The sequence below is a fragment of the Setaria viridis genome, chromosome 7 (genome assembly GCF_005286985.2).
Source record: "Setaria viridis chromosome 7, Setaria_viridis_v4.0, whole genome shotgun sequence".
Classification (NCBI taxonomy): Eukaryota; Viridiplantae; Streptophyta; class Magnoliopsida; order Poales; family Poaceae; genus Setaria; species Setaria viridis.
Window position 1 is genome coordinate 15,047,456 of NC_048269.2, and position 70,126 is coordinate 15,117,581.

At 45.3% G+C, this 70,126-nt stretch overlaps 8 protein-coding genes across 16 annotated transcripts; 1 reads left to right on the forward strand and 7 right to left on the reverse strand.

The window, feature by feature from the left end:
- Positions 1-1,902: 1,902 nt before the first annotated feature.
- Positions 1,903-4,429, forward strand: LOC117864641 (two-component response regulator ORR29). The gene is made up of 6 exons (XM_072295290.1): positions 1,903-1,942; positions 2,520-2,675; positions 3,336-3,458; positions 3,563-3,642; positions 3,833-3,982; positions 4,091-4,429. Exons 1-6 carry the CDS (start codon positions 1,903-1,905, stop codon positions 4,427-4,429), a joined length of 888 nt encoding a protein of 295 aa, XP_072151391.1.
- An 892-nt stretch (positions 4,430-5,321) lies between these two features.
- LOC117863174 (U11/U12 small nuclear ribonucleoprotein 48 kDa protein) lies at positions 5,322-11,138 on the reverse strand. 3 transcript variants are annotated; one of them, XR_004642153.2, is made up of 6 exons: positions 9,960-11,137; positions 9,054-9,168; positions 8,086-8,193; positions 6,936-7,690; positions 6,247-6,855; positions 5,322-5,631 (listed from the first exon to the last, which is right to left on the reverse strand). XR_004642153.2 is itself a non-coding variant. In XM_034746781.2 (5 exons), the coding sequence occupies exons 1-4, from the start codon at positions 11,042-11,044 to the stop codon at positions 6,971-6,973; spliced, it is 2,028 nt and encodes a 675-aa protein (XP_034602672.1). In that variant the 5' UTR covers positions 11,045-11,138; the 3' UTR covers positions 5,322-5,631; positions 6,936-6,970. The 3 variants fall into 3 exon arrangements, 2 of the variants coding, with proteins under 2 accessions (XP_034602672.1, XP_034602671.1); XM_034746781.2 differs by lacking the exon at positions 6,247-6,855 and having other exon boundaries at positions 9,960-11,138; XM_034746780.2 differs by having other exon boundaries at positions 5,322-6,855.
- A 1,777-nt stretch (positions 11,139-12,915) lies between these two features.
- On the reverse strand, positions 12,916-15,276 carry LOC117863175 (small ribosomal subunit protein eS8). The gene is made up of 5 exons (XM_034746782.2): positions 15,120-15,276; positions 14,922-14,994; positions 14,026-14,359; positions 13,487-13,662; positions 12,916-13,225 (listed from the first exon to the last, which is right to left on the reverse strand). The coding sequence occupies exons 1-5, from the start codon at positions 15,121-15,123 to the stop codon at positions 13,147-13,149; spliced, it is 666 nt and encodes a 221-aa protein (XP_034602673.1). The 5' UTR covers positions 15,124-15,276; the 3' UTR covers positions 12,916-13,146.
- A 1,493-nt stretch (positions 15,277-16,769) lies between these two features.
- Positions 16,770-21,236, reverse strand: LOC117865152 (uncharacterized). Of its 7 annotated transcripts, none has more exons than XM_034749283.2 (4): positions 18,163-21,236; positions 17,483-17,845; positions 17,305-17,383; positions 16,770-17,195 (listed from the first exon to the last, which is right to left on the reverse strand). In XM_034749283.2, exon 1 carries the CDS (start codon positions 21,012-21,014, stop codon positions 18,879-18,881), a length of 2,136 nt encoding a protein of 711 aa, XP_034605174.1. In that variant the 5' UTR covers positions 21,015-21,236; the 3' UTR covers positions 16,770-17,195; positions 17,305-17,383; positions 17,483-17,845; positions 18,163-18,878. The 7 variants fall into 7 exon arrangements, with proteins under 7 accessions (XP_034605174.1, XP_034605172.1, XP_034605169.1 ...); XM_034749281.2 differs by having other exon boundaries at positions 17,305-17,386; XM_034749278.2 differs by lacking the exon at positions 17,305-17,383.
- Positions 21,237-25,926: 4,690 nt separating this feature from the next.
- On the reverse strand, positions 25,927-28,616 carry LOC117865840 (uncharacterized). The gene has a single exon (XM_034750081.2). The coding sequence runs from the start codon at positions 28,399-28,401 to the stop codon at positions 26,155-26,157; it is 2,247 nt and encodes a 748-aa protein (XP_034605972.1). The 5' UTR covers positions 28,402-28,616; the 3' UTR covers positions 25,927-26,154.
- Positions 28,617-33,359: 4,743 nt separating this feature from the next.
- On the reverse strand, positions 33,360-35,155 carry LOC117864642 (uncharacterized). The gene has a single exon (XM_034748765.2). It carries the CDS (start codon positions 34,817-34,819, stop codon positions 33,452-33,454), a length of 1,368 nt encoding a protein of 455 aa, XP_034604656.2. The 5' UTR covers positions 34,820-35,155; the 3' UTR covers positions 33,360-33,451.
- A 7,305-nt stretch (positions 35,156-42,460) lies between these two features.
- Positions 42,461-43,084, reverse strand: LOC117864995 (cysteine proteinase inhibitor 10). The gene has a single exon (XM_034749058.2). It carries the CDS (start codon positions 43,048-43,050, stop codon positions 42,643-42,645), a length of 408 nt encoding a protein of 135 aa, XP_034604949.1. The 5' UTR covers positions 43,051-43,084; the 3' UTR covers positions 42,461-42,642.
- Positions 43,085-46,268: 3,184 nt separating this feature from the next.
- Positions 46,269-49,517, reverse strand: LOC117865324 (glycosyltransferase BC10). The gene is made up of 2 exons (XM_034749494.2): positions 48,891-49,517; positions 46,269-47,037 (listed from the first exon to the last, which is right to left on the reverse strand). The coding sequence occupies exons 1-2, from the start codon at positions 49,458-49,460 to the stop codon at positions 46,363-46,365; spliced, it is 1,245 nt and encodes a 414-aa protein (XP_034605385.1). The 5' UTR covers positions 49,461-49,517; the 3' UTR covers positions 46,269-46,362.
- Positions 49,518-70,126: the final 20,609 nt, after the last annotated feature.

Sequence of the window (70,126 nt, forward strand, 5' to 3'; positions counted from 1 at the left end):
TTTTTCATCTCTTCTATTCTATTTTCTCTAATTCTATTCTACCTTTCCTTTTGGGCTGTCCCAACTAACAAAGTATCCCAATTTGATCCAGACCAGTTTTTTTCCGGGCTGCCGGCCTAAAAAATCAAACCCATATTCAAACCACTTTTTTGTAGTATCTTCCGCTCTTCTTAGGTCCAAGTTGAGTACTAAAAATAGAAAGCTGCTGCATTTGTTTTAATATAATTTTATAATGTAATATCTCATTCCAAAATTGGAGTGGAAAAGAAAAGCATCTACAAAGGAAACAAGCAAGACCGACATGTGCCAACACCTAATGCAGAATATAGCTAAGTGTCTTGCAGTGTGTTCTAAACTGGTTTGCATGCAGGATAGCACACAGTTTCATTAAGAGTCCAGACAGTCATTATTTTTAGCATAATTCTTAATTGTAGGTGAGATCTATGGACTTGACTTGAGTATATACTATGAATTTTAGGTAAGTTAATAAAGTGGCATGTGATATCACAACATCTATATTTTAGTGAAGGGCGCAAGATATACTCCTATTAGTTAGGGATATGATAAATCTAGAAGTGCATATATATTTGAGGTATGTGATATCACAACATTTACAAGCCAGAAAGGTGCAGGCCAAGCCAGATATGCATTGAATGACATCCCACTCTATTTTATTTCAAGGGAGTCTATATATATTTTAGTGAAGGGTGCAAGATACACTCTTATAGTTAGGATATGAATAAATCTAGAAGCACATGCATATCATTTATTTTTTCCTACACACATCATAACATCTGAGGTATATGTGATGTCACAATATCTACAAGCTAAACAGGTACATGTCAAGCCGGATGCATTGATTGACATCCCACTCAATTTATTTCAAGGAAATCTTTATTTTAGTGAAGGGTGCAAGATATACTCTTATTAGTTAGGGATATGATAAATCTAGAAGCATATATATCTATCACATAAAAAACCTTGGTTGTGTTATGTGGCTTTTTTTCCCATCTATGGAACATTATTTTATGATTAGCCCCCTGATTTAAAAGCATATTGTTTTAAGATTTCTGGTGGTCAAATGTTTTTAACTTTAATTAATATCAATTGACACTGTAAGATAAGATGCCACTAATTCACCTTTAAAAGTACTATAGCTTTCTTTGGAATGCCATGTTTTCATAGAATAGTCAAGGTTTCATTGTGAATCATGTTGATATCCCACATGACATGTATTTTTGAATTGGGCAGAAGCACGAGTTTCACCTATATGAATTGTTAAAATATTTAACTCACCTTCCTAAAATTGCTAGTGACGGAGCAATCTAGTGGTCGAGTCTCAAATTGGTTGAAGGTCGACCTAACTAGTTCTCATCGGGAGTTGGGAGAAATGGGAAGGGGAGGAGGGAAATGGCAGTAGTACAAATGAGTCAGCGAGAAATGACGGCAAAAGACAGAATGTGCGAACAAATAGGTGGCATATATATAGTATTCCTGGTGTTCAACCAAAATTGAAACTATTTTCTTTTGTTGTTTTCACGACAATTTAAAATGACTTAACATTTATGTTTTTTGCTCCTGTAAAACTAAATCATATAAATGCAAATAATTTTTATACCCTTGTTCAGCCATCTAACTTGTAAATCATTTTTCATCATGTACTTTTGATTTTTCAATTGTTTATTTAAATCACAAGTGATGATTCATTAAGAATACATATATCTATTCAATTATAACACTGTTTTGTGAATTTAACACAGTGATAAGACATTTTCAAAAAGTAAACCCAGGCGAGGTATTTTGCAGGTCAAGTGTGAAAATTAAACATTTCGTACAGATGAGAGCAATATTATGAAGGACAAATATGTAAGTTTGCATTATTCAATGCAGCACGTCCACCAGATGGCGCAGTCTAAGCTGGTCTGCATCATCATATCTGCAAGTATATCTCTAGGATATAGTGATTTATTCATCCAAATTTGTCATGGAGGTGTTGTTCTCTTTATACTTATTGTGGCATCTCATAATTGTCCTTCTCCGTAGTATTATTTTTTGAAAAAAAGATATCTAGCAGCAACGACAAACCTTGTTGCTCTATAAATAGGTACTGTGCTTCTAACCCTTAAGAAACACCAAAATATTCCAATCATCATAACGTTGAAGCTCATGGGCAAAAGAAAAAAGTTAAGCCCTACTCATGGGTTTAGTGTCATCGTAGTTGATGAAGATAAACATCATGCGAACTCTACAAGGTCTATGCTTTGTACACTTAACTATCATGGTAAGTTCCTTCCATTCCGATGTGCAAATGTAAAGCTCATGGAAGAAAAGCCATGCGCAGCAGATGGTATTATACCCCTTTTTGTGGTTTGTATTTGTGAATCACGTTTCCACTATGAATGATTTTGCGCGCAGCAATTTTTTACTTGTGAAGTTCCTGAAAAGGGGAGGCATTCCCATTTTTTTTTTAACAGATGTTTTATTCCACATACAGCGTAAACTATTTCTTTCTTTTTCAGCAACAGCATATACAAGTCCCATAAAAGCACTTGATTTCCTTGAGGGTCATGCCCAAGAGGTTGATATGGCTTTGGTAGCAGTGCACATGGAAGAGATGCATGGTTTTCAGTTCCTCGACGTGGTTAGAGAGGACCATAAAAACATTCAAGTGATTAGTAAGTGGCAAATTCTTTCCTAACTTTGAATCCAATTCTTTCTAATGTGTGTATCCCCTTTTGTTTCTTTGATTTGCTTGATATATATATTTCCTTTTTGAATAAATAGCTAATAATATGTCCTAAATTTAAACCAGTGATGTCAAATGAGACAACAATGGATATCATGAAGAGATGCATTAAGCTTGGCGCCTGTTTTCTGGTGAACAAGCCTATTGATGCTCACACTATACATAACATGTGGCGGCATATTGACTTCGGAAATTCAAGGATGCACAATATCAAGAAGTCATTACAAGGTTGACACCAATGCGGTTACTGATGCTTTTGCTTTCAACAGTTGATAGAAAATCTAATATAATGCATTCTCACCTGGATCAGAAGCATGACATTGTTTAACCGTCTCCAGCATTTTATTAGGTTAATGGTATTATATGAACCATTATTTAACTTGTATAACCTATAATGAAACCATGAGCATGTTTTGGCCAACAGTGACTATAAATATTTTTGCTAACATAATAATAATTCTAATTGTTTATTTTACATTTGAACACCGCTAGCTATGAGGTAAAAGAAAGAATATATATTGTTCAGACTAGAGGCTATATATTGGTTTTAAAATACAATTGATGCACTATAATTTGCATGCATGTATAGGTAATGGAGAAGAACAAGATGTAAGTTACTGGAAGGAGAGTGCTAAAACGAAGAAAGGTTATATTTGTTGGAATGATTATCTGCATAGGAAGTTCCTACATGCTCTTGAAATACTTGGAGAAGGTTAACAGATTTCTTACTTGCAACACTTCCCTTAGAAATTTCAAAGAACTTCAGATGGTTCCAAACTATGCAATCCTATTTATTTATTTACTTGTTTATTTCAGGTGCTGCTTCTCCTAGAAACATAGAGATTCTCATGAACGTGGAAGGTGTTAATCGCAAACATATTTCTTCTCATCTGCAGGTATGCTGATAGCCTATATATAAAGAAAATCTGCACAATTTATCTTCTTCTTGAAATAAAAAAAAAACATGCCTGCTAATTGCACCCTCAAAATAGTTCCATTGACGTACCTATATGTGCTGATATTTCTACTCTGGTTCCTCGTTAAGTAATCATTAAGTTAATTGTAAAATTGATCTTTTTCCTCCAGAAATATCGAAAGCGCATGGAAGCAGGGAAACTAAACAGTGCATTGGATGCAACAAAGTGCAGAACTAGTGCCTCAAAATCCGAATCTGCAAAGAGTCATCAGGAAAGCCCTAACAATAGCCCAGACATCCAACAGGAAGAAATGACAGCTGTAAGCCTATAATGCAGAACAACATAGATATTATTACTGATAAGATAAGATGATATAACTTTGCAAATGTTGGAAGCTGTCTAAGTACTCCTTTTGATTGGCATGCAGGATGAAGACATGCCCCATGCTCAGATGGGAAGCTTCTCTGACAACAATGCTCATGCCGCAATGCGAAGATCCATTCAATTTAGCACCATGTATGATGAGTCCCAATATCTCTATTTTTCTTCTAGTGATGGTGGAGTAGATATGATGGAAGATAGAAATGATGACACATGTGCTTTTGGTTTTAGTGCACTAGTTAGCGCTGCTGAAACTTTCTCCGCAGATGGCACTAAGGAGATGTTGAACAATAACAGTTCTGAGGAGCAAGATTGTCAAGGTGACAAGGTGGGCAAAGCTGTAAAGCTTGTGGAATATTCAGACTCCGAGGCTGATGAGATATAGGAGTATGCTTGGTTATAAGATTGTTCATGCTTGTAAACTGTCAGTGCACCTATCCAGTAAATGGTGTGCATGTGTGGTAGTGTTCATATCTCTACGAAAAATGAGATATCACATATGCCAAAAATTATAGTGATAGGAGTTCGGAGCATTTGGAAATGTGATGTTGTCTACTAGAATTGCGAAATCCTTGAGTATGCTGGTAAGCAACTAACTGAATATGCTGGTGAAGTTTGAAGTTCAAAATTTTGATCACGCCAGCCTGTTCCGCTACAAACTCAAATTAGTACTGAGATCAGATAACAGGATCTGTTCTTGGGCTATGCTAGTCTAAATGCACGCTGTTGTGAAAAGACTATATATTCTTGTGTTAAAACTACACGTAGAAATCCAATATCGAAGCTGGGTTTAGGGAAATAAGGAATTCAAATAGGAATAAACCCAAGCTTGCGGAGCAGATATTTGTTAGAATCAGTAGTTACAAGGAACTCTACCAACATTTAGATAGAAATCGAATATAGAAACAAAATAATGATCTCACTAAAAAAGTTCAACATCCAGTACCATACTATGGGCTTAAAAAGGACAACAATTAGCCTTTCGTTACAAATGATGCAAAAAACTATCTTTTATTTTGTTGTACAACTAAGCTTATTTAGCCGCCAGGAACATAAAGAGCGAACATAAAGGGACCTGGGATGTAAAACTCTCTCTCAAGTCACTCGGTATGATGATATTTACGCATGCAGGAATTGAGGCAACAAATGTAGATTACTAGTGAAAGTAAGGTCACATATCTTAAGTGGTTATGATGGCCTTGAAAAAGAGACCATGAATTTGCAAGCAGAATTCTATATAGAGCAGGTGAGAATCCAAGGAAGGGCAGAAATCAGAATAAGTTTGAAATCAACAACCCCGTTCATCTTCATTACTTCGAATGCCTCAGCCAACAATTTAAGCAGAGTAAGAAAACATCGCATCTTCTTCATAAAGTCACGGTAGTTCTAGAACAGATTGTTGACTGTTCAAAGTTGGCATGATGCTTGGCTTCCACATAATGTCAAGGTAGTTCTTGAACACAGCACTATATATTTCTCAAAATGGTACAAAAGTAGCTAGGGAGTGCACATTCTACAACAAAATGATCTAACTTGTATCAGTTGATAAGTAGTTTGTGAACTAGCCCCATTGCTCAGATTGATTGCCTACAAGAAATATGATAGCAAATTAGATATGTTTTGAGACAGAATAATATGTCAACAAATTATACACCTTTTGCTGAATGGAATAGCATATGAAATTGACGTGAATCAGTTAGTATTTAAAAGCAGAAAAAGTGTTGTCATGAGAGCACATTAGGCAGCAACCTATGGCTGAATTGTGAAAAACTACCTACACAACATTGGAAGTGCAGAGGTAGCATATCTGCACAAATAAGGATGGTCTTGGATCGAAACTTAATTGCCAGTTTTCTTTTATGCAAAAAAAGGCAACTATTGTTAACAAAGCATAGGCGAACAATCATATGGCATGCTGGAACTAGGAGTGTTTCAAAAGAGCATGACCACCAGGTTTTAATAATAATAAACCAATTTTATTTTTTTCACTAAAATATTTCAGCTTTGATTGAAAGGTAGGTACTTTAAATAATTCAAATAAAAACACTTCTTAAGGGAATTCAGGTTTTCCATTATTCACAATTTTACCATCAGTGTTATAACTTATAATCTTGAGTGCAATGCCTCCCTACATCATAGAATATAATGAGCCTACGCGCAAGGATTTAATAGTATCCATCAAAAAAAACTTATTAGTTGCACCTTGAAAAATCCCCATTTCCACACACCCTTGAGGCAGACTCATGTAAAATGATCAGGCACAGAAGTAAATGGATCAATGGCATACCAACTCTCATCCAAAACACACATGAATTAGAATGAACAAAGTATGTTCAAGCAAATATGCATCAGTAGTCTTAACCAGGTGAGGATAAACTTGCATAGATAACCAAAAAAACAGAGCTTCAGGAAAAAAACTCTCTGAACTCTAGTTGAGCAAAAGCAGACAGCTGAAATTCCTTTGCCAGCTCATACTGGGTAAAAATACAGAATAAATTAATTTAAAACAAAATTCTTGAACATTAGCAGAAAGTGCTTCCGATTTCCGAAACATTAGCAGTGATATAATTAAAATAACCATTAGCATAAGATAAACATGACTGATTTTTGCAAGACAGCACAATATGAACCTTGATCGGTGTAAATAAATTTGTAAAACAAGGCAAAACTTCATCAGCTAATAGATCCTGAGAAAGGTACCAGCTGCAACAGAGATTAATTGAGAAAGTAAGGAAGTTATAAAGCTGCATGAGGATACATAAAAGGATACAGCTGAAGGCTAATAACCCAGAGCCCTGTATTATTTAGCTACTGCAAGATCATGTCAAACAGCAGTGTAAAAAACAAGTGTCAAACACTCAAAAATATATAACATTATATAACAAACATACCTGACATAGAAAGCAAAAATAATCTCTATTATCCTTCAGTGATGGTGACCATGCTTTCTTTCATGATGTCTGCGATGGTGTGCTTCCTCAGTAGCATCACAAAGCTTGTCTATCAGGGGAACTCCATCAGAATATGTGTTTTGGGGATCATATCTATCGCTGAACTGGTCTTGAGTAACGGATAATGATCTATGTCGCTTCTGACTAGCTCTACTTCTATCACTGCTCCCTTCTCCTGACATGCGAGCATATTCTGTGACAGAAGATCTTTGTGATTGTGTTGAACAATCACTAGATTCAGGACGGTGGTCTGAGACACCCTTCTTATAACCATAATTTCTATTATCATTGGAGCTTCTTTGACGTCTATGGTTCTCTTGCTGGTAAGGATAACTTTGATCTATTTCACTTTCTGATCCTACACCCCACCTATTTTCATTCTCAGATAAATAACGCTTCCCATGAGTTTCATATCTTGAGGTCTTGTACGAATCTCTTGTGTCACGGCTCCTTGATGAAAATCTTCCCAAAGAATCAGAACGTGGTGACTTGTTACAACCAGATGACCGAGAACCCAATGCTGCCTTATCATGAGAAGAGCTGCTAGAAAAATCATAACTTCCTTGATATGTACTGCCATGAGAGTTGCTCTTAAGCACATTTGGTGCTATGTCAGCAGGACCTTCCACAAGACAACCAATACCTCCTGCCTGTTTGATTTCCTCCATATGCTCATCGATTATGTCTCTTAGTATCTTCATAAGTGAAAGGAAACCATCAGGTTCATATCTTCATCAAGGTAACTAACTTCCAGAAATCAACAGAACAAGAGGTGATGCAACATATAGAAGCTTTTTCACTTGTTCCATCAGCAGTAAAAATGAGGTCAAACTGATACAGTTTAAGAAATTTAGTGAAAACAACTTTTCAATTGGATAATTAGGTACAGTAGGGAAATGAAACTTGACCAATTGCAGACAGGAAACTACTCTAGCCTTCTTATTTGGAGTCAAAGGTTGTCCTGTTTGCAATGTTAGATATAATATATCACAAGAAGCTAAAGGCTAGTCAAAGAAAATAAGATAGAACCCGTTTGCAATCTGTAGGATAATCAGAAAAAGCTGAAATTATATACAAATTTGGTATGCACCTCTGTAGGGTTTCGATTCACTTTCTTGCCACGGTAAGATGCTCTTCTTCGTTTGTAATCTCGTTCTTCAGCTAAAAGCTCCTCCTTTGTCTTGGTTCTAGCAGATTCCTATCAAAGAAAAAGAAGAGGCAACATATATTAAAATGAATGTCATACTGTATTGATATCAAAAGTAAAGCAAAGTAGTAGCAAAAACTTATGCAATTTCAACTCTTAATTTATTTGCAAATCTATCTCCACTCAGTATGTGTATACATTTTGACAACCAACTTTGAGATAATCTATTATTTTAGCAAGTGTTTCTCTATTAAACAGTAAAAGAAAAGCGAATAAGTATGTCAAATACAAATAATGCCTACAGAACAATTAAGCTTCACAGAACCTACAGTACTACTACTGCATGAAGCATCCTTTTTTTTTGCAATTGAACTGTCATGACTCAAAATGAATTTACAATAAGTACTATCCTTAATACTACTCCCATTTCGAATATATATCCTACACAAATACTCCCTCCGTTCCAAAAAAAAAAAAATCATTCTAGAAATTCTAGGACAGATTAACAAGGAGGTAAAATGACCTTGCTTGCCACTATTTATTAGCCATATTTGGTGCTAATTGACTGCCGCATGCACATACACATACTAAATGGGGGTAATGACTTGTTTTTGGGACAAATTTTAAATCCCAGAATGACATTTTTGGGGATGGAGGGAGTACCTAAGAAGCATCATTCTTGCTTTTCTTAGAAGATGAGATTCTGGTCAATCTAATGGGTGCAAGTTTGATACAATTTCATATATTATGGCATTTGCCTCCTAATATGCGGACTGGACATATATTGCAAAACAAAAGCAGCAATTGTATCAACAATAGACTTATTGCATAAAACTGGAAAATGTAGAGACAACCGTGTGGTATCTAGATTCAGGCAACTATTTTTCAAAAGATTGGTTGCATGTCTATACCTGGTTCTCTACTCGCCGTGACAGAATTCCATCATACTCCATAACAGTTCTGTAGTTTGGTCTGTTCGATCGCTCCAAGTTCCCTCGTTCCAATGCTTGTGAATACTCAATTAATCTATAAGAAAATTGCATGCATCTATCAAGGCAAGAAAATGTTTTGCCAAACCAAGCAAAAGTAATCAAATGTAAAAGGAGGGGGGGGGGGGGGGGGGGGGGGAATCTATGAATTACTATCATCACCAGAGATTAATACTCCCTCCGTCCCAAATTACTATTCGTTTTGGCTTTTCTAGATACATAGCTTTTGCTATGCACCTAGATATATATTACGTCTAGATACGCAGCAAAAGCTATGTACCTAGAAAAGCCAAAACGAATAGTAATTTGGGATGGGAGGGAGTAGCTTTGTTTGCATATGGATGTTGTGTGCAACATGCTACTTACACATGATCAACAATCTGATATCCTTATACATACAAGCTACGTAGTATCTGGTCACTTGGTGAGTATGTCCATCAATGTTGTTTAATCATAAATTGCTGACTATGATCCTACCTTTTTATGTGAATATGCACAAAAAAAGAAATGTAGCGCACTCCCTTCATCCTTAGAGAAGAATAAGATATTAACAAGCGTGTGCTACACTATAAGATGATATGTTATGCCAGTACATTCATTTTTTTAAACAGGCTAGAAAGAGAACTAGTGATATTTGAATTTCTACTCCCAAATTGCCTTGGTGTTGAGCTTTGATATTCTTGATAAATTTCCCCGCTCATAAACAGGCATCCTCACAGCAATCGGAACTAAGTATGCTCTCCTAAGCTTTCATCTAGTATCATCGCACATCTTAATGATAATATGCGATGCTGAATAAGTAGAACACAAAACATTAAGAAAGCATACAGCTGATATTTTGACGGGCGTTGAGCTCGCAGTGCTTTGGTCTTCTCCTCCAAGGAGAACCTCTCATACAATGCCACAATGGCAACAGCAACCTGGGAAAGGAAAACAGGGCCTGCCACAGCATCTCCAGCATTACTTCCTTTTTCACCAGCACCTCCACCAGCTCCAACCTCGCCCTCTCCTCCACCAGCTGCACCTACACCAACAACCAAGCAATACGCCATCTGCAGCACTGCCTCCTTCACTGCTGCAAGAGCAAAGAGTCTCCCATTGCTTTCACCATACAGAACCCCAAGCTGTGCGCCTAACAATGAGATGCCCTCAACCAGCCTCGGGCACTCAAACCTCATGGCCCTGGGATCAAAACCTACACCCTCACTGCCATCCCCATTGTGCATCCCCTCCAGCGAGCACCCAGCCTCCGCCGCCATCACCTTCAAGCAGAGCCACAGCAGCACCCAGATATGGTCGGCCTCCGCGACGTGGACCTTGACCCCGTACCTCGGTGAGCTCCCAAGCACCCACCGCCGCAGCTCGGCCTCCCACCGCGGCGTCACACCCAAGCGGAACGCGGCCGCCACCCGTGTTACGGCGTAGGAGCACGACCCCGGGAGGTGGTGCCCCCCCGCGCCCCAGGAGTCCAGCTCCCGGCGCAGGAGGCTGAGCTCCGACGGCAGGATGCGGGGCGGCGGGGAGGGGCTCTGGGCGGTACTTAAAGAGGAGAAATCCGCGCACTCGGCAGCGATGACTGCGGGGAGGGAGGAGACCGCGGGGATCGGGGTGGGGGTGGTGCGGACGACGGCGGGGCAGTCGGAGTAGGGGGCTGGGGCGGCCGGGAGCGGGAGGGTGATGGCCGTGGCGGGCGGCGGGACTGGAGGGGTGGCGGTGGTGGTGGGCTGAGGTGAGGGGATGCTGGTTCGGGGGCTGGTTGGGTGGGGGAGGAGAGAGGAGGGGAGGGCGGCGAGGGCGGAGGACGCGGCGGAGAGGAGGGAGCGGAGGCGGGCGAGGGTGGAGGTAAGGTCGGGGGGTGGAGGTGGCGGCGGATGGGATGGAGGAGGGGCAGGAGGGAGAGGCGGCGCCTCCATCGGAGCGGAGCGGATACCACGCCGGCGGAGGAGGGTTTCGAAGGGGAGGTGCGACGGCCGTCGGTGGCCTCCGGCGGCGGAGACGAAATAGGTAAAGGTGCGGTCGGTGCGGAGAGACTATGCTGTTTGGTCGTTCGATGCGCGTCTGATCGGAAATCGACGGTGTGGATCGCTAATTGAACCCTTTTTTTTTTACTTTCTACTTAAATATACATGGCCCCTTGACATTGTATTCAAACTTTGATAAAAAAAATATTTATTAAATCGGTTAGTTTGGTAAAGTGAAATGAGGATATTAGATCTAACATCAAAACTAATTGAAATTTATTTTTATGTTTATCTATTTGCATAAATATATTCATAGGAAAGGCAAAAAGGCAAACAAATAAAAAAATAATGGTATCATATTATTATATTTAAGAATCCGTAATGCTCGAGATAGGGCGTCTGACGTCCGGGTGAAATATCGGACGCAAGCCCCACCCACCGCTTCCTGCCTTATCTAGATGTCACCCACCGCTCATTTCACACCATCAAATATCTCTTTCTCCAAGATGCAGGCCATGAACGAGGGAGGAGCTTCCCGCGGCGAGGGGCATGGCCGCGGGGAAGCTGCTCCGCCAGAGAAGCTGTGCCGGCCACCGCTCCCCCACGGCCAAGGGCGAGCTGCACCGGTCGCCGGAGGAGCTCCACTGGGAAGGGCGTCGCTCGAGTGTCGGGGGTGCAGGCCGCTGCTCCCCCGCGGCCAGGGGCGAGCCGCGCTAGCCGCCAGAGGAGCTCGCGCCGAGCGCCGCTCGAGTGCCGGGGGCGCGGGCCACCACTCCCCCGCGGCCACGGGCGAGCCGCGCCAGCCGCCGTCATCCTCCTCCTCCTCCACCGCTTCCTAGTGTCAGATCTCACTGTGCAGTGCTCCTACAGCCAAGGTTTGCTGCATGTTGCAAGCGTATGTTTCAAGTGTTTCAGATGTTTCAGAAAAATGTTGCAAGTGTTTCATATGGATGTTGCAAAGTAGATCTAGATGTTGCATATATTTTACACACATGTTGCAAGTGTTTTATCTGGATGTTGCATTTTCAATGAGATTTGAATGTTCCATGCAATACGAAACAGATGTTGCAACGGGCTTTTTTCCCTCATCATCGAGAGATGGCTAATAATTTTTTTCAACATGTTTTTTGATGTTGAAAACGGTGATTTTCTATGTTGCAAACGTTTATTTTCTATGTTGCAAACGTTATTTTTTGATATTGTGATGGACTAACGGAGCATCTGATGGGAAAACTCCATGCGCTAGCAATGCCCTTTAAAAATAGAGGTAGTACCTTGAACCAGAGATAGCTAAAATAAGTTAGCTTCAACAAATGTGCAAGTCCAAGTATTGGTGATGCAAGCAATACGTGGGTTGCCATTGTAAGTCAAATGAGTTAAGAAGATAAAAAAGGAGATTAGCTAGCTAGAACGCAGCCAAATTTATAAGGCTAGCTAGAGAGGGAGATTGAAAGGGCTGGCTAGAGAGGAAGGCAAATCTATGATATTAGTTAGGTTAGTGGAGACGGTGGAGATTGTCACAGATTGAGATTTTTTTTTTGTGATAAAGGGTCATAGATTGAGATTTGAGAGAACGAGAGGAACAACGAGCTACTTCAGCAACTGATCCACATCTGTTTTATTGTATTTTTCGTCAGTCATATGCCCCAAAGTGACTGTTGCGCCAACGATCAGGGATCAAGCACCGTATTAGCACAACAGCGTTTAATCAGTGGCTGCAGAGCTCCTCGTCAAGCTTGTGACTGTCTGGCGGATACGCTTTCGTCCAACGTTCGCAACCAACAAAAAGACCGAACAGGAGATACACCATTCAGAAAGCCATCTGAGAGATAAACCAAAACTGCTGAACACAAACTGTCAATAAACAGTGAACCTAAACACCACGAGAATACAACCACGACAGGGTGAAAATTCTCAGTTCTTTGAAGCTAGAGTTGATTCACTTTCAGAAAATAGGTGTTCATCAGGTCTGCAACACGACATAACATACTTGTGGACTAACAAAACCCAGAGTAAAGGATAAGATAAGCCGCCCTTCGAGCAAGAAGATGCATCTAAGCTGCAGCACCCTTGCCCTTCTTCTTCTGGAGCTTCTTCATGTAGAACTCGAGCTCTTTACCCTCAAGGATGTACCTGTCATACAAAGGAAAATACCATTATAAGCAGCTAATTACTGGTGAAGTACACATTCATAGCTTTGTTTTAAAAACTAGGTTGAGCCCAAGAAATTATTTAAATAATGACTGCATGCAAACTAACTGATGGGAATCTATCGTATGAATTCCACAAAACTCCATCAGTATTGACCATAAAAACACAAGCACACCAATCTAATTCACTTCAGAATCCAGGAGCTAAGAAGGAAAACCGAAACATAACTTCAGCATTCCTTACCCATCAGCTCGGCCACACTGCCCAGGGCGAGAAGCAATGCATGCCAACAACCTTCCACTGCCAAATTGCTCCTCAATGTGTGGGTCAAGGTTGCGCCCCACCTTGCGCTTCTCAAGCTTCCTTGTGACATGGTTACTCTTCTTTGTTTCCTCAGCTGCAGCCTCACCCTCTTGACCCTGCACATATAAACATCAAACAGTAAACAATCCATTAAAGGGAACCATGAGATCAATACTAAAGAAAAGGAAAAGAAAACCAATTACTATTACTTTGGTTAACTGCAAGACTCAAATAAATAAATTGAGACAGTCCAATTTCCAAGGAAAGATGAATAATTTAATCATCCCATGAAATCCAAAACAAGATACAGATGCATAAACAATTAATCAGTACAAAAGGTTGACAAAAAGCAATCTACCAGCTCTAAACACAGGGCTAGTTAGAAGTGCGCAGTAAGTCACCCATGAACAGTAGTAAGATCTCTCAGCAGATTAAAACAATGATAATTTATTATTTCATGGGGTTGCAAAGGATGGTACCTCAGCAGCATCCTTCTTGGCAGCAGGGGCCTTCTTCTTCCTACCAATGTCCACTCCATAGTGAGTGAGGTACCACTGCTTGAATGGGGCAGCATCAACTTGCACAATAGCACTCTTCACAAGGGTCTGGGTGCGAACAAGCTCATTGTTTGACGCATTGTAGACAACATCCAGGATACGGGTCTTGCGGGTAACAGCCTCACTTCCCCATGAGTAGTTACCAGTATCCAGGCGGAGAGCCCTCCACTTCACATTTCCTCCACGGACACGTACCCTCCTCACTGTCTTGTTGCTGGACAGTTTGGTGTTAGCAGGCTGGCGGCCAAGCTCATACCTACAGACGAGAAGCTGAATTAACCTCTGAGAATCAAGTCAGCACAATATACAGCCCATATGAGGTATTACGTCTAGCTGACAACACCGATTCAAATATCAGAACCTCAGTTCATCTGTTAATCATATAATTGTAAGGCACATATTAAAAGTAAACAATGAATGCTAGAATTTAAAATAGCTCAAAAGACACATTCCACCTTAGATCAATTCAGTCAAGTTAAAACCAGTTGGCTTCAAGAAAGAAGACATATAATTAAAGAAGAGACAACTCATTTTTCACAACAGCAGGACTCCATCATTCATGAGAAGCATCAGCATCGCTAATGATTCAACAGTCTCTGTTGATTTAGCGACCACATAAATAAGAGGGGTGGCTAATCTAAAACAGTGAAATGTGACTGGAGCTCACCAAATCTCGTCGAGAACAAACAATAAAGCTCCGATCAATTATAGATCGAAATCAAAACCTATAGACCCGTATTACTGATCTAATCAACCACTCGCCAAATCTACAAATTGCGAACCGAAATGACTAAAGAGGGGAGAGAATCGGCAATTACTTTCGCTTCTTCCTCCAGGCCTTCTGTTTCCCACCGGTAGCCCGGCGCTTGTGCATCGAGTCACGCGAGATACCTGCACAGACACACCCAAAGCAAACGCCGCCGCAGCCATTAGCATCTCACAAACCGAACAGCCTCTCCGGGGTCGAGACATGAACAAGCAGAACGAGAAGCAGACGGCGGAGGCGGAGCTCTCACCCATGGTGGCGGCGGTGGCTTGGCTCGGCTGCTGCCGCTCCGCCTCCTCCTCCTCCTGGTCCGCCCGCGCCGCCGCTCCGCTGGTTGGGTCTCGCAGGGAAGAGGAGAACGAAACCTTGGAGCGTTGGCTTATATAGGAGGCGGCGGCCGCGGGTTAGGGTTTATTCACAGGTGGGGTTGGGCTGATCCGACGGTGGAGATCATGCATGAGCCCGGCCGGTGTCCATTCTTCACAGGTTGCGGCCCAGTAGGCCGTGTAGTTTTGTGAGGCCCAAATGAGTACTAGTCTTCTTCTTGTAGAGGATGGAGAATGAGGCCCAGTTAGGCCCGGCTCACTACGCCTCCTGGTCTAAAGCTAGCCCATCTATCGGGCAACTGAAGTTGGAATTTTTATATTTTTATATTTTTTTTACAAATTTGCACAAATATATAGTCGAATAAAAAATTTGCCAAAATGGGTCTATGTTGCTGGCTGAAACAGCGGTAACATCCTTACCGCCGTTTCAAACGGCGACACTCAAACGGCGATAGAGTGTCGGCTGGTATGTACTGTTGCGTATCGCCGGATGAAAATGGCGGCAGGACCTTGAAACGGCGGAAGGGTCCTTACCGCCATTCGAAACAGCGGTAGGGCTTCACCCAACTTGCGCAGCTCCAAACGAGTGAAACAATATATTCCGCATTACGCGGTCAAAAAAGAGCCTGCAGCACCACCAGCAACTTTGCAAAATGGGTGCCCTGGTCGTGCCTTTTTCATGCATGCATGCTGCACTGTGCTGCTACTTGTACGGAGCTGAGCCTATCAATAGCTGCTGCAGTAATCAACAGGACCACCACCACCAGTGACAGGGAGCACAGGGCCCGAAATGATGGGTGGCAGGAACCACCAGCGACTTGCAAAATGGGTGGCACGCGGCCCAAAATGGGTGGAAGCGAGCCTGCAGTAGGCGCTACCGCCATCTCATCTGGCGGTAAGCAGGCTACAGCTTCCTCCACCACTGGTTGACACGGCGGTAGCCCATTACCGCCGTTTCAAGAGGCAGCCTAGACCCATTTTTGCAATTTTTTGATTCGACTATATATTTGTGCAAATTTGTAAAAAAATATATATATAAAAATAAAAAAAATCCTGAAGTTGACACTTAGATTCGGGGCAAAATGGAAGAGCTTCGGTTAGGCCATTCTCATTGAGGTGGAAGCTGATGAAGCTTATGGTCTAAAATATAGCTAAATAATCAATGACAGCCATAGAGATATTCTCATGGCTGTGCTTGTATCTGATATTGAGAACTCAGGCACGATGCAATGCCCCTCTAATCATATCTCACATCAGAATGGTTGATTCAATCTTGAACTTTTTTTTTTGGATAATATTGGGTATGCAAAGCGTTTACTCTCTGCAAAGATCTTTAATGAGCCTATACACTTGCCTTAAACAAGCAAATTAGGAAGTTACCAAAGTGAGTAAGGCCTGTAGGATAGGACGAGAACATCTGAATGCAACCATCGATACCAATTACTAGCATTATTTTGAGGCAACATGAGGTTTATCCCTTAGTGGCTACTGATTATAAATGAAAAAGAAAAGGAAAAAGTGCATCCAACGGTACATCAAGAAACAAAGAAAGAAGCAAAAAAAGATTAGAAGGATTACACAAGGTTTTCTAGCCGTTCTTCATTCTGTTCTGTTTCACCTTTTGTCATTTTTTCCCCTTTGCCAGGCGGAATGAAAATAATTGAGAGAGAATAAAATGAACATCATAACGGCAGAATGAGAACATTGTCATACAGACCGTAATAAGTGAAATATCACCAAACTGAGAACAACAGGACACCCATAACCCAGAATTCATCTCGGATGAATTAAAGCCCGGACAGACACAACAGGCAAAGGCAGCTTTGCAGGATCACTCAACTTTACCATGTGGATTGTTAAGTTCCGAGAATTTGGGACATCCAGACCATCAAGAATGGAAGTTCCCCGTACTCGAACACCTTTGATATGCGCCAAGTAGAGTTCTTTCACCACCTCCAAGTACACAAATTCAGCATGGTTCCCTGTGTTGCAGTCGCTGCCTGTAACCATGATGCCAGACAAGAATCCACAGTCACTTACATGGATGAGATAAAACCTAGAGTCATCTGCACGTGACAGCTCAAGCGTCCCATAAAAACTGCAATCTACCCCGTCTGGATGGTTTATGAACAAGTTCATAGATGCCGAACAGTATCCTTAATATTTTCATGCCACACAGCCACATGTACTGCTGTATTTTTAAGACAAGGGTCAGCAAAACACTGGCCACGACCCAAAGTAATCAGAAAGATAATTGTGAGCAACTCTGTTAAGAACAGAGACTGACCTTTGACGGGCTACCAGACCTAACGGACGACTTGACACACAGCTCTTAAACTGGTGTTTAACAGTCCATGCCTGCACCTTTTTCACATTATTACCTACTGTCAGAACCAAGTTAACTTACAGAGAGAGAGATATTGATATGTGTGTATGAATGGTGTTCACAAATGATAAATGTTTTACCGATCATAATCACTCTATGCCACAAGGTAAACATTCTACATTCCAAAGTTTTACTATAGCAAAAAAAATTTCATAATGATACCAAGGTATCCATCAGGATGAAATTAATCTCAATAGCAGAAACAGAGAATTCTCTTTACAGTTTATCCATAAAATGCAACCAGCTGCATCTTGACCCATCACCCTACAACAAGACAGCATAGGAGAGCGGGAAAAGTCAATAATACGAAGGAAAGCAACAGAGCTTGCTTAATGTCAAAGGTTATATATGGAATGGACAGTGTTGAAAATCGAAAACTATGAAAGGAAGTTCTAAAGTATACTAAAAATAATTGCTACGCATATGGGACTGAATGATATATATGTACTGCTGACATAAAATTTTCATCAGTCATGAATTCATGTATGCAAGGATTCTACGCTTTTGCATTCAAAGGGGGCTTAGGCTGTGAACCTTCCAGTGTTTAAAACAAACAAGTGCCTGGAGATTGCAGTAGTTACCTGACTTGGGAGATGAGCATTCAGGTTTGAACCACAGTAGTCTTCTAGTATAGTATGTTTTAGCACCGATTCATTGTCCACGTAGCCATACCCACAAGTAGCTTTCCTTACCGACCTCCAGTGCCTCATGCTTATCTGACATGCTTGTACCTCCATGCACATATAGTAAGACCAATGGTGGAAAACTCTAACCATGGCATGAAAAACCCTCCAGTGTGTCATATATGAACAAATCTTACAACTTGTGCCATTTTCAATTCAGTAATGCTAGTACCAAAATTGAGTATCGGAAACTAAAATGCAGACAGAAAGATTTTACTAATGTTAGACTGGCAATCCTTCCCATTTTTATCACCTGTTTATAGCAAATATTGTAGCTTTTATTCATCATGACCCATAGGCTGTATATGAGATTATTGAACGAAATGTTCGGTATTGAAGAACACGATGATTACTTTTGCATGCAAAGGTGCCCAGGTTGTGAACCTTGAAGTTCTTTAGGAAGAATTAATAATGAATTGTAAACGATTTCTTGTATGAACTGTAGCAAAAGTTACATAACTTAAGAGATGCATATTAATTTCAAACCACAATAGTCTTCTACCACACATATTGGCATAGAGTCCAACGCTACCTGGCATGCTTGCAGATAATATACCTTGTGAAAAATAAAACTTGAGAGCATATCCTGGGGACTTAAGCACATGTATAATGTATCAACTGTGGCTGGCTCCCACAGTAAACTGATACTTTGCTGGGAGCAATTTTATGTGTTCCAGCCATGTCCCTTCCCTTGAGAAGAGAGAGATCAGCATTTCAGTGGTTGAAGCTTCAAGCGAGAAATTCTTCTCATCAATCTTAGCAAGATAATTAGCAGCCCTGATTATTTCACCTTTCTGCAGTAACAACCTGGTCGCATGATTTAGCAGTATAGAGTCAGGGGCACAGCCAGCCTTTTCCATTGCAGAAAAGATATCATCTGCCTCTTCCAGCAACCCCTCTTTTATAAAATTTGTAATCATTAAGCTGTAAGTCACAATAGAAGGCACCAACTTGTTGGCTGATATAGAATCAAACAAATACTTCGCTACTTCGATTCTCCTAGCTTTAAACATTCCAGAAATCATAGTAGTGACAATTACGATATCAATCTTCACATTCGTTGAACATAATTTCTTGAACAGAGTGTCTGCTTCATCAAAACAGTTATTTCTCAAAAGTCCATTAAGGACAGTGTTATATATTCCAATGTCCACGGGTATTCCACTTTCAATCATTTCTTGGAACTTTTCCTTTGCAGCAAAGGTTCTCCCAGCGTGAAATAACCCATCTATAACTATGCTGTATGCAATTGTTGAAGGCTTGACTCCCTTAAGCAACATTTCTCTAAAAATATTCAGTCCAGTGTCGATCTGTCCAAGTTTACAGTAGCCATTAATCAGTGTACCATAAGCTACAACATCAGGTTCAATTCCAGCTGAAACCATAGAATCAAATATTCTCGACGCTTCCTTCATCTTGCCAATCAAGCAATATCCGTCCATCAGTGAACAAAACATAGCGATAATAGGACACAACCCAATATGTCTAATGAAGTCAAATACCTGTTGTGCTTTCATGACCTTTCCTTCTTTGCAAAGGTCATTTATTACTGAACTGAAGAACACAACGTCAAGATGCATACCTTTACTGATCATCTCAGAAAGTAACTCCTTGACTTTAACCAAACTACCATGAGTACAGAAACCCTTAATTAGGCAGTGGTAAACAGCTTCGTTAGGCGGCACTCCCTGATCAATCATATGACTGAATATGCTCATAGCATCTTCCAAGCGGCCCATTCTGCAAAACGCAGCAATTACTGTCGAGTAGCTGACTACATCAGGTTTCACTCCTTGCTGCTTCATTTCTTTAAACACCCTCACAGCCTCCTTCCACTGTCCCAGGGTGGAATATCCATGGATTATGTTATTATAGAGAACACTGTTTGGTTGAACCCCTTTATCAACCATCTGTCGGAAGAACATCTCTGCCTTATCCATTGCTCTGGCCTTGCCCAGTGCATGAATAATAGAGCTGTAAGTCATCACATCAGGTGAAATCCCCTGCCGCACCATCTCATGGAACAGATCACATGCTTTAGCTACTTCACCCTCCTTAAAGAGACCATCGATGACCGTGTTATATGATACCACGTTGGGCGAGCAAACACCTCCTTCTTTGGCCATGATCTGGAGCAGCTCAACCGCTCGCTGGCTTTTCTTCTCACTGCAGAAACTCTTCAGAAGAACAGAGTAGGAGATAACATTGGGCACGCACCCAAGCTCAGGCATCCTGCAGAGCAGCACGTCCAGAGCCTCATCTGTCCGCTTTGCATCGCAGAGACCCTTGAGGAGTCTGGTGAATGTGATGAGTTGGATTCCCAGGCCCGTTTGGAGAAGTCGGCCGAAGAAGGCAAACGCTAGGTCCGGGCGGCGCGCGCGGCAGCAGCAGTCCATGAGGATGGTGTACGTGTGGACCGTCGTCGGCATCACCCCTGGGCCTGCTGAATCCCGAGATATACGGTTGAAGAGGGCGACGGCGAGGGCGGGGCTGTCGCTGCAGGCCGACGACGGTGGCGCTTTGGCGAGCGCGGCGAGGAAGCCATTGAGAGAGCGCTCCGGGACGCGTGTGGGCTGACGCAGCAATTCGTCGAACAGGTGATGGGCGTCCGCCGGGCAGAGAGTCCCGGCTCGAGCGCGCTCAGTGGTGGCGTCCAGGGCGTCAATGGGAGCGCTCCGCCGCGACGGCGAAGACGCCGTCGAGGACGCGGTGGTGGTGAACTTGGAGGAGAGGCGGGCCCGGGACGACATCGCCGCGTCAGATATGGCGCCTCGCACGCCCTGGCGAAGCCGGCCGCGCCACGGTGCCGTGCTCTAGCGGAGCTCAGCGGGCACGAGCACCGGCGTCTTTGGTGAAACCGGCTCGCCTGAGCCGGCGCCGCTGAGTGCCGCTGAAGTGGCCCAAAGGCCGTCGCGCGGGAGGGAAGACGGGGAGCAGAGGAGTTGCGGGCAGCGGGGGCTGGAGGTAGCGATGAAAACGGACCCATATTTGTCCCAGTATACGAAAACGGCACGGGAAGTTCCGAGACGGGAAACGGGATAGGGTACCCGGGAACGGGATACAGTTGAGGGGGGATCACGCAAGGTATCCCGCCCGTATTTGCAGGATCTCGGGATGGTCCCATATTCATCCTGTTTCTAATTTAACAGGATAAACCCACTACCTCAATCCCCGAACCCCAATCGGCCAATCCAGCCCAACAAGCCTCACAAACAACCCTTATTCCCTGATGTCGGGCATTGGGGAGTGCCGTTTGGCCATTCACCTGTTTCCAATCGACCAATCCATCCCGCCGCCACCTGCCCCTGACCCCCTACCGCGTGCTGTCAGCCCCTAGCCCCCTGCCGCCGCATGCCGGCCTGCGGCCTGCCCCCTACCGTCGCTGCGCTCTGCCTCTGCGCGACTGCGCCTCTGCCAGCTGCCACCACCCAGCCCCTAGCCGGCTGGCCCTCGCCACGTGCCAGCCTGCCCCTGCCGCCGATCTACCAGGCGCCACCTGCCACCGCCCGGCGCCCACCGTGCCGCCATCGTCCATCAGGGATGCCACGCAGTGGAGAAGAAGGACGAAGCGGCTGTTCCTGGCCTTCTGCCTCCACAACGTCGGTGCCGGAGAAGCACTTAGGCTTGGGCTGGTTGCTGCCAGCAGTACCGTCGAAGTCACGAATCTCGTCATTTCACTCTTATGTCAAAGGACAGCATCAACGGATCCATTTCAAGTACGCATTAAACTAAAACTAGCACTAGTAGTAGCTCTGTACAACCTGTAGATTTCATAGATGTGGTGCATACGTGGTTGAAATAGAATATGCATTTGTTGGCAACTATTCTTGGCAACCAGAAAATATTTTCATGTATATTATAGGTAGAACACACATGAAATTTTCATGTTTTCATGCAACCAGAATAGTACAGGTAGTGATTAGTGAACTAGGGCAATAGTAGATTAGTAGCACACAGAGACACTTGCTCTCTTTTTTGATTCTTTTCCAGGAGCCAAGAGAAAGGCATGTGATGGTGGTAGTCAGAGTACACCTTATGGATCATCTTCAGCGCCAACTGAACCAAGTGAAGATGCAAATCAAGTAGTTGGCATTGTCAGTGTGATGCACTGAACTATTCATATTTGTGACGTGTTTATTTGTTTTCAGATGCCAAATATATTCCTTCTATTCTAGCTGACGTGCGACCTCCAAAGACCACTCCTGTCTCATCCGAGAACCCCTTGAATGATGAGGTATGTCTCATCCGATTTATATTTAGAATGCTTCACAATGACGAACTGTATATAATGTGTCAAATGAGTCTTCAAGGGTCAAATGATGTATCCTCTGTTCGATCACTGTGGTTACCGTTACTGTTATTTCAGCTTGCTAAACATTCGATATGGTTACCGTTATTGTTATTTCAGCTAGCTAAACACTACATATTGATTCTTTTAGGAACAAGGAATGGAAAGTGATCCAGACGAGATGAATGAAGAGGGTGAGTTGTGACAGTTTGGAAGAAATATGTGGACCAGAACTAAAACATTTGTGGACTTGTGGTCTTGATTTGTAATTTATGGCTGATTTGTGGACTAGAACTAAAACTATTTGCTTAAACTAGAACGTGTGGCTGTCTACTGTCTTTTAGCTTGCTATCTTGCTGTTACCTATGGTTGTTGTTGGTTTGGCGCGGCCTGAATGCGTGCGGCCTGCCTGTGGCTGCTGGCTGGTGTTGGTTTGCAGTTTGCTGTTGCCTTGCGGTCTGCCTGTGGCAGTGTGGCTGGCGTTGGTTACTTGGTTTGGAATTTGGAACGTGTCATCCTTGCGTATGGTCTCGGTTCCCGTCCGTTTCTATTTTATTTCCGCCCACATTTATTCGTTTTCGTATACCCGTTTATCCCGCTTTCCGTCCCGCTCCCGTTCCCGATGAAAAAATATGGAACTGGACATAGTTAAGGGATTTTTCCGCCCGTTCCTGTCCATTTTCATCGCTAGCGGGAGGCTATGGATGGAAGGGAATCATGTTTCATGATGGTCAGGATTAAAAAAGTTACCACAACTCCACGAATCAAAAAAAAAGAAGCTAATGCAAGCTGAGAGCCCTCTATAGGGAAAAAAATTACCACAACTTCACGAGTGAACCATCACAGATATCAGATCACACTAAATGATGGGAACTATGATACCCGATCTTTCATTAGGTGAGTATTTGATGGAGTAGCAATACACTCGATCCAGCTTCTGATCAACAAGATCCGAACCCACAATCGAAGCACCACTTCTCCTTAGTTATCAATCATGCGCAGCCCGATTGACCTCGCCACGAAGGCTAATCACTGCATGCGAATCGAAGAACATAAGTAAGAACAAAGTAGATGCAATCTGAATATTGCTAATAATACGAAGCACACAGGTTGGGGTCTCACAAACCGATAAACGGCGAAACTGTTCAAAGATAGATTAATTTAAACAAAACCCGAGTATCTAGAGCGGCGGCTACTAAATTTTATATATCAAAGAGGTGGAGGCCAAGGGAGAGGACGACCTAGGGCAACCTTGGGCGTTCTCCTCCTGTTTGGGGCGCACACCAACTTGGGTCTAAATCCCAAGCAAATTTACAAGGCCTGAGGCCCGACAAAAGGTGATGCAGCACCTGGTAGATTATGTATGTCCACTTGTTTTGATGATTCCTGTTGACTCAGGTGGAATTTTGATATGGTACAGGTGCCATTGGAAAGTGTATATTCTCAGCTTTCCATGCATATATAGAACGTCCAAAACGGACTCCGTATGTGATCTGGGCGTCAATTCTAAGGCGGACTGCTTTTGGACTCCGAGGTGGACTCGAACTTGATATAGTTTAGACCTCCAACTTGGCTTGGACGTTCCTCGCTGGTCCTCTCTGCCACCATGCCTCTCTTCAAGTACTTCATGGTCCTCTCCATGGTTCCTAATTGTAATAATACCTTTAGGTAGCAATCTCTTCTCAAAATAACTAAAAAGAATATAGAGGAACGAGCTCACCTTATGAACGGCCATATCTAAGTGTGTCATGTCCTTATCACTAAATGAAACCACTACTGATGAAGATTTACATTTTCACACATTCTGTTTCATCTTTTCTCCTTTTTCCCATGCTAGCACAATTAAGATAATTAAGAGAGAATAAAATGATCATAACCACATAATGTGAACATTGTCTTGTCATACGGAGAGATTGCATAATAAGTGAACTAACACAAGACACCCATAATCCAGAATTCGTCTCGGATGAATTCGAGCCTAGATAGACAACAGGAAAAGGCATTATTGCAGGATCACTCAACTAGATCAAGTGGATTGTTCAGTTTCAAAAATTTGGGAGGCCAGACCATCATGAAGGTAACTCCACACCCTGTACTCGAACACCTTTGATATGGGCCAAGGAGAATTCTCTCTCCACCCTACAAACTCAGCAATGTTTCCTGTGTTGCAATCACTGTCGGTATCATGAAGCCAAACAAGAATCCACGATCACTTGCATGGATGAGATAAAACTTAGTCATGTGCACGTAACACTCAAGCATCCCATGATAACTGCAATATACTCTGTCTGGCTGATTGATAAACAAGTTCGTAGATGCCAAACCCAATCCAACAATTTACCCTTTCCGACCCAACATATAGAAATTGCCAGCAACAAGCAAACCTGAGATCATGCAGCGCTGCCACCTAGTATCCTCGATATCTCCAGAGCAAAAACAGAAAATTCTCTTTATCCATAAAATGCAACCAGCTGCATTAAGCATCTTGACAGAAGACCTGCAGGAAGATAAAAACTTCACAACCAATTGGCATCCTTGTGAATTCAATACAAAATGAACAAATTTTGTTTGCGTCCCCAGGTAGAGTAGGAGAGCGGGAAAAGACAATAATAAGAAGGAAAGCAACGGATATGTCAAAGGTTATATACTTATATAGGGAATGGACAGTGTTGAAACTCGAAAACTGTGGATGAAAATTCTAAAGTATACTAAAATTAATTGCTGGCATATGGGATATAATGCACTGTTGACATAAATGTTTCATCAGTTAGTTGTGCATTCATGTACGCAAGGAATCTAGGCTTTTGCATTCAAAAAATGTGGCTAGGCAGTGAACCTTGCAGTGTTTTCAAACAAACAACTGCCTGGAGAATGAAGCAGTTATCTGACATGGGAGATAAGCAGTCAGGTTTGAACCATAGTAGTCTTCCAGTATAGTATACCTTAGCACCGATTCATTGTCCACACAACCACAAGGCGCTTTTCCTTATCGACATCCAGTGCCTCACGCTTATCTGACATGATTGTACCTCCATGCACATAAATGGTGGCAAACTCTACCATGGCACAAAAAATCTCCAGTGTGCCATATATGAACATATCTTGTGCCATTTTCAATTCAGTACTCCTAGTGCCAATACTGAGTATCGGAAACTAAAATTCAGACAGCAAGATTTTATTAATGGTAGACTGACAATCCCTCCCATTATTGGCACCTGTTCATAGCAAATGTTTTAGCTTTATTTATTCATTATGACCCGAAGGCTGTATATGTCATTATTGAACAAAATGTTCGATACTGAAGTAGACGAGGATTCTATACTTTTGCATGCAAAGGTGCCCAGGATGTGAACCTTGAAGTTCTTTAGGAAGAATTCATAATGAATTGTAAATCATTTCTTGTTTGAACTGTAGCAATAGTTACATAATTTAAGAGACGCAAATTAATTTCGAACCACATAGTCTTCTACCACACATATTGGCATTGATTTCCTTTGTAACCTCTAGCGTCCAGTGCTATCTGGCATGCTTGCAGATAATATACCATGTGAAATACAAAACTCAAGAGCATACTCTGGGTACTTAAGCACATATAAAATGTATCAACTGTAGCTGGCGCCCACAAGAAACTGATACTTTGCAGGGAACAATTTTATGTGCTCCTGCCATGCCTCCTTTCTTGAGAAGAGAGAGATAAGCATCTCAGTGGTTGAAGCTTCAAGTGAGAAATTCTTCTTGTCAATCTTAGCAAGATAATTAGCAGCCCTGATTATTTCACCTTTCTCAAGTAACAACCTTGTGGCATGATTTAGCAGTCTAGAGTTAGGGGCACAGCCAGCCTTTTCCATTGCAGAAAAGATATCATCTGCCTCTTCCAGCAACCCCTCGTTTATGAAATTTGTAATCATTAAGCTGTAAGTCACAATAGAAGGCACCAGCTTGTTGGCTGATATAGAATCAAACAAATACTTAGCTTCTTCGATTCTCCTAGCTTTAAACATTCCAGAAATCATAGTAGTGATAATTACGATATCAATCTTCACATTTGTTGAACGTAATTTCTTGAACAGAGTGTCTGCTTCATCAAAGCAGTTATTTCTCAAAAGTCCATAAAGGACAGTGTTATATATTCCAATGTCCACGGGTATTCCACTTTCAATCATTTCTTGGAACTTTTCCTTTGCAGCAACGGTTCTCCCAGCATGAAATAACCCACCTATAACTATGTTGTATGTAATAGTTGAGGGCTTGACTCCCTTAAGCAACATTTCTCTGAAAATATTCAGTCCATTGTCGATCCGTCCTCTTTTACAATAGCCATTAATAAGTGTACCATAAGCTACAACGTTAGGTTGAAGTCCAGCTGACACCATAGACTCAAATATTCTCAACGCTTCCTTCATCTTGCCAATCAAGCAATATCCCTCCATCAGTGAACAAAACATAGCGATATTAGGACACAACCCAATATGTCTAATGAAGTCAAATACCTGTTGTGCTTTCACGACCTTTCCTTCTTTGCAAAGGTCATTTATTACTGAATTGAAGAACACAACGTCAAGATGCATACCTTTACTGATCATCTCAGAAAGTAATTCCTTGACTTTCACCAAACCACCATGAGTACAGAAACCCTTAATCAGGCAGTGGTAAACAGCTTGGTTAGGTGGCAATCCCTGATCAATCATTTGAGTGAATATGTCCATAGCATCATCCAGCCGGCCCATTCTGCAAAATGCAGCAATGACATTCAAGTAGGTGACTACATCTGACTTCACTCCTTGCTGCTTCATTTCATGAAATATAAGCATCGCGTCAGCATCACCCATCATTCCACGTGCATCATATGCATGAATCAGTATATTGAAAATATGGTGGTCAGGTACAATGCCATCATCGACCATCAAATTGAATACCCGAACTGCCTCCTTCCACTGGCCCAAAGTGGCATATCCATGGATTAAGTTAGTGTAGATAAAAATGTCCGGTTGAACCCCTTTATCAACCATCTGTCGGAAGAACATCTCTGCCTTATCCATTGCTCTGGCCTTGCCCAGTGCACGAATAATAGAGCTGTAAGTCATCACATCAGGTGAAATCCCCTGCTGCACCATCTCATGGAACAGATCACATGCTTTAGCTACTTCACCCTCCTTAAAGAGACCATCGATGACCGTGTTATATGATACCACGTTGGGCGAGCAAACACCTCCTTCTTTGGCCATGATCTGGAGCAGCTCAACCGCTCGCTGGCTTTTCTTCTCACTGCAGAAACTCTTCAGAAGAACAGAGTAGGAGATAACATTGGGCACGCACCCAAGCTCAGGCATCCTGCAGAGCAGCACGTCCAGAGACTCATCCGTCCGCTTTGCATCGCAAAGACCCTTGAGGAGGCTGTTGAATAGGATGGCACTGATTGCCAGGCCCGTCCGGAGAAATCGGCCGAAGAAGGCAAACGCTAGGTCTGGGCGGCGCGCGCGGCAGCAGCAGTCCATGAGGATGGCGTAGGTGTGGACCGTCGTCGGCAGCACCCGTGGGCCAGCTGAATTCCGAGACCTTCGGTTGAAGAGGGCGACGGCGAGGGCGGGGCTGTCGCTGCAGGCCGATGACGGCGGCGCTTGGGCCAGCGCGGCGAGGAAGCCGTTGAGCGCGCGCTCCGGGACGCTGGTTGGCTGCCGCAGCAATTGGTCGAACAGGTGGTGGGCGTCCGCCGGCCGGAGCGTCCCGGCCCGAGCGCGCTCCGTGGCGGCTGCCAGGGCGTCAATGGGAGCGCTCCGCGGCGACGGCGAAGACGCCGTTGAGGACGCGGTGGCGGCGAATATAGAGGAGAGGCGGGCCCGGGACGACATCGCCGCTTCACGTAGAGCGCCTCGCGCGCGCTGGCGGTGCCGGCCGTGCTCTAGCGGAGCTCACAGCGGGCGCGAGCGCCGCCGTATTTGGCGAGTCCGGCTCGCCATCGCCGGCGCAGCTGGGTGCCGCCACACTGGCGAGGAGGCCAAGAGGAGGCGCGGAGGGGAGACGGGGAGCAGGGGAGGGGAGGGCCGCGGGAGGAGATGGGGCAGAGAAGCGAAAATGTGTATCTTAAATTTCCCCTTTGTATGGAACGAAATCACACGTGTCAGTTCGTCAGGGTACGGGAAAATCAGTGTCAGCGTCGAACTCCCAGTGACATGCCTAAGCTCAGACAATAATAGTATTATTTCCATAAAAATAAACAATTCAAAAATAAATATTTTCTGCTAAGAGAAAACTTTTATATATTTCAGAGAACTCTGTTACAGTAGTTCTATAATTAGAATAGCATACTTTTGTGTAGCATGCCAACACTAGTGCTTACCTCTTTGACTTTGCTATTCAAAATTTCTCCAAATATTTAACAAAAAAACCAGAATTAACATGCTTAATTTTTTCTGGAGAACTACACACCAGTATAAACAGATCCTGAATTCATAACAAAGTGCATCAGGAAATATATGTAAAGCACTGATAACGATGGTTAGAGAGCGCGCAGGTCCGAAAGCTTGCTGAAGTCAAACTATCACTGATTCATCTACCTGCTCCGATCCATGGGTGCATGGCTTAGAGCCACGTTACATCAGACCAAGGGATTTATCTAGAGTGGAAATTTCAAATGATTCTTTGAGATCAACCAAGCCTTGCCATTCATTAGGAATTTAGGACTTGCTCCAGGCTCCAATGTTTTTCCTCCAGAAATAACATCGACTACCACGCTCACCTAGGCTCTTCAAGGTTGAATTGCTTTCAGGTCCAGCTTATCCAGATAACCATACTACAATTTAGAGTTACATCATATAGATGTAAAGACGGCTTTTCTCAATGGAGGTCTAGAAGAAAACGTTTACATGGTACAACCCAAAGATTTTGTCGTGGAAGGAAAAGAACATATGGGATGCCATCTGAAGAAATCCATTTATGGATTAAAACAAGCCTCCAGGCAGTGGTACTTGAAGTTTCATGAGACAATAAGAAAGTTTGGGTTTTGTGAGAATCAGGAGGACAATTGCGTATATGTGAAGTTTAAGAATGGGAAATTCATTTTCCTTATCCTGAAATGACATCCTACTTGCTAGTAGTGATGTTAGTCTACTATTGGAGACGAAGAAATTCCTATCCTCAAACTTTGATATGAAAGATCTTGGTCAAGCCTCATTCATTTTGGGAATCGAGATTCACCGAGATAGAAGAAAGGGGGTATTAGGATTATCGCAAAAGGCATACTTAGAGAAAATTCTCAAGAAGTATAGTATGCATGCGAGTAGACCTACGCCTGCTCCTATAGTCAAAGGCGACAGATTTGAGAATTTTCAGAGTCCTAAGAACCAATATGAGATCGATCAAATGAAAGCGGTTCCATATGCTTTAGCTGTCGGAAGTTTGATGTATGCTTAAGTATGTACGCGTCCTGACTTAGCTTTTGTTACCGGGGTACTTAGCAGATACCAAGACAATCCAGGAATAGATCACTGGAAAATGGTAAATAAGGCATTGCGTTACACGCAAGGCACGAAAGGCCTCATGTTAACATATAGAAGAACTGATTCTCTTAAAATAGAAGGGTATTCAGATGCTGATTTTGCGGAAGATGTAGAAGATAGAAAATCCACATCAGGTTATGTATTCACTTTCGTAGGTGGAGCTATATCGTGGAAAAGCTCCAAGCAAACTGTCACGACATCATCCACGATGTTTGCCGAGTTTGTAGCATGCTATGAGGCCACGAGGCAGGCGAACTGGTTAAAGAAGTTTATACCCGGGTTAAGAGTGGTAGATAGCATTCAAAGACCGCTAAAGATGTACTATTGTTAGTATTTTACGCTCAAAACAATAAGTCAAGTGGTGATGCCAAATACATTGACATTAAGTTTTATGTTGTGAAAGACAGAATCTAGGATCATACCATAAGTTTAGAGTATATAAGAACAATAGAAATGCTCGCGGATCCGCTCACAAAAGGCTTACCACTCAATGTGTTCAGAGAACACTTAGCCGGCATGGGTTTACAGGAAAGCCTATGATACCTGGATACTAAGGGCCTAGAAGAAGAATCTGTTTCAAAACAGAAAAGTGTGTTGTAGCTGTCAAATCTGATAGTACGTAACTGGCTATTATGACGAGACATGCTTTATATACTGATCTGTGATGAAATGGGTGCCAAGCTAAGTTTAAGGTCAAGTATGAGTATGAAATGAGATCAAGGGGGAGAATGTTAGGATTGATCTCTGCCGTATTTGGCCCAATGGCCAAATCCGACCCTGATTCTCAATTAGCACCTTGATCGGGGGCACCCCAACCATATATGGTTGGTGGGCCCTCGTCACGCAGTGCCATATAAAAGGACGTGGGGGCCGGGGGCACGAGAACCAACGTTTAGCGTGCCTACAATCCCACTGACACCAAAATCCTAGCCGATCTAGTGGAGGCGCTGTTAGCGGTGGGAAGACTCGCCACCAATATCGCTGTCGCCCTCTACTCTGCACTACGCCCCTCTCCTACCCGACAACGCTATGGCGTCCTCGACGACCAATCCCTTGATGACAGACGGTCGGTATCTTTTCTCTCTAGGATGTCACTGTGTAGATCTAGGACATCATGTTGTTTATCTAAATCAAGTGGTATACCCACTAGATTAGCACCTAGAAGTTCCTGTTAAAGCCATCAAAGTTACCCAGTTTTCAAACACCGCAGGCAACTGTCCGATATGCATCAAGAAAAATTCCCGTTGCACTGCCGAGTACACAAACCCAGCATTATCCCCAACACGAGCTAACATAACCTGAGTTCTACTGCTCAACATCCAAGCAGGCTTTGCAAAACGATCAAAAACTTCAAGCCGAGACAAATGGTATCGGTCAACACACAATCGCCTGCACCGCCATCATTACCCGTGTCATGAAGCCAAATAAGCATCAGTGCCCCCTTGACATGGATAAGATAAAACTTGGAATCGTTCATGCCAGACAGCTCAAGCATTCCGTCGTAACTGTTCTCAACTCCATCCGGAAGCTCGATGAGAAACACGCTCACCGCCAATGATTTAGCCTCCCCGTCCGCGCGCCAACAAGCAAACTCGAGTTTGTGCAACAACTCCATGCTTCAGGGAGCTCTAACATTCTTGAGGTACAGCTATCGTCACCCCATGACTCCGGCTTGCAACGCGGCTGATTGTGCCAAGAGCCGAAGTCAATTCGGCTGTTGGTGTGGAGCAGCAATCTCACTTGGTGCTAGGACAGGCCATCTCCACCATCCTCGGGAAGGAACTCGTACCTGTCGAACTTGAGGTAGCTGCGGGAACGGTAGTGGGCACCGCGGGAGGAAGCCCAAGTTCCGCACCGGTCGCAGCGGCGGGCTGCACTGCATGCCGCGACCCTACGGCGGAAGCGGGCAGATACGGCAGGAGGCGAGAAGGCCGGGCGGGTGGACGCGGCGGAGGCGGCCGAGGAAAACGGGGACGGAGGCGACGCGGAGCCAGCGGATGCACAAGGCGGCGGCGCGGACGAGGAACTTGGGGAGGACGAGGCGGATGAGGATTGAGGACCTCGCGCAGCAGGTCGTCCCCACTGAGCGCCACCGACGCCGAGGCCGCGGCCACGGCTTCCGGCGACAGGCGAAGCTTGCCGGGGCCATCCGTCACCTGTCCCCCCGCGACCCCCACTTCCATCTCCGACCGTGTCCCCCGCCGCCTCGGATTGCAGACACCAATTTACGGTCCACGCACGGCCCAGTAGCAGAGGCAAAATGGCCCAAAACAGCCCAGCGGCGGAGGCAAAACAGACCAGGTTTCTCTTTTGTTTTTCTCCAACCAATGCATTGTGTGTTCTGTGTTTCATGTGTTTAGATTTTCACACGCGGTAAAAGAATACAATAAATTAATGCAGAAAATTACGTGATATGGCCCAAACATTTATATGTCGTGACGTGTTCAAAGTTTTATACGCAACTTGTTGAATCATATTCTATTTGCCCTCAAATTACTAGTTTGTTGTTTGCAACTTGGTCCAGAGTTTTTTCAAAACCCATATTAATACTTTAAAAAAACTAATTCAGAATTTTAACTGAAATTTGAAATAGTGCAGTAACATTTTGAAAGGTTTTGTTCAACATTTTGTAGCCAATAATTTAACATTTTTAAAATATAAACTAGTACATCCAAAATGCTGCGTCCCAAATTACTATTCGTTTTGGCATTTTCTAGATACATAATTTTTACTATGTATTTAGACATAATATATATTTAAGTGCATATCAAAAGCTATGTACCTAGAAAAGACAAAACGAATAGTAATTTGGGACGAAAGGATTAGAATAGTAAGTCAACAATGTTTACATTTGAAAAAGATTTTGAAAAGAAGAATATGTTCATATTGGAGCATATCGATTTGGTAAAACACCATAGTTTTAACAATGGAGTTGTATAAAAAATCTACAATTTGAGATGACCCTTTTTAGAAAAAAAAACCCTACTATTTTCAACCCACCCAAACTAACCAATTGTCCGTGACACGTTCCACTCTGAAATCTTTCACTCTACCGCCTGCATCAATCCAAGGTATTGGCTATTCTTTTGTGCTATCAAAGTTTCAATTAGTTGTTTGTTTGGAAGCTCGGTTTAAGAAAAAAGGCGTAAAGTATCAGCCCACAAAATTTCCAGCCCGGCTGAAATGCTGCTGGAGCATGGACGACCCCCAATGATTTTTCTAGGGCCGGCAATGGTGAGCTTATTAGCACCACGCCATGGTGATCAAACACTGTTATAGAAATGACTCCCCTCTACAAGTAGGCACTCGAATAGAACAATTATTAGCGATTTGATACCTGACTCAAGACACACAAAACTGACTTTTGTTCACTTACATTCATACTTAGGTGAGGTGACACAAATTACAGCCCAACATGACCATGGTCATCTTCCTCATTCAACGCTGGGAAGGTGGGAGGCCAAACCATCATGAAGGGATTAAGCAGAGATGTTGATCGCCAATGGTTCTCAGACACATCCTCCACAGCCCTGCTCTTAAGAAGAAGCAGATAGTCTGCATCTGAGTAATCATCCAGTGTATCTGATACTCTCAAGTACACAAACTCAGCATTATCCCCACTCCTTTCCAAAAGATGGATCCTGCAACCCTCGCAACTTCGCAGAAGGACCAAATACTTGAGCAGAGAGATTGTGTCGACCAGCACCCAATTGCTCGTTTCGCTGCCGCGCTCCGCATCATGGATCCAAACGCGGATATGGAACCCCTTGAGGTAGATAAGATAAAAGTTAGAGCCCTCTCCCCTAGAGAGGTCAACGTTTTTGTAGTAATCATACTCCGTCTTGACCATCTCCACCTCTTCTGGTAAGTTGATGTAGAACAAGGTCATGGTAACCAAATCCAACCCAAGAATGTACCCATCGTTAGAGAGCAGGTAGAACTTTGTACCACAAAGCAACCCTCGTTTTGAGCAGCATGACCAGCACAAACCTTTTGGGAGCTTCATAGGCTCCGTGGCACGGCATTCGCCTATAACCCCAGCTTCGCAAGCAACTACCGTTGCCAAGATGACCCTAGGGTTGCCTTGGTGACGCTTCATCACTCTCACCTCGTAATAGGACAGCCCATCACCTCCGTCCTCCGGGAGGAACTCGAACATATCGAATTCACCTTTGTTGATCCCGCGGTAAGTGGAAAGCAGCTGACTGAATGGGAGGTGCACCGGTGGCGCCGACTGCAGCGGTGTACACACCATGATGGCGAGTCGAGTCTGATCACACGCATCTATCATGGAGACGAGCATGCGGCCATTGCGTATGTCCAGGATCACATAGTTCCCGAACAAGGGATGCTTACTAATCCTGGATAAGTAGGTGTTGGCGTGGCGGGATGCGGCTTCGAGCTCGGTGGGCAGCCCGTTGCATGGCAACAGCTTGGGATAAGGTTGAGTGTTGTTGGGGAAGTATCCTAGGAGACGGGGTGGGTGGAGGCTGCGGAAGTCACGGAGGAAGCCATGGCCGGAGGCAACACGCAGCCAGCGCTTGCAGACACAGGCTGCGTGAACGAGTGAGGTGGGGAGGGAGAGGTGGAGGAGCACCTCCCGCAGCAGGTCGTCGTTGCCGAGCACCAAAGCGATGATGGTGGCTGCCTCCGGTGACAGCGCTGGCTCATTGAGAAGGCTTTCTTCCTCTCCTTGGACTCCGTCCATTTTAGGGAGAAGAGCGAGCAGCAAGAAGGGGTTTGGTGAGATTTGGGTGGAGAAGGTGTGCATATATAATGGAAGGCTCACCGGAGGTACAGCAAGTGCCGTGTGAATACTAAAGGTGAAAGGGATGTGTGAATGCCGTGGGGAACTCCGGTGGCACTTTATTAGGTGATGAAACAAGGAATAAGTTATGACGCGATTCTGGGAGATTCTGGTCTTTGAGAAGGGATTAGTGCGTTAGAGACTTAGAGTTACTGGATGAAAGTTGTTGAACTGGATTCTAGAATAAAACTTAGGAAGGAGGTAGTTTTCCTCTAAGACCACAACTTTTAAAATATATAAATAACTTATGTTTAGAAGTCTTTTCAATTCTCACCTTTCTAACTCATGCATACGAGAGATGCTTTTAGGCACAGGATATGCCCTAAACTATTCTTCTTATCCACCTTCCAAAATGTATATAATTACTTAGTAATTATTGGGACTCGCTGAGTATCAACCATAAGTGTACTCAGACTTACTTTCATCATGCAGGTTAGGCCTCCAGGTGTTATAAACCATCTTGTCAGTGGATGGGCACCACTTGAAAACCTTTTCTATTAAATTATACGCCTTTTTATTGCTTAAAATATTAAACTGTGACGATGTTTGTATTAGCCTACTGATCCGGGGACTAATACAGGGGATCAGCGGGACTCCCAGAGGGAGGTCCCCACATGTGTGCTGTATAAACCGGTGGTGAAAAGCACCATCACCACCGGTTTATCTTACGAGCTAGTGTGATAACTATCACCATCATCGCCAGCTTGTAACACAAACCAGCAATGATGTCCAAGAGTTCGAACCCGAAATTTTTATACACCTTGGTTGATAGACACAACTTCCGTCTGCCTACCTCCCCACCCTCGGGCCCTATCCCCTCCATTTCTTCACCCTGCTCAGAGCTCTCCCTCTACCTTATCTTTCTCCCCTTTGCTGCCTTATCTTCCCCATGCCGTTGTTCTCCCTCCACCTTATCTTCCTCCCCTGGGCTTTATCTTCCTCTGCCTCTCTCCTCTAAGAGCTCTCCCTCCCTTTGCTGCCCCTCCCCCCCTTTCCTTGCCCCTCACTCACACGGCGATAGGGAGCCGCAGCGGGGTGAGGTGCGGCAGTGGCCGATGTGGGGGTGACACGAATTGTGGCGGCTCCGGCGAGGAAGGGGCACGATGGTGGGCCAAGCGAGAAAGGGGGCGCGGAGGTGGGCAAGGCGAGCTGCGGCAGCTCCGACGAGGAAGGGGCGCGGTGGCGGACGAGGAAGGGGCGCAACGGTAGGCAAGGTAGGCTCCGGCGACAGGCGCAGCGAGGTGGGAATCCAGCGGTACTCAGCGAGGAAAGGCTCCTCCTCTCCCCTTCCCATCTCCTTCCTCTTGGATGGGGCGGGCGACGGTGAGGTAGGGCTCCAGCGACGGGCGCGGCGGCCGGTGGGGCTGGCGGGTCACGGGTTTTTTTATTTTTTAATTGGCATCACCGCCGGTTCTAGGTCCGGTGGTGATGGGGTTTCCCATTACTCCCCATCACTGCCGACCTATTTACGACGACCAACAAAACCGACGGTGATGCTGGATTTGAGGCCGGTAGTGATGAAGTTTTGTGTAGTAGTGATATGTATTATCCTATATATAAAAAAGAAATAAGAAAGCATGGGATTAATAACTAAGAAGGTGTTTACCTCAAAAAAATAAGTAAGAAGGTGCCTTGGCGCGGTGTGAATGATCCTGCTGCCGTGTGAAGGAACGTTGGTGCGATGGAGATGGCGCGTGCGTGAGTGAAATTCTCCCTCGCACCAGCACTTGGTGATGCATGCAGCGATAGGAATATTAAAGCCATAGATTAGCGTGGTATGCAGCTGTCGGCCGCATCTTCTTCTTGTTGACTCCCTGCAGCCCAAGGCTCTGCTGCGTTAGGCACAGGACACGGTAAGTTGCAATGTTAGAGGCCATGATCGCAACACCTTCTGTCTGCCCTTTTATTTCCTCTTCCTCGTTGGTTTATAGGAACAACTTTTGTTGATATAAATCTGATCAAATTAGACAAATTTGGCTTTAGGATAAAACTACAAAGTGAATTATATAATTTTAATATATATATATATATATATATATATATATATATATATCACAACAAAACCGACTACGTGGTTATTATATATATAAAGAGTCACTGACAAATGACAGACTCTCGGTTGGCACTACCGGACTTGCATCCATAATTAGCTGCGACACCAACTACAGCTCAACATGACCATGGTCATCTTCCTCGTTCAAAGCTGGGAAGGCGGGAGGCCAAACCATCGTGAAGGGATAAAGAAGAGATGCTGTGTGCGAATCCTCCTGAAACACCTTCTCCACGGCCCTGCTCTTAACATCCAACAAGTAGTCAGTTCGTGAGCAATCATCTGTCGTGTCTAGTATGCTCAAGTACGCAAACTCGGCCGGCGTGATCCCCACACCTTTCCTGAAGATAGATTCTGCAACCACCTGAACTCAAGTCATGCTCTGCAGCAGGAGCAAACACTTGGAGCAAACAGATAGTGTCGACCCTCACCCATTGCTTGCATTGCTGCCGCGCTCTGCATCATGAAGCCAGACAAAAACCTTGAACCCCTTGATATGGATGAGGTAGAACTTCCAGCCCTCCTCACGAGAAACACAAACATTTTTTAGATCATCGTACTCTATTGCCTCCCTGCCGTCTTGCAGCAGTTCATCTGGTAAGCAGATGCAGAACAAGCTCATGGCAACCAAATCCAACCCGAGAATGTAACCATCCTTAGATAGCACGTAGAACTTGCCGCCGCAGAGCAAACCCCGCTTAGAGCAAGACGGCCGACGCAAACGCTTTGGGACCGCGACAGGTGGGGTTGCTTGGCGTTCTCCTGCGATCCCAGCTTGGAAGGAAACTACGGTCGCGAAGACAACATTGGGGTTGCCTATGCCTCTACGGTGCTTTACCAAGCTTACCTCGAAGTAGGATAGGTCATCGCCTCCATCCTCGGGTAGGAACTCGAAAAATTTTGTTCGACTACGGTCATGTTTAGTTCACTTCAAAGTCCCAACTTTGACACTATGCAAAAAGAAGATTCACCATCACATCAAACTTGCGGTACATACATGGAGTACTGAATATAGACGAAATCAAAAACTAATTGCACAGTTTTGTTGTACTTTGCGAGACGAATCTTTTGAGCCTAATTAGTCAATATTTGGACAATAATTCACAAATACAAACGAAACGCTACAGTATTGCTACAGTATTTTTGGCACTCCAAAGTTGGGCAACTAAACAAGACCTACGTTGGGGTCGGTGCCAGAGTTTGTTCCAAGCCACTGAAACGGGAGGTGCACCGGCGGTGACCGCTGCAGAGGGCTGCAGACCATGGTGCCGAGTCGAATCGGATCACTTACGTCTGTTACATAGAAGAGCATGCGCCCATTGCGTGTGTCTAGGATCTCGTATCTTCCAGGCTCATCCCGAGAAATCATGGAGAGGTAGCCATTGGTGCGGCAGGCCAAGGTCATGGCGTGGAAAAGTGGGTATTAGTTTCGGTTGAGATTAAAGGTCTCCCTCACCCGGGATTAAAGACCATATTTAGTCCCGATTGGTAGTACCAACCGGGACTAAAAATGTTAAAAAAATTAAAAAAATAGTGGGCCACCACCGTCCTGCCTGCCCACGCCGCTGCCCCCCTTCTGGTCAGGGAGGCCGCGCGCGTCGGCGACCGGCGGCCAGGCTGTGGAGCCCCACGCGCCTGCGTGGTTGGCGGCCGGCGTCCAAGGGCCTAGCCGGGGAGGCCGCGCGCCGGCGGCTGGAGAGGGCCCGTGCGTCAGCGGCCAGGGGCCGGCCGAGGAGGCCTCGCGCGCCTGCGTGGCCGGCAGCCGGCGGCCAGGGGCCTGGCTGGGGAGGCCGCGCGCACTGGCGGCCGGCAGCCAGGCTAGTGGAGGGAGAGAGAAGCCGGTGGTGGATAAGGTAACGGGGAGAGAGATGAAGTTAGTGGGGTGATAAAGGTAATGAGGAGAGAGAGTCCATCGGGGGAATAAAAAATTATCCCGGTTGGAACAACCAACCGGAACTAAAGATTAGTCTCGGTTGGAAACACTAATCGGGACAAAATGAGTGACCTTTAGTCCTGTTTGTTAACACCAAACATTACTAATCGGGACAAAATGCTCTCATCAGATTTTCTCGTTGTTTCAAACTATTACAACCAGGACTAAAGGGGGCTCTTTAATCCCGATTGATCTTACTAACTGGGACTAAAGAGTCCCTGTCGAAGCTAATTTTTAGACCCGGTAAAGCTCCTTTAGTTCCAGGTCAAAAACGATCCATACTAAAGTATGCTGGATGGAAGATCGTTCATCTTCCGGTGCACGTGGGATCGTTGGGGAAGGAGCCGAGAAGACGAGGTGGGTGAAAGTTATGGAAGCTACGAAGGAAGCGGACTGGAGGCGACGCGAAGCCAGGCTTGCAGACACAAGCTGCACGAACGAGATGTGTGAATAGTGTGGGCACTGCTTTATTAGGTGAAACGAAACGAGGAATAAATAACGACACAATTAGCGTGTTAAGTATCTTGAGGGTAACCCTCGTCTAGAATAAAGCACGGCAGTGGAGCTATAAAGCTAGGCTAGGGACGCGGATACTCTGACTTTGAGTCTTCTGAATGGTCTCCACGTGAACCGAATTTTTATATTTTCCATTCTTGTTGGATGATGGTTGAATTGGCCATTGTTAGGGTCTGATTAGCGTCTCAGTTGTGCGGTCACTTCCTCGTGACTTCTCTATTAGTTATTTTTTGAGGAATTCTCTTTTAGTTATTAGTTGTGTCATTGTCCTGCATCCAGACTGCAGTGTGTTTTATCATTACCTGTTGTTTTAATTTCTTACTACTCGTGCTGCATATAAAAAGCTTGTAAGTGGACTATATTCATAATAGGACATAATAGGAGGGTGCCGTTGATGGACAATGAATCCCGATGCTTCTGACTCTGTTGGGCAGATGGATTGGCATTTGGGGTGAGCGCTGAATGCAGTAGAAGTGGACAAACTGTAGATTATTTTGGCTTTTCTAGATACATAGATTTTACTATACACCTAGATATGATATATATCTATATGTATAACAAAAACTATGTACCTGAAAAAGTCAAAACGATCTGCAATTTGAAAAGGAAGGAGTACTTGAATGGAGAAAGACTTGAATAATTTTCAGAAGTTTTAGAGTCTTGACACAGGGTGTTGTGTACTCGAACATTGAAGTAAAATGAGCATGCTAGTAGGTAGTACCTTTTATGAAGAACATTGATCTGGTGGATGATTAGGTACTATGGAAAGAAGATCTGTGTTATTAACCCCTCCAGGAAGCAACCCCTATGCAGAGACCAACAGAGAGGATGCTGATAGCATAGGACACCTAGGCACAAGTTGGGTCCGATGAAGCACGGGGTTGCTGCGAGAGGGCACCCATCCATGCCCGTGACTTCCACGAGCTGAGGTTGGCAACACCGACTACGATCTCGCCGAAGAGGTTCGAAGATGCGCCAATCATTTTTTACTTCTTATACATGGAGGAATAGTTTTTTGCTTTATGTTGGCTTCTCTTCTTCTCTCTAGAGGGTTTTGATACACTACCTAGTAACTACTGATTGTCTTGAATTTATTAGCGATGCAGAAAAGATGGGATTGCCATACGGGCACCTTAACCTACAATTGATCGCCAAATTTCACCTTGATGAAGGGTGACAATGACACAGATTTAGGATATGATGATGGAAACTGTGAGTTTAGATGAGGGAATGAGTTGAGAGGGAGGCTGAACATCACCTTCCTGAGCAGGCGAGGTGGAGGAAGCAATGCCCTCGTAGTGCACTGGGGATCGAAGCTTGGAAAATGTAGTCTACAATGACATCTGGGAATTGAATTTAAGGCATGTTCGGCATAGCTATAAAAATCCATGGATTTGGAGCTATTTGTACAGAGAGTATTTTATCAAACATTTTGTTTAAGTTTAGACTAAATATGAATACTTAAACTATTTAATTTACTTTATTAACTTCAGATCTAACACGAGTCTCGAAGGTAGGGGGACATTACTTTTGGTACAATTAGGAGATGGGGATGCAACTAATGAGGGAGAGGAGTGTGGATGGGTTTAAATTTTAAGTTAGGGGCATAGTTTCTTACTCCCTCATATGTAAATATAAATGATTCTGGGATTTCTAAGAGGGCTCTCAATGATGTCCTAAGGCGCTTCTGGTTGGCTAGATTAATGTCATCCTATATATTTGTGGATATATATAAATTTTAGATCCAGAATCTCTTATGTTAACATGAAAGCCCTTGAAAATTTGGCCCAGTCTTGGCCCAGAAAAGCTGGCTTGAGCCTTTCATTTTTGTTGTCATCTAGAGAATATGACTGGTTCGATATGACTAGAGAAAAGTCTGTTTTATTACACTCAAAGTTTGTTGCTGATCGTCTGAGTAACCTGTATTTTTCACAAGAAGCTCCCAGGCTTTCTTGCCCTAAACTAGGGCCCCGTTTGTATCCGCTTATAAGCGGCTTATCGGTGGAAATAAGCAAGAATCCCACCAAACGCTTTGCTTATTTCCACCGATTCTCGCTTATGTGGTAAGCCGCTTCAACGATTTGAACTACGAGAAGCGAAAAGCGAGAAGCGAGAAAATCTTCGCTTAGATTATAATCCAAGCGTGACTAAGAAAAGCGTATACAAACAGGGCCTAGCAAATGTGGGTAGCATTTACCCCACATTTCTTGTTTCCCCTTCGAAGCATAACCAAATTAAATGTTCTGCCAGCCAACGTAGTTGCAGAAGGTTTTCTGGTGAAAATTTGTACTTATATGATTATTTGTGGTATGGTAAAATGCCCTTTTCGTAACCTAACTTGTTTAGCCTACCACTACTAAAAAATCGAGCATTCGTCCTGACCCTTAGTACCGATTGGTTTTTGGCCCGGTACTAATATGAGCATTAGTACCGGGCCTAACGCCTAGTCCCGACGAGGCTCCCGTAAGGGCCTTTAGTACCGGGTGGAGGCTTTACCCAGTACTAAAGGTTACCAATTAGTACCGGTTGAAGCCTCCAACCGGTACTAATGTGCCTAAGGGCCTTTAGTACCGGATGGAGGCTTCACCCGGTACTAATTGGCAACCTTTAGTACCGGTAGTACTGGGTGAAACTTCCAACCGGTACTAACTTCCATTAAATCCGGCGTTTTCTTCCTCCTGCCCGAGCCACCCAATATCTCGAGCTTCTTCCACGACGACCTAGGGGAGGTGCTGCCGGATTTTTGACCATTTTGTGAGGATTTTACTCATTCAAGTGTTCTAAAGGTTAGAAACTACATCCTCCCTTCTTACATGGTTAGTATACTAAATTTTATGCTTTAGAGTTGGAATAATTTGTGATTTGTACTAAATGCGCCCTCATACTAATTTATGATTTTTACTAAATACGGATTCCCCAGCAGTGTACGCCTATCATGTCATGGTGCGCTCATATAAATGGGGGCGTCTATATATACATCGTTCATGCAAGAAAATTTCATTGAAGCGTTTCTCAGTTTGAAAACCTTGGTCAATGCAACATAAGCAAGCCGAATGGAACACTACGCGGTTTCAACATCACTCAAAAGTGTGAGCGAATCCAAGCGTTGAACCAAACTGATCCAAGAAAACATGAACCAAATTTATTTAATTTGTAGGCACATTCACCATAATATAGTGGTGTATATCTCAAATATGAACCACCTCACCACAAGTAGAACACAAAACCAACATGCAACGACGCAGTGGATACATCTGCTACGCGCCGGTCTGCCGGCTCATTGCGCTACTACTTCGGGGAAGGCGTGAAGGAGACGAGCTCCTTGGACTTGAGCCACGCCTTGACGACCACCACGGCGTCGAAGGGCCTGTCGCCACCGCCATGGTCCCCCGCGATGACTTTGAGGTAGTACGCCACGCCGGCGACGACCTGCTGCTGCGCCGCGGCCACCGCTCTAAAGGAGAGGAGGGCGGTGACGGGGTCACTGCTGGTCCCCACACCGCCGTTGCGGCGGAGGTGGCGATTGTGCTCGGCCACCGCGAACCGGCCCAGGGACTGCACCAACTTGTTGGAGCCCACGTCCTTGATATCCCTCCGCCCGCCCACCACCGCGGCCGCCGCCGTATCCGCCGCCGCAGTGGCAACGACGAGGAGGGAGAGCAGGAGGATGGAGGTGATGGTCACCATTCTTGCCATTTCTTGTGGTGGTACGGTGAGAGAGGGTGGGTTCGGCGTGCCTATATATAGAGTCAGTTATAAGGTGCCGGATTTTTTTTTCCTTTAGAAAAGAATGGGAATGCATGCCACATGTATCCGCATCCCATGGAATGATACTGTATATGATAAGGTGGCCCATTTGCATAACCAATGACGACAAGAGAGTGCTTCGGTGTGCGGAAGTTGTGGCGGAAAATCAGTCCCTAGCTAGGAGAAGAGAATATATCTAGCTCCTTTGCTTTGTTTGTACAGGAGGAACTGTAATGTAATACCTCCTCCTCAAATATTGAAATATGTAGCATTACTAATTCAAAAATAAACTGATTTGCTTATCTAAAATGTCAAATACTCCATTTGGTCCAAATTGTAAGTTATTTTGATTTTTCTAGATGCATCAATTTTACTTTGCATCCACGTATACGTAATGTCGATACATAAAATAATTATGTATCTAGGAATCCAAAACGACTTGTCTGCTCGAGTCTGGACATATATGCACCGAAGCTCCTTGAACTTAATTAAGGAGCAAAAGCAATTCAGTTAGGGACAATTAAGGCCAGTGATCTAGCAAGTAAGATCAATGCTTATATACGAGCGCCTACCTAGTCAATGGTCTACGAGACTGAGAAGGTGTCTTATTCATAACCGACAATAAGGATAAGGTTAGGGTGCTACTGTTAGAGGTTACTTGCAAGCCACCCTAAGGTAGCTGCTAGTAGAACAAGGTCCAAAACAGTCCACACCATCACCCCCAACAAAATGGCCAAATCTAGCAGGCAACGGCATGTGCCCAGCCCCTGTTTTGAAAGGATCTATTGCAACGAGATTCAGAGGTGGTGTCCTTCCCTGCAACCTTGCGTCACGGGCGATCGAAATCCATTCCATCTCATCCGCAAACCATGCAAGTTGCAGGCCATCTCCTATTCTCCTACAGATCCTCATCGATCACCTCTCTGATTGAAATGTAAGGAGGCTATGCAAACCATCGCATTCGAGAGATGATGTTGGCATGTTGCAGAGTTTGCAAGCAGGATGGAACACGCATGAAGGATGCATGTCCACGAATGCTCCTTTTGCAGAGGCAGATGCCAACAATATATCGTTTGGGAACGGGGACCCTAACAGCATCACCTCTTCCGGCCGGGTTCATCACCTTTCTTCCACAGGCGCCGCCGGGAGGAGCCCACAGGTGCCACCTCTGGCAAGCTGTTACGTGTTAGAGCTAGAGCTCTGTAGCATGTCTCAAGCAGACAGATCACTGCTGCAGATAGCTAGCTTATGGGCCCTTCCTGTTCCTTGTGCGCTCTCTGGTGCTAGCTAGACTTCCAAGAGATCCGATCAGGTGCAGGACCTCTCGCATTTCAAGTATCCAAGTCTTGCGTATGCCACTGCTTGGGATGATCCTATTTTTTCATCTAATACGTATATGTTTCTACTCTAGCAGTACGTCGAAGTCGCACACCATCAACACTTGTGATGTTTATCTTAGAAGCAGGTTACAAAGCAAGCTCATATACCACCTCAGAAACATAGTAAAATGCAGCAGAATCAAGCTTGAAGACGACCCCAAGCAAAACAAGAACTCAAATAAGCAACAGCCAAGTAATAACTGGCACTACCGCCGACACTACCATCAACAGCTACAGTGCCCTCTCCTGTACTGCTGGTGCAAACAAAACTTCAAAAAGATTCAGAGCAAACAATCAACTCCGCATCATTTTCGTTTCTTTCGTCAGAGCAAGAGCAATACGTGTTTCTTAATTGCCGAAGAAATGGACAGAGGCGTGTTTGGAGAAATGGTGAATGCAGGACAAATGGCATACCATCGGATCATCCGGTGCTAATGAATTTCTTCATCTTCCAAGCCTGTCCCTCAGAATTTGTCCGACGCTACTGAAAAAGGGACCATCGGATCATCCGATGGTTGACTTAGGCTTGACTTCATCGCAGTGTACCATTTAATCCGACGCTTGCTCTGACGCTCATCTGGGGTCCATCAGAACATCTGATGGTGTGTTTTCCTTGATTTCTTCGTTTCTTTGCTTGTCTTTGGTTGTGGTTGCTTCCTTAGGACCTAGAATACCTTCAAGACATGTTCTAACCAATTTGTTAGTCTCAATGATCATCCAATTTGTTAGTCTCAATGATCATGTTGTCATTGAATCACCAAAATCATGAACAAATGGCTTATTAAGGCCGTGTTCGCTACATAGTGGTCAAGTCTAGAGGAGGTTTAGACACATCAAGAAGACATCCAATCCAACAAAGTGTTCAATTTGAACATTCAAGACAATCAGCACAAGCTTAACAAGTAATTAGTGCTAGATTACATGAAGGGACAGAGTAATTGTCATTTCACTCTATATATCTTGTGCGGGCAAATAGAATTAATGGATAAAATCCTCATGCTATATTAAATGCAATAATATAAACGGCCCACCAAGAAAACTTAGCGTAAGGACAAAAAAAAAAGATTTAGAATGGTTTCATGACGACTACAAAAGCCACATGTACAGCTTAATTCCACATTGCAATTTCTCGGGATTGTCTTTAGTAAGGATAACCCCTTTTTGAGATACCACATAAAGATTTTGACCCTCAAATAAAGGTAATCTCATGTGCTAGATTTCTTATCTTTGCATTTCGAATACCATTGTTGACAACACTACTGCAGAGAACGTCATTTGTACCGGCTCCTATGTGCTGGGCCAAGTTAAGTGCACAGGTGCATTTAGTCTATTCGCACCGGTGCAAATAAGAACCGACACGAATAAAGATATTGCCGGTGTTGTTTCACACTAGCGCGTTTATTTAAACACACAGGTGCTAATACGCGCATGCACATATATTTCAACATTGTAGCCACATGTATATATATAGTTTACTTCCACTCCAATTTCTCCGGACTACGTTGCATTAAGGATAACCCCTTCTTAGATACCAAAAAAGATTTTGATTCTCAAATAAAGGTAATTTCATATGCCAGATTTCTTAGCATTTTGAATACCATTGTAGACAAGGAACTTATAGATTGAGCTTACCGAGTAATAAATACCATTCCTGTTGATCTTAATTTAATCTTATCGTCGTTCTCATTCAACTAAATATTCACAATTATTGCAACTACAAGTCATGCCATTGTACAAGTTTGTTACGGGTTTATTTGATTTCTTGAAGCTGAGATTCCGAACTTACAGTGAGTGTAATTTCCAGCTAAACATTATATTACCGTCATCATCAACCAGACACAAGGAAGAATACAATGATACTTCTACAGTCTTGATCACTGCCTCACCCAAACCCCATAACCTTGGGAGCCAAGCGTAGCAGCGGCTCGAGCGTGTCCGGCGCGAACTTGCGCGCGAACAGATAGCAGACGCCGCTGGCCCCGTCACGGTAGCCGGTGCAGTGCTCGCCGGCGCCGCGGCCTCCTCGTCGTCCCCTGATCTCCCCGATCAGCTCCTCCGTCACGTCCCGCGCGCCATGGGTGCGCGGGTGGGATCCCCCGCGCCTCCAGTCCGCGTACGTGAGCGTCCGGTTAGCGTTGCGCCGCTCCCACCCCAGCATGCTCAGCAGCGTCGGCAGGTAGTGCTCCTCCGCGAAGCAGACCCTCCGGCGCGCGCAGAACTCGAGGAACGCCGGGAGGTAGGTGGCGTCGGCGACGAGCTCCAGCGCGAGGGCGCGGTCCATCTCGAACCACTGCGCGCCCTTGCGCCACTGCGCGAGCGTGATGTTGCCGCGGCTGCCGAAGAAGGGGTTGTAGCGGACCTCGCTGTCGCGGTTGACGAAGCTGTCGACGAAGCTGGTGTTGGAGCCGGTGAGCAGGGCGTGCACGGTGGTGAGGTTGTAGATGGGGATGCACGACTCCGAGAGCAGCACGAAGCGCTCGTTGCCGACGTCCAGGAGCGCGTTGGCCACCAGCCGCCGCTCAGCCGACACCAGGGACACGCCTCCCCAGGACGTTTTCTGCAGCCATGCGTGTCAAGCTCATTTCAATTCTCAATTGTTGGCGATGCAAGTGCTAATTAGATCGATCATCATTGCCAGTTTATATGCTCTATCTTTGCATTGATAGATGATTAGGTTAATGCCAATCCATAGTATCATAGTCCGATATCCAAGGATGCTATATAGGATAAAAAGTATTACTTATGTCACAAATTGTAGTTCGTTTTGATTTTTTTGATACATACAGTTTTTACTATGCACATAGATATAGCGTATGTATAGATGCATAGCAAAAATTATGAACCTAGGAAGATAGAAAAGATCCAAAATTTGAAACGGAGGAAGTATAATACTAGTAGGAAGATACACCGTCAACAAATGCATGGTATAATACTTCAATATGGAAGACAATTAATTACATTAAACTATGCCAGAATATAAGATACCATGCCCGAGCTGTATCATATACAACATACAGCTTTCATATCTCTTCTATTAAATTGTACTCCTATGTCACATTTTTAAGATGCACTACCGGAAATCTCTAATTTGCCGAGTGTTTTTTTTTGCCGAGTGTATTTCATCGGGCACTCGGTAAAGCTCTCTTCGCCGAGTGTTTCGTGAAAAACACTCGGCAAAATAATTACACTCGACAAATAAAAGGTTTGCCGAGTGTTTTCTTTTTAGCACTCGGCAAACAAAGAGTTTGCCAAGTGTTTTCTTTTCCGCACTCGGCAAAAAAAAATTTTAAAAGAAAAAAAGAAAAAAAACTTTGCCGAGTGTCCCCATCCGGACACTCGGCAAACAACAAAAATATCTACTTTAGCGCGCCCCCCTTCCAGCGCCCGCCCACTCCGCAACACCGGCGCCTCCTCCTTCCCCCAGCTCCCTCTCCCTGCCACCGGCGCCCCTTCGCCTCCCTCGTGCTCGCCGGCCCGATCCCTCCATCTTCGGCCCCTCCCTCTCCCCACTAGCGGGCCAGATCCGGCGGCCGGGCCCCTCCCTCTCCCAACCGGCGAGCGAGATCTGGCGGCCGGGCGAGGGCGGCTCGAGGGAGGGGGCTTCGGCGGCGGCGGCTCGAGGAGGGGGCTCGGCGGCGGACAGATCCGGCCGGAGCTCGGCGGCCTCCTTCTCCCTCCTCCCTCCCCTCCTTCTCCCGCCGCCCCCTCCCCCTCCCCACCGGCGGGCGAGATCTGGCGGCCGGGTGAGGTCCCTCCGCCTCCCTCTCCCCACCGGCGGCCAGATCCGGGCTCGGCGGCGGCCGGTCGACGGGAGGAGGCTCTGCGGCGGCGGGCATGTGCGTGGGGTGGCAGTGGCGGCGGCGTGGGGCGGTAGTGGCGGCCGGTTGTGGTGGGGGCCAGTGGTGGCGGCATGGGGCGGCAGCGGCGGCCGGTGGTAGCGGCGTGGGGCGGGTCGAGGCGGCCGGCGCGGGCGGGTCGTGCGGCAGCGGGGCGTGGCGGCGCCGGTGTGTGCAGGTGTGGTGGCGGTGGTGGTGGCGGCGGCCGGTGGTGCAGTGTGTGGTAGCTGTGGTGGTGCCGGAGACCGGTGGTGGTGGCGGCGGCCGGATGTTTTTTCTATTTTTTTTGAAAAATTGGTTGCCGAGTGTTTTTGGCACTTGACGAAACACTTTGCCGAGTGCCCGACACAAAACACTCGGTGAATCAGCGTTTGCTGGTAGTTTTTTTGCCGTGTGTCATATACCGAGTGTTACACAAACGCTTTGCTGAGTATTTTTCGGGCTTCGCCGAGTGCCCCTGGCACTCGGCGAAGTCCTTGTGTCCGGTAGTGAAGATCGTACGCGGTCACTCATTAATGAGTACAGTATGATACAATGTACCGATCGGTAGAACGGCGTAGGAGATTATTCTTACCTGGCTGGGAATCATGCGACCGTAGAACACCGAGTCCTTGGGCGGCGAGCCGGTGTAGGAGGGATCCGTGTGCACGTAGATGGAGTAGAGGCCCTCGTGCCCCTGGAAGAACTTCTCCCACAGAGGCCGCAGCGGCATCTCGCCCCTCACCAGGAACAAGAAGGCAACCTTGGGCACGCGGTGGAACGGCGTGCTCCGCACCTTCGGCGCCATGGACGCCCACCAGAGCAGCTCCTCGTCGGTCATGTTGCTCTTGATGGCATCGCTCGGCGCAAGGAAGCCCATGAAACCCATTTGCCGGTTTTGTGCTGGCGCCGACGGTGCAGGCGGAGGTGGTGGTGATGGTGGAGGCTGCAGGGGCGGCGGCGGAGGCGACAGTGGAGGCGGCGATGGCACAGTGGCAGTGGGCAATGGTGGCACGAAAGGGAGGTAGAAGTTTGGGAACTTGGCGTTGGAGGTCATGCCCAGAACGAAGCCCAAGGAGAAGAAGATAAGCATGGGTACGACGACGAGCAGTTTCCTGCCTACATCCTGGGACGCCCGGATGGGCGTGTTTGTGTCGTTTTTCATGGCTTAGCTACAAGGACCGAAATATTGCAGCAGCCATGTTTATATGTTCCTGCAAGTCAACTACTCCGTTGAGGTGACGGTGAAGAGACGCACTCCACATCTCCACTTTGCTTCCTCTGCAAATTTACATGTGTGGCTTGTGGTTGCAAAAGCCTGCCGTTGACTCAACAAAGTAAATGCCAATTCGGACCCAAATATGCAACTGGAGATAGCGATCTATGTACTCCCTTCATTTCAAATTGCAGGTCATTTTGACTTTCAAAATACACGATTTTTACTATGCACCTAGATATAGTTACGTCTAGATGCATCGCAAAATTTATATATTTAGAAAAGCTAAAATGATCTATAATTTGGAACGGAGAGTATGATTTATAATGATTTTATTATTGTTGTATTTAATCCCAGTTTAATCATACAGCTGGGCCGATCAGGGGCCAAAATAGATAAGGAAATTTCTATATGTTATTAAGGGACTAAATCACGTTCCCAAATCCCAATCAACAACTTCTCGTCAAGAAGCACGAACGTCAATCTCTGTGCAAACCAAATTGGCCTGAAAAATTGTGAAGTAACTTGTACCCTTATGAAAAATTCAGGCGAATAAAACTCAATAATACTACACAGTTAATCTAGTTTTAGAATCATTTACGGCGTATTATTATGGTTAGATCGAGACGAACCATATGTTAAGTGAATGGTAAACGCCAAAGATTGGATATGGTCATATTGGTTTAGGAAGGAAACTTAGGATTGACGTAACTGAGAGGTAGAGTATACGAGGAGGATACGTAACACATACAGTGCATATTCTCAGTTTCTATATTATAAGTGGGGTAAATATATAGGAAAAAGCTATCGTGCGCATGGTCGCGACCTTGCGTGGCCCGTGCATGAGCTGTTGGATCGTGGGTTGATTAAGATGGGTTTTTAACTAATTAAAGGTGCATTTATAGGCTACTTAAAAACTAATTGAAGGTGCATTTATAGGCTACTAAAATCGTGTGGGGTGAAGTAGATTGTACAGCCCAAGTGTTTATTATTGTGTTTGGACTTTTAAAAATGCGATAATTTTCATATGGAGTATCCGTCACTACAGGAAACAATAAAGTTGCCGAGTGTAAAATGTCCACCGAGTGTATTATCTCGGGCACTCGGCAAAGGCCGTGTTTGCCGAGTGTATCCGTGAAAACACTCGGCAAACATATTACACTCGGTGAAAATACTATTTGCCGAGTGTCAAAAAAAAACACTCGGCAAACTCACGGGGGACACTCGGCAAACAACAGACACTCGGCAACCCTTAAGCACGTGACTAGCATGTGCGGCGTCCGTTAGGGGGTGTGCCGGACGTTAGTTGTTTGCCGAGTGTCCCCCGTCGATACTCGGCAAAGATCAAGGTTTGCCGAGTGTTAAATGCGACACTCGGCAAAGATCAATGTTTGCCGAGTGTTTTGATGGGACACTCGGCAAACATGAAGATTTGCCGAGTGTTTTTTGAGACACTCGGCAAAACTAAAACATTTTTTCCCTCCTCCACCCTCCAAAATTTTTGTACGCCCCACATATGACATTTGGCACTGCATGTTAGAAGGTGGACTATTTATTGACTTGTTTGCTATATTTAATGAATTAATTTCATTTAGGTCCCGTTTGGATCATTGGAATTGAATTCCATTCTAATAATCATAATTTAGATACAAATTAATTAAGCTAATATAATTGTATGTGGAATATATTTGTATATTATTGTTGGCGATATGGGAGAGATACTTATGTGCTGCACTTCTATATAGGGAAGCGAGTTCAAGAGCGTGCTATAAGAATTGAATTCCATTCTAATAATCATAATCTATAGAATCAATTTCCATCTCCCACCCCATGAATTTAAGATAGGCTTATATCTAAACTTTGGAAAGTTGTGGAATGCCACGTTCCAAGATAAATTAGCCTACTCCATTAAGTAGATTCCAATTCCTTCAAATGAAGGGATCCAAACGGGGCCTTAGAGTAATTTGTTGATTTAGGTCAAATTTGAACTGCAGGTGATTGGAATAATGGAATAATATGAGTGGAAAAATCATATTCATGTTAGTGAGTCCAAATTGAGGTCTCATCCGGGAAATGAAAAGAAATTTCGAACATTTTGTTAATGAAACACGATTACGAACGTGTGGCCGAATGGTTTTTTAATTCTCAAAAATACAAACGAAGTTTGAAAATCACGAGATTTTTCAAGATGCTATGATTTCATATGCGGAGGCTATGCTAAAAAATTGAGAAGGTTTCGCACAAATTTTGACAAATGATGCTTAGAATTCGAAGCATCTCCGGAGAGGATTCGTAGAAGTTGGAAGGATCCGGTAAGATTTTGAGTCGAATCGATACTTGAATTTGTCATTGAGTTCAAATTTTTTTTATAGGCCATAGACAACATAGATTGGATCATGTCAAATTTTGGGAATTTTTCGGATCCATTTGATAATTTTTATTTATTAATTGCAAGTATATAAATTTAATAGATATAAATTAAATATGAGCTATTAATCCATGAAATAATGGAATAATATTAGTTAAAAAATGAAATACGCAATGTTTAGTGAATTTGACTAGGTTTTTGCAAAGTTTACAGACTTTTAATTACTAAAACAGTAGTTTGCACATGGAATATAACTACTGATTTGCCGAGTGTCGCAATAAGCCACTCGGCAAAACATTGGTTTGCCGAGTGTCACCCCTAGGACACTCGGCAAACATGTTCGCGGGTCCACTTCCCAGCGACGGTCCTGTTCCAAAATCCAAAAAAAAAAATAAAAAAAGCCTTTGCCGAATGCCCCTGATCTAGCACTCGGCAAAGCTTGGAAACTCCAAAAAAATTAAAAAAGGCCTTTGCCGAGTGCTCGCGATCTAGCACTCAGAAAAGCTTGGAGATTAAGTCGGCCCACACATCCGCCCTAACTCACGCACACGCACACACCCACACACCCACACGCGCCGCACGCACCGCCCGCCCGCACCCCCCCCCGCCCCACTCGCGCCGCCTGGCTGCCGGACCCCCGCCGGCCCCCGCGCCGCCCTCGGCCAGCCCCTGACCCCCCCCCCCCCAAGTGCTCAGGTAGTTTGGCCAATAGTAGGGCAAGAAATTTTGAATGGTGATGTAGGCGGGGGTTTCCGAGGAATTCAAATAACCTCTGGGTTTTTTCAGATTTGGCGAGCATCCGGAATAACTAGTGAATTGGCCAGCCCCCGCGCCGCCCCCGGTTGGGCCCCGACCCCCGGCAGCCGGCGCGCTCCGCCCGCCCCACCGGCAAAGCCCCGGCCCCCGACGCGTCGCCCCCGGCCCCGGCACTAAGGTGAGTTGATTAAACTGAATATTATCTGCAATACCTGAATATTTGAAATATTATCTTGCTTAAACTAAAATTTGCTATTAACTTGTGCGAACAACAACTAATGATGTATTTGAAATATTATCATGCTTAAACGGCATTGTCTGAAGGAGTTATTCTAATACACCATCTTTGTGTGGCATACATGAAAATGAAATCCCAGGTAGCTTATAACTTACTTGTCACTTGGAGGTTTGCATTAAGTATCAGTGCTTGTTGTGGAGTCGGCCATCGTGCCGTTGTGTTGTTGTAGATGTGATTGTCGGCCATTGAGCCATTTTATTTGATGCAGGTTATGGAAACCTCCCCGTGCAGGGGAGGTGCTGTCGAAATTTTAACTTGACAGTAGTATGTTCTTTTTTTCAGGAGAGCCTACGTTACCGTCCTCGAGTCGTCACTTTGTAGGATAGCAAGGTGAGGCATCCTACACCTCTCTTTCTGTATGATGTTCGTATATCACGTAACCTAGTTAGTCGTCTCCTGTTCGAAAGAGATACGGTTGGAAATATGCAGATCTTTGCATATCTATAACCGTATCTATTTCGAATTGTCCACATTTTTTGGACAGCCCGAGGATGTGTAGGTGGGTTTAGTATGCATGGTCTATTCCGATCCGAGATAGAGTTTCGGCAGCACCTCCCTGTTGTTCTCCGGATACACAATCTCCCATCAAGGACGTGTATTTGGAGAACAGCGGGGAGGTGCTGCCAAAATTCTATCTCGGGTCGGAGTAGACCATGGATACTAAACCCACCTACGCATCCTCGGGTGGGATTAGGACCTATCTTTACCTAATAGACAATATAGGAACGTGTATATGCAATGTGAATTTTGTATTACTCGCTTATATGCTAGAGGATGAAGGATCGTCAGTGGATGTACACGGGTCGCACTAGTCAGAATACGTTGACCAATGAATGGATTGACAAGACGGATGCTTTCTTGGAATGGGAGTTGCAAGTGTCAAAGGAGCTAGATCGACTTGGTGTCCGTGCAGGAGTTGGATTAAGCTCAGTGGGGGTGACCACAACCGTAAGGCCAACGGGATCCTTGGCCTTTTGTGCAGGGTTCACTTCCATGGCTTGGTGGTGTACGCCGGACAGCAGCAGCCGGCCTACACATGGGACCACTACGTCGCCGCCCTCGGTGTCCCTGATCGTCAACAGAGGAGATTCCCCAACATAGCGGAGCGGGTGAAGGCCGAGCTCTGGGTAAGTACTCCTCGCACTTAATTGCTCAATACATCACCTACGTTCGACATTCTTGAAATAATAACTGTATACATCGCGTCTATATGCAGGATTTCTATAGATGCCAGGAGGGATTCGAGGCCAAGGCGAAGGCCGTCTCTGATCTAGCCGCCATGAAGCTCGTGAAGGACATGCATTACGAGGCGCGCATCCAGGCCATCATCGAATTTCACGCTCAATACAGACGGATGAAGGTTAGAAAAGAGGAGGCAAGAACAATGAACCTGACCAAGGACCAATTCATGAGGGTAAGTAAAGAACGTTGATACTTACTTTATTTAAGATTAATTAGGCTCAATTTCTTTTTTTCATATGTCACACGCTTGATGATGTAGGTGCCTCCGTGGTGGTATCGTGCGCATATCCAGTGCTGGGAGAAGATGGTCGATGTGTGGTTGGAGCCCGGGTGGTTGGAGAACCACCTTGCTTGCTGGCAGCGGCGTTTGCAGATGCCGACTGCACCACACCATCAAGGCAGCCTAAGCCTTGATGAATATAGAGAAAAATGGGTACGCAACTTCAATTCTTTATTCTAACGTTCAATTCTACATAATTCCTAATCATTTTGTATTTTTTGCCGCAGTCGTCGTCACATGATGGCCGACCTTGCTCCCAGCTCAAGGCATGGGTCCTCTCCAAAAAGGGCAAGGTGACGGCCGATATCGATTTCAACCCGGACGACCCGTCCGAGGCGTACAACCATTCTAGCATACACAGTCGCGTCACCGAGTATACAGCGATGGCTAGGGAGGTTCATGAGCCAAACTTCGATCCGAGCTCCGAGGACATTGATGGAGAAATCGTGATGAGGGTGGGAGGAGGCAAGAAGCATGACTGATATTGGATTGGCGACGGCGTAATCGACACGGCCTCTACTCCCACTCTCTCCCAGATCCGAGCAAGGAGCACGGACTCGAGCCCGACGATACGGCCATGACCCACCACGTTCCAGATGGAGGCTCTCCAGGTTCTTTCTCTTCCATTCATCGTTCGTTTGTTGTTATACTTTAGCTTTGCATTATAACATTGCAATAAAATATTGTAGGCCCAGGTGGAAGCAGCAAGGAAGAAACAAGAGGAGATGGCGGCGCAGATGGAGGACATGCGGCAGAGGATGGAGGAAGAAAATCGGATGAGGATGGACCAGATGTTCCAGTACATGCAGAATTTTGCTTCGAGCATGGGTCAATCTTTGCCTCCGGCACCACCGATGATGTTCCCTCCGCCTCAGCCACCCACAACTACTCCTGTGAGTCACTTGACACATTGTGCTTAAGATTGAATACTTTAATTTTGACAACTTTAGATGTTAGCTTAGAATATCCTATCCTATGTGCAGAATCAATCGGCGGCTTCGAATAATGAAGATCAAGATTTTTCGCAGTGGTCTCCTTGGCCTCCACGGAACTAGACTTGGTTGTGAACTTGATTGAAACTAAATTGTGACTTGAACTTGGATTTATGGATTGTTTCGTGCTTATGTTGGATTATGCCTGTGATGTTTATGAATAATGCTTCTAATGGTGGTTGTGAATTATGCCTGTGATTGTTTATTACAAATGCCTGTGATGATGTGTATTGTGAATTGAGAGGGGTCCGTTATACATGACAAAACAGGTAAAAAGGGGGGTACTGACCACTTTGCCGAGTGTTACACTCGGCAAAGCCCCTCTTTAACACTCGGCAAAGTGGGCTGTTGCACCACCTGGTGCCACCTGTTTGCCGAGTGTTTTTGCCTTAACACTCGGCAAAGGGCACTTCTTTGCCGAGTGTCAGGACCACGACACTCGGCAAAGGGGCTGTAGTTGCCGTGTGCTGGCTGTCGGCAAAGTTTTCGAGTTTGCCGAGTGCCTGCTGTCTGGCACTCGGCAAAGCTGTCGTTAGCCTCGACGCCGTCAAACCTAGTGTCGCCAAGTGTGTTTTTTCGCCGAGTATTTTCTAGCCGTCAGCAAAATGGTTGCCGAGTGCACGAGTTTTGACACTCGACAAAGCAGGGTTTGCCTACACAATATTTGCCGTGTGCTATATGCCAAGTGTAACACTCGGCAAAGCCTTTGCCGAGTGTTTATTGGTCTTTGCCGAGTGCCTGTGGCACTCAGCAAATTAAGTGTTTCCCGTAGTGCATTTTCAAATCCGATTGTGCTAGCGTGTTAGTTACGATGAGATCTATGAAACAAGATCCATGATGCATATGTTTTGGATTAATTTTACATAGTGGCAACTTATATTGTGGTATAGTAGGTGTTTCTGTATCAAGTTTGTAGTAACTTATGTTCAAAGCTCCAAACAAACTTTACATATAAATTTCTACACAAATAATTTTGAACCTAATGCCGTTACCTATATCTACATAAGTTGCCACATTGTCTTTATTTGAGTTGTTATTTTAGGTGCGCATAAGTTTTACCTAAGTTGTTACATTTATCTCTGTATAAATTAATTTGCTCCTCGATATTAGAAATGCAATATAAGTTGCTACGTAGTTCATGCAATATAAGTTTCTAGAGTTTTGGTTTTAGATCTACTTTTTTAGGATTTTAATTTTTGGTTTTGGATTTTAGGGTTTACATTTAATGTGTAGATTGTCTATTGTCTTTATTGAGGTGATACATTATCTCTATCTAAGTAGATCGTACAACTACACATAATATAAGTGGAAGTACCGTGGTGATATAAATCGATATATAGTGTCCACATAAGTTAATACATAGAGTAATATAGTACTACTATTTTTATACAAATTGATACACAAACTCTACACAAGTTGGTACAATCTCTATATAAATTGATAGTACCGTTATATATAAGCTGCAAAACCTATGGAATATGGGTCTTATTTTGTAGATTATATCGCAAGGAACACAACTGTAAAAACGGATTAAAAATGGACTCTTAATGAGTGAGTTATCGTCATTAAAAAAATAGAAAAAAATAAAACACAATGGCAGTCTCCATGACTCCACCTAACCGTCATGCATGGCAATTAAGAAAAGCATGCAGAAGCATGCGGTTGTTGTGTTGTTTCCCACGGACACCATTAGACGGACAAAGGGGTTGCGCGCTCAGCCTCTGCAAGATCAGTTGCACGTTAACGCGATCCAAATATATAGCACAAGCCACTATGCTATCTGCATAGGGTTAATGAATTGGTTTTTGGAAAGAAAAAATTTGCTCACCCAGCAGAATTTTGCTCCTTCCAGCACAATTTTGCTGCCTCGTGTAGATTTTTTAGAAAATGGAAATACATCCGGCCTCTGCGATAAACACACAATTAATTTCTTACAGATTCTTCAGCTCAATAGCTTATCATTAAAAGAATACATAAAAGGAGGAAGAGTACATCAAAAGAGAATAATTATAAGCAATGTCTAATATTGCTTATCTATCCACTCTTGACGAAAATATCCAAAGCCTCAATTGCTCTGCTTGTCAAACGGACAGTCTCACTTATGTCCTCACGCCACGTTAATAAATCGCAGCTAATATATTCCCCCCAAAGTTAACCACAAAGCGACGTAGGAAGATCACCAACGAGTAGCTGAGCAAGAACAGAGGATGCCGAAACACCAGATAGATCTCCACGACAGTGCCTTCATGAAGAACATGACGCCAATAGCGCCATCATCGTCAGCCCGAGTATTGGGCTGGGTTTACACCCAGAGAATCGAAACATGAACATACAGGGAGGTAAAAACAGGTCATCTCTAAGGATATAGTGGCACCTGCTGGCATCACTGATAAAGTTTTCACCCCAACCTCCACCATGCCATGCCAACAGCAGCCTAAGAAAAAAATTGCGAAAGGTACCTCACCTAGCTGTTGATGGTGTCGAGCACACCCGTGAATGCAGGCCATCATTACCGAGAGCCATCCACTACCGCTGCGACTCACGTCCACCGCGCTAGGGTAGGAGCCGGTCGCGGCAAGTCCTAGATGCGTGTGTCGTGTCATGGCTGACACCGTGCCAAATCCACCATGCTACCACTTTGTCGCACATCTGATGAGGTCTGACCATGCTACCATCCTATCGCATATCTGATGAGGTTCGACTGGAACGGTGTTGGTCACGGGATTCGGGCACAAGGTTGCTCAAACCCATGCACTGGTAGGAACGGCATATCCCCGTGTAGATCCGGCCTCGACTATACTAGATTAGATCGCTGGAGGCTTATCACCAAGAGCGTTGCCGCAAATCCCCGGTAGCACCGCGTCATGGCCGAGTGTGGCCGCCGTGCCCCAACAGGGCCACCCAGAACCGACGGCGCGTGCGCACGAGAGCGACATCACCAAGGCCGAGCAGCCGTCCCTCGCCCTCACGGTGCCTGCACCGCGCCTCCTATGCAGCAGCCGCTGCCTCTTGGCAAAGGCCGGGGGGCAATGGATCCGGGCATGAGGTCGCTGAATCTGATGGGCCCCGGACGCCATCTTGGTGAGGTGTGGGGAAGGGAGAGACTGCGCAGGAGGAGGTGGGGAGGAGAGCCCTGCCACCACCACCATCCTTGTGCCCGCACAGACTTCTGGCGGCACGTTTGGGTGGCGGCAACGACGCGGGTAGCCTGCGGCGGCACGGCCGTGTGGCTTGGGTTCTGGCCGAGCTGCCCGTGGGGGCCTCTTTACCAGCTGCCTCATGTAGTTAACTAACCAAGACTAATATTATTTTGCATAAGCTTGGAATAAAGTATATCTCAGAAAGCATGAGTTGTTCACCATTCTTGCACTCGAACGGGGTGGAGCCCTTCCCTCTAATATGCACCACTGAGCAATTACCAAAATGCACTTGACCAAATTCCTTCATCAAACATCTGGCTGCTAGCGCCATTGTTAAGAATACCACACATTAGATTGTATTTGAACACTATCTTGAGGGCATCCTAGACTTCATTCGTGGTTGTCTTCTCCGCAACAAGAAATTGGGTGCCTTGAGGGATAGCTTGAAAGAAGGCTGCCCTCACTATCTTGTCCTTCCTCTTATCCATCGCCTTTGGATATGCTGGTTCTGTAGTATCCACTACTGCATAAGGGATCATTATTGCCAGTGCCAAAACCTACATCACCAACGGTTTTGGGCATCGGCAGTTTTGAGCACCCACAGGCATCACCGCCAAACCACCACCCAATTGTGATGCTACTTGCGAAAAACAAAAAAAATCCTACCCCTACCAGATCTTGCCCCTCCCACCACTCGCCTTGCTTGTTGCTCATCGCGCCACCCTAGCCCCGCAGATCCTTGTGCACCGTTGTAACCCCACAGCCGACCGATGCCATCGCTGCCCCGAAGCTCCTCGCTCTGCCGCAGCCCCACAACTAACCGACACCATCGTGGCCCCGCAGCCCCTGCACCGCCACCGCGGCCCCACCACTCCTCATGCCGCCGCTGCACCTTGTGTCGCCACGGCCCCGTAGCTCCTCGCACCGCTGTGGCTGAGTAGCTCCTTGTGCCGCCATATCCTCAACGGCTCCTCGCACCACCGCCGCGGCCCCCATAGCTCCTTGCGCGCCACCGTGGCCTTGCAACTCCTTGTGTCGCCACCGCGGCTCTGTAGCTCCTCACACGCCACCGTCGCACCTCATCCCGACGCTGCTCCTTACTACCAGTAAGGGGCAAGCGAAGTGGGGAGGGGAGCGGCAGCAAAGGGAGTGGACGGGGGAGGAAGGTGAAGCCATGGAGATTGGAAGAGAGAGGAGGGACTGCGGGAGAGAGGAGAGGGGGTACGGAGACCAAGAGATAAATTGAGAGGATGGGGAGAGGATAAGCATTCGTGCATGCATGAATGTTATCAAATCCGGTGAGTAACAAATTTCAGGTTTGGACCTCTGGTTGTACTGCTGGTTCAAGATTGGAATCGGCGGTGATAACATATTATCACCCCCGATTCCAGTTTTCACCATTGGATTATACAACAAACCGGCAGTGATAACACATTACTGCCGGATTTTTCCAAACCGGCTGTGATAGAGGCGGTATTGATGACTAGTTCTGCAGTAGTGATCCCATAGGCCCTGTGCATCCATATGAATGCCTCCATCGTGCTCCTTACCGAGAAGTTGGCCTTCGTCAGCATCATATTTTGAAATGTGATAAGAGTTCTCCTTTGCTGCCACCAGTGTACTCGTGCTAGTCATCTTCTCTGCAGTTGGCTGGTCATCACCTCTTCACCAAGGTCTTTATACCATGTTGCATGTTGAATCGCCAATGGCCATGTAAATCGTTGCCGCATTGTATAGGCCCTCGCATGCTTTGAGTTTCCCTACTGCTTATGCCTTGAGTTTGAGATTGCTTAGTCTAGATGTGTGCATAAGAATAGGTTTCTAAAAAGGGTCTTTCCATTAACCATCAAGAGGGGGTCAATTATACACTCCGAGGGCAAACAAATTTATTTCCTCCAGTCATCAAGCACCAGTTGCACCGTTCTGCTTTGGATATGCATTAAGTAAGCTTTACTGTCCACCTTCAAGTACACAAACTCAGCATTATCACCACTCCTATCCATCAAAAAAATATCACTCGAATCAAGAGTTGTATGAGGACCGAATGCTTGTAGCAAACAGATGGTGTCGACTAACACCCAATTCCCTGTGGTAGTGTTGCTCTCCATTTCAGGGAGCCAAACATTGATCTAACCTCTTGAGATAGATGAGATAAAACTTGGAATCATATGTTCCATATAGCTCAACCTTTTTTTGATAATCATACCTAGCCTCAACTTCATTTGGCAGGTTGATGTAGAACAAACTCATGGCAAACATATTAAATCCAAGAATATATCCATCCCTACACAAAACATAGAAGTATATAACTAGATGCTGAAAGCGAACCCCTCTTTGGGCAACAAGACCATGGTGTTGGCAGTTGTATTGGTGTAGAGACACGCGGACGCTCCAAACCCTTGTTTTACATGTATCAAGTTTTGCGAAGACAACTCGATGATTGTGATTGTTAGGTACCACCACTCTAACCTTAGAGTAGGATTTACCATCCTCACCATTCTCTGGGAGGAACTCAAATATATCAAGATCAACTTGTTCAAGATCTGGGTCATCCTAACTTAAAGGTAAGTATGCGAGGTGATGCACTAAATGCATTGGGCTAGACACAACAAGGGCAAATCTAGTAATCTTGTTATCTCTTGTGATGCCGATGAGCATGTGGCCATTGTGCAAGTCAAGGGTCACATAGTTATTGCATAGGCTAGGTACCAGAAATCGATCAAGGTTTAGCTTAACCCTATCAGCAAAAATAGTGAGGTCATGGGTAAATCTAGGATTTGGAACAAGCTCGAGGTAGTCGATGTCATTAGGGATGGAACTGAGCAGGTGAGCTCAGTGGAGAGTATGAAAGCGGTGAAGGAAGCTAGGTTTAGAGGCTACTTGAAGCCAATTCTTGCAGACAAGGGTGATGCGGATCAGTAAGGTTGGTGTTAGCTAGAGGAGCGCTTGCGACATCAAATCATGATTTCTTAGACCTGTTTGGCCACATTGTCATCCTTGGAGATAATGGAGGCTCACTAGGAAGCTCTTCTGCTTCTTGAACTCCAGCCATTTGGAAAGGAGGCCAATTAACTGATCAGGGCTCAGCGTGATATTGGCATGCTAACCTGTACAAAAAGATGAGGGTTACATAAGATGTCACCATCACATCACACAACAAAAATTGTTGAATGCATTATCAACTTATTACCATAGATCTACTCATTTAGTGCCCAAATAGATGTTGTCTCCCTTTCCATGAGAATGACTCTCTAGAAAGGTTAGGGTATCTGGGTTCTATCCGCACCCTATAGCCCCACTGATATCGATTTAATAGCTTCATGTGCATCATGGTATACCTTATCTCTATATGGTTTTGCTGCTACCTCCCTGGTTCTTTGCCCCCACCACATCTTCCTAGGTAGGTGAGAAGGAGGCTGCTGAGGAGAAGGTAGTGTGGTGGCGCTGCAGTTCAGATCGGGCTTGGTGGAACGAAGTAGGCTACAACAGAATTTGATAGTTTAGACCCGGTAAAACAAGAGGCGGGAATGTGGCAAGAGGGCAGATATAAATTACCCTTTTGGGCAAGATGAGGAGGCTGGTGCAGATGGGGGCAATGCAAATTGGGGCTTGGAGGAGAGGAGGAAGATGATGGTAGCTAAAGCGTAGTGGGAACTAGGAGATAGGGGATATGTCGTACATACATTTATGGGCCCACAAGAAGGTTTGGATAGTCCTAAATAAGGGGTTGGACACCGAGACACGTCTGACATGGAGACCATGACGCAGGACGGTGTAGTCTACATGGAAAGATAGGAACTAGTCAAGAATTAGTAAAGTCCTCATTGTAATAAGAGTAGAACTTCTCTAGTCATATCCAACTAGTATTCTTGTAACCAACCGACCTATAACCCTGCCTCCGGTAATATAAGGTGAGGCAGGGACCCCCTCCAAAGCAATTCAATCCAACCAACACATAGGACGTAGGGTATTATGCTAGTCAGCGGCCCGAACCTGTCTAAATCTTGTGTTTGCATTTACCTTCGAGTTCCTGATCTCGACGAGCCCCACTAACCAAAACACTACCTCGGGTACCCTCCTTGGTAGGTTGCTGGGTCTAAACACCGATAGCTGGCGTGCCAAGTAGGGGATCTCGCCGAGAATTCACTGGCGAACTTGATGGCATGAGTCATCATCAAGCATATCGTCATGTTTGAAGCAGGTGCGACGTTCGTCTTCGGCTCGTGGGTTTGCTTCGCAGACGGCGCTAGAAATTTCTGCAACCACATTGTGCCGGCCTCGAAGAAGAAGCAGCAAACCATGAAGCTCCAGCGCCAAGCTCTGGATGATCTCGTTGAGAATTTCGGTGAAATTTCAATTTCTAACCTAGCTAGAGGCTGAGGGACGAGACCGAGTACAACTCGACTTCTTCCACTAGATGGATTAACCCGCACGAGCTAGCACATAAGCCATCGTGCAAATTGGATTCCTACCAGAGTTGATTCTTGTTCGGACTCCGCAACGTGACCACTATTTATCAGGCGGCCCTGTCCAGATCACAATCTGATACGTATGCGATCGAGGATCCCGACTACTACTCAAACCCAGACGAGGAGACTCCTTTATCAGGTCCACAGCAGGGTCTAGTAATCACACCAACTCCTCACAGCAAATTCATCTACTGGACCAACATTAAGCCACCTGCTCTCGCCAAGGATGACGATTCGCGTATGATCGCCTACCTCGACACCCTCCCGTACCAGGAAGGAACTCCTTTGTCACCCATCTACGAGGAAGGTGGCACCAAGGAGGTCATCACTTCAACCTCAGGAAGCTACTCCCCAGAACGAGAACTCTTTGCTCTCATTACTAGACAAGAGGACAAAGAAGACGAGCAACCAGATAGAAACCTGCGACATGAGCGTCACCTAGATGACGCCTCACAGGACGAGCTCACCGCCAACATTGTTGGAGAAGATACCGAAGCTCAAAGAATTCGATGACGAGCAAGGAACACCACAAGTGCAGAGCACCGCCGCCACCTTGCAACAGACCTACCAATCCAAAATTTGGAGAACGCCTTTGAAGCAGTTCAAACACATCACCATTGTACTCCTCTGGCTACTGTCGTGTCTATTGATCTCATCACCTGCGATGCCCCAGAACAAGTACACTAGACAGTTGGCTGAACTGGTGGAATTCGCGTATGAACAATTTGATCAGCAGAATTCGATACAGTCGGTCCAACGCACCCCATCCCAGCGAAGCCAACATGGCAACAGTCATAGAGTCCCTCCATCCAGACCAAGCCAAGCTGGAGCTGAAGGCAGTCGGGCAGGATCCTCGGGAGGCCACGGCCACTGTGGGGCTAACCCAGAGCCTGAACGCCTAGCAGGAGACCTCCGTAACAAAATCAATGCCAGCCGCAACACCCATACAATCATCAACGGATGCCGCCGCGAGCGCGGGCAAGAAGACGAATACCCGGGGAACGATACTGATGGATTCCCTACCTTCTCCAAACGTGTGAGGAGGACAGTTCTACCCAAAAAATTCAAACTCCCGGGCATCACGAAGTACGATGGAAAGCAAGACCCAGTCCAATGGCTCTGTTGCTACTCGTTGTTAGTACAAGCAGCTGGGGAAATGACGACACCACAGTCGTCTACTTCCCCATCTGCATGGAGGTGACACCACTCACATGGATCAAATCGTTGGACAAGAATTCCATTGACTCATGGAAGGACCTCAAGGTGGCATGCATAAACAACTACGCAGGGGCAATGCAGTGTCCTGGAAATAGGATTGACTTGTCCCAGGTCAAGCAACAAGAAGGCGAGACACTGTGAAGCTACTTACGTCGCTTCTTCGATAAGAAGGTCACAATTGTGGATATCACGGAGCGCGACGTCATTGACTGCTTCTAGAACAGCCTCCACGACCATCGGATGTTTCAAGACTTTGGCAGAAGACACCCCGTTGATGTAAAATCTCTCAAGATCATGGTACAAACATGGGCAGATGAAGAAGATAGGGAGATCGAGAGGTTTGATTCCAATCGTAATAAGGGCCAGAACAACAACCATCATAACAATGGCCAACGCAATGACAAGAACCGCAATGGTCGCCCTAACGATGACAATCGAAATAACTACTCAGGAAGTCAAAACCGCAAGAACAAGCTAGACAACACTGTCGCGGCAATCTCGCAGTCATCCAAGAAAGGTGGCGGCAGGAACCAAGGCAGGCTCTCGTTTAACGAGCTCCTGAAGAAACAGTGCCCATGGCACCCATACCACATGCACTCTGCATTAGACTATTTCAGTCTACGCAGAGTCATGAAGGACCTGCTAGAACCATCTGGCACCAAAGACAAGGGCAAAGCCAAGGAAGATGAAGACGATGGTGACAATGGCAAGTTCCAGAACCCATCCAACATCGTCAACGTCATCTTTAGTGGAACCCTGGGTACTACTACTAAGCGGTCCTAGAAGCTCACTCTTTGAGAGATAATGTCTGCTGAACCTGCGGTGCCAACGTTCCTTAAATGGTCCGAGGTGCCAATTACCTTCTTCAGGAAGGACCAATGGACTAGTTTCTCAGACCCAGGATGGTATCCCCTTGTCCTAGAACCGGTTGTCGTAGGTTCCAAACTTACCAAAATACTCATTGACGGCGGCAATAGTCTCAACGTCTTGTTCGCCTAGACACTGGAGAAAATGGGCCTCGATGTCACCGATATGCTCACCCCAACGAACTCTTCATTCTATGGGATTGTCCAAGGTAATGCGGCTATACCCCAAGGTCAGATGGTTTTGCCAGTTAACTTTGGGACAAAAAAATACTACCGGATACAATACATCCGGTTCGTGGTGGCGGACTTTGAAACATCGTACCACGCCATCCTCGGAAGACCAGCATTGGCCAAAATCATGGCCATCCCGCACTACGTGTACTTAGTACACAAGATGCCGGGATCCAAGGGAGTACTCTCCCTCCGCGGAGACTTGAAAAGGTCATATGACTGCGACACAGAAGCCATGGAGCAGCAACAACTACTCAAGTACCAAACTCGATGATGCAAGTCTTCGTTGCATCCAAGAAGTTGTCCCCGTTAGAACTCGAAATTCAAGAAAAGAAGTCGGGGGCAACCAAGGTCAAGCCGGCAAGTGAAGTCAACATCAAAGCCATTGACCTTGAGACTGGTGATAACTCCAAGACAACCTTGATCGGCACAGGGCTGGATCCTAAATAGGAAAGTGCGCTTGTCAACTCCCTCCGGACCAACCAAGACATCTTCGCGTGGAAACCAGTGGATATGCCGGGGGTGCCCAAGGAGTTGATCGAGCACTCACTCAACATGAATCCAAAAGCTACACCAAAAAGGCAACGCCTGCGATGATTCACCCAAGACAGAAAAGAAGCCATCATGAAAGAGCTGGCCAAACTATTCGCAGCGGGCTTCATAAAAGAAGTCTATCATCAAGAGTGGCTCTCAAGGAAGTAGATCAAATTAAGACCATGCTCATCACCCCATACGGAACTTTCTGCTACACAACAATGCATTTGGGTTGAAGAATTCAGGCGCCACTTATCAACAAGCAATCTAGGAGTGCTTCAAGAAATAGCTACACCGCAATGTCGAAGCATACGTGGATGATGTGGTCATAAAGACCAGAAATCCTAACGACCTGATCGCTGACTTGGAAGAAACCTTCGCCAGCTTGTGAGAATTCCAGAGGAAGCTTAACCCGACCAAATGTGTCTTTGGCATGCCGTCTGGGAAACTATTCAGGTTCATCATTAGTCATCCAGGCATTGAAGCTAACCCCAATAAGATCTCCACCATCACCGATATGCATGCCCCATCAGGCATCAAGGACATCCATAAGCTGACTGGATACATGGCGGTCCTCAACAGATTCATCTCAAGGCTTGAAGAAAATGGGGCCTAACGTTCTTCAAACTACTCAAGCGGCAAGAAAAGTTCCAATGGACTGAGGAGGCAGATCAAGCCCTACAACAATTGAAGGATTTCCTATCAAAGCCACCGGTCCTCATGGCACCAAACCCCAACGAAGACTTGCTGCTTTACATCGCCGCGACTACTAATGTTGTCAGCACGGCGATCGTGGTTGAAAGACCAGAACCAGGCCATGTATACAGAGTATAGAGGCTCATTTACTTTGTCAGCAAGGTGCTGTCAGATTCCAAGGCTAGATACCCACCAGTCCAGAAATTTTTATACGCAGTATTGCTCACTTCGCGGAAGCTACGACACTACTTCCAAAAGCACAAGATCTCCGTCATCACAGATTTCCCTCTTCGAGAAATTTTCCACAATCGGGATGCAATAGGCATTATATCTATGTGGGCGGTAGAACTCGAAGCTTTGTCCCTGTAATTCAAATCGAGGACTTCAATCAAGTCCCAGGCCTTAGTCAATTTCATGGCAGAGTGGTGAGAGAATCAACTACCAACACCAGCAGAGTCTCTAGAGCATTGGGTCATGTACATTGATGGATCACTCAAGCTCGAAGGTGCCGGTGCAGGAGTACTCTTGATATCTCCCAAAGGCGAACAACTTAAGTACGTTCTACAAATCTTCTAGGAAGTGTCCAACAACAAAGTTGAATATGAAACGCTTCTGCATGGGCTCCGCCTGGCAGTCCTGCTAAAATCAAGCGTTTGTTGGTCTACGACAAGTGGGATCACCAAAAGAAGAACATGGATATGTATTGCCTAGAAGTACACAAGCTGGAGAACAATTCTGTAGTTTCTAGCTTCACCATGTAGTTCGCGACAACAACATTGCGGTAGACATCCTATCCAAGCTTGGATCTACTCATGTTCAAGTTCCAGCAGAAATTTTCATCCATGAGCTACACAAGCCATCCATAACGGAGCTGGCACCATCAGCAACCACTGATCGAGGTCCTACCACTTCAGATTGGGAGGTTATGATGATCGACGTAGACTGGAGAGTTCCCTTCATCAACTATGTCAAAGAGCACAAGTTACCTTCAAACAAGACAGAGGCAGAGAAAGTCTTATGACATAGCAAGAACTATGTTCTAGTTAGAGACAACCTTTATAGAAGAGGAGAAACGTCAGGAGTATTGATGAAGTGTGTCGCATGGCAAGATGGCAAGGACATACTGGAGGAGATCCATAAAGGCGTTTGCGGCAATCACGCATCTTCACGCACGATTGTGGGTGAAGCTTCCAGAGCAACGTTCTATTGGCCTATAGCTCTTGCTGACATCAAGGAACTAGTCCGCCGATGCCAAGGATGTCAACACTTCGCCAAGCAGCAACACGTCCCTGCTGTCGGGGATAGATCCCTAGTACCCACAAGGAAGGAAGAAGACAGACTCCTACACGGATTCCTTTGTAATCTTACTAGGACTTATATCCTGTAATCCTACTAGGACTCCTTGAAACCAACTAGTAATCCCACCCCTGGAGTATAAAAGGAGGGTAGGGGTACCTAGACCGGCAAATAGAGAACCACAACAGAGGACCAAATCCTCAACACCAAACACCACTCAAGCGAAGGACGCAATATATAACACCCAAAATAGGACGTAGGGTATTACGCTACTCTGGCGGCCTGAACCTGTATAAATCTGTGTCTTGTGTGCTTGCTTTTACCTTCGAGTTCCAGATCCGGCGATCCCCTACCAACCAATCTACTACCTCGGGATACCCCTTGGTAGGTTGCCGAGTATAAAACACCGACATCTGGCACGCCAGGTAGGGGAGATCGTCGAGATCATCGGGCGAGCTTGAAGGATCTCATCATCAAGATCAATCTACTCAACAAGAAGCAAGTCGCCGAGTCAGAGTTCCGAGCAGACAAATCTACACCGAGATAGAATCGATGCACTCCACATTCCAGTCGAAGATCGAGTCAGTTTCTGGCGCAGGCTGCTGCATGCGGCTCATCGATCAAGGCAAAGGCAAATCCAATTCGAGTTGGGAGATCAGGTAGATCGAGGAACCCACGCCATAATTCCCAAGATGACAAAGATTTGTTATAGTCATGCGCAGATTGAGGCAAATAATCAGCTCCAACTACACTCCGTGAAAAGCAATTTTGAGGGATTTGTGCTACACGCACATGGAAGGCTACCACAAGACCTCAAAATCATAGCCTAACGTACATAGAAGATGTATGCGAGCACTACTACGCCAATGTCCGGCCGCATCAAGTCGCCGATGACTACTTCGACTAATGGTCTCAACTAGAAAACTAGTCGAGAACGGTCTACTTCGACTACTCGTCTCAACTAGAAAACTATTCGAGGGTGGGTTCCACGTGATCAACAACTAGTCGGAATCAACTCCGACTAGTTGGCTTCATCAATAACCGTCACGACTTCACGACGACCGCCATGGCTTCATCGACAATCGTTCACGAATCAAGCTAAGTTACTTTTTAATTATTTAATATAATTTTTTGGCTTGTTTTCCACATGCATGGCAACACGCCGACTACTTATTTGTGTACGCCTCTCGACGAATTACCCTCCAGATCTATACTTTGCCAATTATTCCTAGAGCATGTTAATCGACAACCATGGGCTTGGTACACTGAATTATGGAGGCTATAGCCACGGGTTTTGTGCACTGAGTTCTGGAACCTCTGCCAACAGGACTCATATCCTGTAATCCTACCAGGACTCCTCCTTGTAACCAACTAGTAATCCTGCCAATTGGAGTATATAAAGGTGAGTAGGGGTACCTAGATCTGCAGATAGAGAACCACAACAGAGGACCAAATCCTCAACACCAAACAACACCCAAGCGTAGGGCGCAATATACAACACCCCAAATAGGACATAGGGTATTATGCTACTCTGATGGCCCGAACCTGTATAAATCTATATCTTGTGTCCTCGCTTTTACCTTCAAGTTCCAGGTGTGGTGATCCCCCACCAACCAATCTACTACCTCGGGATACCCCTCGGTAGGTTGCCGGGTATAAAACACCGATACATGCCTACAAGCTGACCACCATACCACCCTCTTGGCCCTTCGCATGCTAGGGGCTCGACATGATTGGCCCACTACCCACGGCGCCTGGAGGATTCAATCGAGAACTGGTGGTAATTGACAAGTTTACCAAGTGGATCGAGTTGAAGCCAGTAACTTACCCCAAGGCAGACAGAGTACTCGACTTCCTCGATGAAATTATCCATCGCTATGGCTTCCCAAATTGCATTATCACAGACCTGGGCTCCAACTTCAACAACCACAAGTTTTGGGAATATTGTGAGAACAGTGGGATCGACGTCCGGTATGTCTCAGTCACTCATCCGCGGGCCAATTGACAGGTTGAGCGTGCCAATGGGATGGTACTGGAAGATCTCAAGAAAAGGCTGCACGATATCAGAAACACGAAAGGAGGCAAGTGGCTCAAAGAACTACCCAATATCCTTTGGGGACTCCGTACCCAACCGTCCAAGCCTACAGGGAAATCGCCCTACTTCCTGATCTACGGATCTGAAGCTATCCTACTTGTCGATGTCATGTGGAAATCTCCAATAGTTGAGCA

Excerpts from the sequence above, each read along its gene's own strand:
- LOC117863174 (XM_034746781.2), bottom strand. The coding sequence starts at position 11,044 with ATGGAGGCGCCGCCTCTCCCTCCTGCCCCTCCTCCATCCCATCCGCCG. Across the intron at positions 9,169-9,959 it reads CGCCCGTCAAAATATCAGCT|ATTAATTGAGTATTCACAAG; the intron begins GTATGCTTTCTT and ends ATTTTCTTATAG. Across the intron at positions 8,194-9,053 it reads CACGGCGAGTAGAGAACCAG|GAATCTGCTAGAACCAAGAC; the intron begins GTATAGACATGC and ends TTTCTTTGATAG.
- LOC117863175 (XM_034746782.2), bottom strand. Across the intron at positions 14,360-14,921 it reads GCCTGGAGGAAGAAGCGAAA|GTATGAGCTTGGCCGCCAGC; the intron begins GTAATTGCCGAT and ends TCTCGTCTGTAG. Across the intron at positions 13,663-14,025 it reads CCAAGAAGGATGCTGCTGAG|GGTCAAGAGGGTGAGGCTGC; the intron begins GTACCATCCTTT and ends TTATATGTGCAG.
- LOC117865840 (XM_034750081.2), bottom strand. The coding sequence starts at position 28,401 with ATGTCGTCCCGGGCCCGCCTCTCCTCTATATTCGCCGCCACCGCGTCC.
- LOC117864641 (XM_072295290.1), top strand. The coding sequence starts at position 1,903 with ATGGCGCAGTCTAAGCTGGTCTGCATCATCATATCTGCAA. Across the intron at positions 2,676-3,335 it reads TAAAAACATTCAAGTGATTA|GTAATGGAGAAGAACAAGAT; the intron begins GTAAGTGGCAAA and ends ATGCATGTATAG. Across the intron at positions 3,983-4,090 it reads AACAGGAAGAAATGACAGCT|GATGAAGACATGCCCCATGC; the intron begins GTAAGCCTATAA and ends ATTGGCATGCAG.
- LOC117865152 (XM_034749278.2), bottom strand. The coding sequence starts at position 21,014 with ATGTCGTCCCGGGCCCGCCTCTCCTCCAAGTTCACCACCACCGCGTCC.
- LOC117865324 (XM_034749494.2), bottom strand. The coding sequence starts at position 49,460 with ATGAAAAACGACACAAACACGCCCATCCGGGCGTCCCAGGATGTAGGC. Across the intron at positions 47,038-48,890 it reads GTCGCATGATTCCCAGCCAG|AAAACGTCCTGGGGAGGCGT; the intron begins GTAAGAATAATC and ends GCATGGCTGCAG.
- LOC117864642 (XM_034748765.2), bottom strand. The coding sequence starts at position 34,819 with ATGCACACCTTCTCCACCCAAATCTCACCAAACCCCTTCTTGCTGCTC.
- LOC117864995 (XM_034749058.2), bottom strand. The coding sequence starts at position 43,050 with ATGGCAAGAATGGTGACCATCACCTCCATCCTCCTGCTCTCCCTCCTC.